This window comes from Pan paniscus, chromosome 4 (assembly GCF_029289425.2).
Source record: "Pan paniscus chromosome 4, NHGRI_mPanPan1-v2.0_pri, whole genome shotgun sequence".
NCBI lineage: Eukaryota > Metazoa > Chordata > Mammalia > Primates > Hominidae > Pan > Pan paniscus.
Genome location: NC_073253.2, coordinates 82,622,565 through 82,694,653, shown reverse-complemented (window position 1 = coordinate 82,694,653; position 72,089 = coordinate 82,622,565). Strand labels below are relative to the sequence as shown.

At 36.0% G+C, this 72,089-nt stretch overlaps 1 long non-coding RNA gene across 1 annotated transcript; it reads left to right on the top strand.

Annotated features, from left to right (window-relative positions):
• Nucleotides 1-22,039: 22,039 nt before the first annotated feature.
• LOC117980322 (uncharacterized) lies at nucleotides 22,040-35,050 on the top strand. The gene is made up of 3 exons (XR_004671594.3): nucleotides 22,040-22,173; nucleotides 27,304-27,458; nucleotides 34,533-35,050. It is a non-coding gene; the product is annotated as an uncharacterized LOC117980322 (long non-coding RNA).
• The last annotated feature ends 37,039 nt before the right edge of the window (nucleotides 35,051-72,089 follow it).

The window sequence follows — 72,089 nt, the reverse complement described above, 5'->3', positions numbered from 1 at the left end:
TCTCTCCCATTACTGGTAGCTAAAAGCCCAAAATCAAGGAATCATCAGTGCCATGCTCCCTCTGAAAGCTCTAGAGAAAAATCTTTCTTCACCTCTTCTTAGTTTCTGGTTATTGCTGGAAATACTTGCCATTGCTTGGCTTGCAGCAGCATGACTGTAATTTCTGCCTTTATTATTACTTAGTCATCTTTGCTTTGAGTGTCTGTATCTCTCTGTCTTTCTCTGTTTTTAAAAGAACACCAGCCATCGCATACCTAATCCAGTATCACCTAGTCTTGACTTGATTACATCTCAAATACCTTTTTTTCAGATAAGGTCATATTCATAGGTTAACAGAATTTCAACATACATTTTTGGAGAACATAATTCAACTCAAAACAGCCATGTATGTCTAGAACTTTAGAATTCAATAATGTAGAAAACAGAAGAAGGTGAGATTGGACACTGGCCATTGCTAATGCTGATTATTTTAAATGTAACCAGAATGCCTTTTGGGAATGCCAAATTTTTATAAGATGCCATGGATAGAACCCAGGGATAAAAACTTTCACATGGGTTCTTTCTGATTTGATGTGCATCCATTAATAGGGTTGTCAGAACCCATTGTATCAAACCATAACATGAAACATTTATTCAATTATATTCAATCCTTGTCTTAGTCTGTTTTCTGTTGCTATAACAAAACACCAGACTGGATAATTTATTTAAAAAAAGAAACATTCTGCTCATGGTTCTGGAGATTGGGAAGTCCAAGAGCCTGGCACTGGAATTTGCTCAACATCTGGTGAGGGACTTCTTGCTGCCTCAAATTGTGATAGAAGGGTGGAAGAGCAAAAAGTACATTTCAGCTCAGGTCTCTCCTCTTTTTATAAAGCCATGGGTCCCATCATGGAGTCTACCCCATCAACATATGAATTTGAGGATTAATTTTTCAATGTATGAAACTTGGGGAACACATTCAAACCATAGTTTTTTCTACCATTTTATCTTATAACACATTTCTTGTTTAATCATTCTCCAAAGCCAGTCAGCAGTATTCAATACCTGTGCATGATTTTACTAGAGATACACCATGCCTTTTATCATTTTCCTGCTTTATATGAGAAATAGTGTATTGGTCATCTTGCTCTTATAACTTAAACATGGAAAAGTTAATTATATTAGATCTTTATCTTAATTGTTTTTAGTGATCAGTTTCACAGGATATGCTTTTAGTTCTCATTTATTTTTATAATATTCCTCAAAATAGCTATTTGAATTGAAAAATGAAAAACTTTTTCTGACAAAAAGTATATCTGATTTGGCTAACTGGTTTGACAGTAAAGATTGGCCCTGCCAATGAGGTTTTATGACAGATATTTTTCATAAATGAGCTAAATCTGTAACTCCAAATTAGTGGCAATACATTTAAAACAAGAAATAAGATCAAAGAATGTTATCAAAAAGCACTGTTTTGGCAAACATGTAATAAAACTAAAAATTTGAAAAAAAAACAAATGCTTCAACACTAGAGGCTTAAATTGGGATTTTGCTAGCAACTCAGGATATATGGACATACTAGTTTTTATACTTTCATGTTCATAAAGTCTCAAAAGAGGAAGATCATTTTACTTCAGACTAATTCACAGCAGTGTTCATGGCTTTTTCAAAAATGAGAAAAAAATTCAGGTAATGCTCTTTGACATATAGTCTTACTTTTTTGTAGAACCATAAGCTGTTGAATTTCATAGGAAATCAAGAAAGAAGAAATATCTCAGAAATTGTATTGCCTTATAAAATCCCAGTGCTTGGGTTTATTAAGATATATTAATCTTCAGTGCTAAGCAGGTAATATAATATAGTGAAGATCTTTTAAAACACGTGTCACTAACTCTTTAAGTAAAAGAAAAAAATTAAAGTAAAATATTTATTTGCACTTAGAGCAAAAGTCTCTATAATAGTTGACTGTCAGCCTTTAAACCAGTGCCTTGAAATGAAGTAGCTTATCTTTAAACCTGCTTATGTAGGAGAAATACGTAAAGATAGGCTACTACCTTTTCTTTCTTACTTACAGACCTAAGCTGATGTTTCATTATATATTCAAAATTAACCTTCCTCTAACATTAAACATGACCATCCAGGCTAAAAGAAAACTCAGTTTTTCCAAAAGTCTTCCTTGACAATTACAGACCAAAGATTTGCTCCCTCCTTTGTGCTCTCAAAGGGTATTTGCTTCCTGCTTAATGTATTCTGTTCAATAAAATAGTTGTTTGTATAATGATCTAATTCCATATTAATTTTTGAGTCTATTTAGTTTAGAATAATAATTTATTTATTTTTCTATTCCCTGGAAAAACAGACAAAATATTTTTCATAGAGAAGAAGGTCACTAAATATTTTTTAAATACCTATTGTTGAGTGAATACAGTTGAAAGACCACAGTTAGCACAAATGGGAACCTTGGGCGTCCTCTTTCTCATCTTTAGTAAAATACCATCTTCATTCTTTAGACACGGGGAATAAGGACTTGTACATTATTTAAAAATTTAGTAATGTCTTGTTTAAAAAAATGTCATAATGTTGACTCTGTTCCACTAAGTATATCCCTATTTTAATTATTACTCTGTCTTCTCAAATGTTCCTTCCATTGGCTCTTATATTAAATAAAATCCCCCACTGAAGGTAAAAAAATAATCCCCAAAACTTTTCTACCATTTGACAGTGGATATATAAAAGGTGTTGAAAATTCAAGCCTTATATTCTTACAGATATTTTAATTTCAGCATAATTTTTATTCAACCCATCGTAGTGGCATCATCTACATCTTTGGATGTCATTCATGTCTTAGAAATATCTTGTTGAGTGAGTAGGCAAGACAATTCTAGATATTGTTCTAGATATTTACAATTAACCAGAGCAGAGATATGATCAGGGCTAGGACATAGGTCCATAAGGGAAAGAGTTGACAGGATATAAAATTACAGGGTGTATTTAATACATTTTTAAAGGTCATACACTGATATGACTTTTAAGGCTCATGAAACCATATTAGGTTAATAAAACTGTAAATAAGACCAACAAAACTATACAGAAGGTAATCAAAAACATGGCGCATTTATTTTCACTTGTTTCCTCCATGACATATGGGGGAAGACCCATACCCTTCACCTCGCCGGGTCATATTCAGAGTTTTCTATAATATTAAAGCCTGACGATACTCTGGCAACTAGGTATGAGGAATCTTATCATCTACAGAGGAAAACAGATTTCTTCACACATAATCTGATTCTATTAAGAAAGCTGTTCTCTTTCATCTGAATAACACTGTGAAGGTAATTTACAAACAGTCCTATTTGAAATTGGAGAAATGTTTTCTTAATGATTTCTATCTGAAAGCGTTGTGATTTTCCTAGTACATAGAAGGAAGCAATGACAGTCATCTACTTATTCTACCCATTTACCTTCAAGCACATGCCCAAATGCCTTTTCAGATTTGCAGAGCAGGCACTTGACTATTCCTGTCTGTCAGGAGCAAATAGCAAAGAAAAATGTCTCATTTTCTTCTCCTCTGCTCTAAGACTGCTCATTAGTAGTTTAACACTTTATGTATTCACACTTGTTTCTGTGAAGAGGTAAGCATCCCTGTTTTCAACTGAAAGCAATTACATAGATTTTTGTTTGATTTTGCTAAGTGCATTTTACTGCTAAAACCTTCTCCTATATTTAGAACTTCAGAAGCTAGTCGACCTAAATTTCTAAGGAACACTGTTTATATGTCTAACCAAGCAGTAAATGTAGAGGTCCATTACACTAATTATGTCGACAAGTGCCTTTGCAATCAATAAATTAATTCAATTCCGGTAACTAGCACAATAAGTATGGATTTGCATAAAATAAAAACTCAAGGGGAAATATATGAAATATTAAGAATAGTTGGAATAACTAATTAGCTATTACAAATTTTACTTTATTTTCAATAGTAATGCATACTTACCAGCATTATCTCAATTATGTTATTTTTACAAAACCATAGCTCCAAATTTATGGCAAATCACAAAATCAAGTTTGAAGAGATTTTTCTATAAAATGTAAAATTAGTGAGACTTAAATATTCCCTATATGTACAGTAAAGCTATTTTTAATCTTCTCTTTTTTGGGGGGTTTGCAGACAACTTAAAATAGGCCAAATTATATAAAACAGTATTCAGTCAGACTTTTTTTTAGTACTGGGGAAGTACCAGTGTTTAAAGTCTTTTAAACATTTCTCTGACCACAACAGTATTTTATATTCAATAGAATTTTAAGACTAATCTAACAATGAGGTGTTCATATTTTTCTGAGCAGAACTATTTTCTGCATTATTTATATAATGATCTGTGTATGTCTATAAATCTACATAGACTAAGAGCACTTCAGTGATGAGCATTTTTAAGAAAGATATCCCTCTTTATTCTCATCTTCTTCTGACCATAGAAACACACAAGAAGTTACACAAGTTTAATGTAACAGAAGGCAGCTCACATTCTGGAATTCTTTGACTCATAATCTGTAGTTTCTGTAGTTCTTTACACTGACAAGACAATGTTAAAAACATTTGCAACTCTAGCCAACCAGGTGAATACAACAATTCTTACATATCGTTGTGAACAGACCATAAGGTGATCTTTAATTTCCTACCTCCTGTTATCTACCCCTCTGTGTAATTTCATCCTGTTGGATGCAGGCAAGACCTGTCCCTTGCTTCTAATGAATCACTCAATTTGGTTATATTATCTGGTAAAGAAAATGAGATGCCACTTCTATGATTTTATTATCCTATATAAGATTTTATCCCAGCAGACTCTACTGAAAGATTCTTCTGGTTGACTAAACAGCCGTGTTAAGGAAGCCTCTGGGGCAAGGAAGTGGGGAATGGGTCCTGGGAATTCTGACCAGGGTCTAAAATGTGAAGTTTGCCTCCAGCCAGAAGCCCAGAAAAGCAGAGGTTCTCAGTCATGCAGCCTCCAGTAAATGAATTCTGACAAAACTTGAATAAGCTTGAAAGCAGATTCTTTCCTAGTCAAGCCTCCAGAGGACATAATCCAGCTGACACCTTGACTGTAGCCTTGTGAAACCCCGAACAGGGCACCCAACAAAGCTGTGCCCAGATTCCTGAACTCCTGAATGGCCATGAGATAATAAATGTGTGTTATTTCAAGATATTAAGTTTGTGTTGTGATAATTATCTATGCAGCTAGGAAACCAACACGCCTACGGATATAATAATAATAACCATTATTATTATTATACTGCTGTGGCCTGAATCTTTGTGTCTCCCTAAAATTCACATGTAGAAATCTAATCACGAATATGCCAGTGTCTGAGCCTGTTCAGACTCTGCTATAACAGAATATCATAAATTGGGTGGATTATAAAGAGAAATTTTTTCTTACAGTTCTGCAGGCTAGAAAGTCCAAAATCAGGGTGCAAGAATGGCTGGGTTCTGGTGAGAGCCTACTTCCTGGTTCATAGATGATTGGCTTCTTGCTGTGTCCTCACACGGTGAAAGGGAGCAAGAAAGTTCTCTGGGATCTCTTTTCTAAGGGCACCAATTCTATTTATGAAGACCCTAGCCTCATGACCTAATCACCTCCCAAAAGCTCAAACTCTTAATACTATTACATTGGGAATTAGGTTTCAACTTATAAATGTGGGGTGGAGACAGACATTCAGACCCTAAGAGTTGGGTTATTGCAATGATATTAGGAAATGGGTCTTTTGGAAGTTAATTAGGTCATGAGGCAGCACCAGCATTAATGGAATTATTATCCTTTTAAAAGGAGTGCCAGAGAGTTTCCTTGTTTCCTCCACCATCTGAGGACACAGAAAGAAAACTCTGTGAACCAGAAAGCAGTCCCTCACCAGACACAGAATATGCCAGTGACTTGATCTTGGACTTACCAGCCTCTAGAACCATATGAAATAAATTTCTATTATTTAAAAGTCACCAAGGGATTGCATAAAGAAAATGTGGTACATATACACCATGGAATGTTATGCAGCCATACAAAGAACAAAATCTTGTCCTCTGCAGCAACATGGATGCTGCTGGAGGCCATTATCCTAAGAGAACTAATGCATAACAGAAAACCAAATACTACATGTTCTCTTTCATAAGTGGGAGCTAAACATTGGGTACACGTGGACATAAAAGTAAGAACAACATACACCAGGAAGTACAAGAGTGGGAAGAGCAGCCGGGGGACAAGCATTAAAAATCTACCTGTTGGGACCTATGCTCACCATCTGGGGGACAGATTAATTTATACTCCAAACCTCAACATCATGCAACATATCTTTCTAATAAACCTCTATATGTATCCTTTGAATCTAAAAATAAACATTAACAAATTAAAATTTAAAAAAGCCATCAAGTTTATGGTATTTTGTTATAGCATTGCAGAAATAATAAGATATATTTTTATATCTCTCCAAATTAAAGTATAATGCATCAAACATATCAAATAGAAAGATCCAGTTGTTTAGATGTAATAGTTTTCTTATCTTTCTTAATAATCAGTGTCACAAAAATGAGTTTGATAAAAATGCTGATTTGTTTTAGCCATCTTAGATACACACTTGACCAAGTCACAAAAACATCAGGTCATGAAGTCATCTTTCTGCAATATCCTGAGTTCAAATAAATCTTGTAAGTCTGTCTGGTGGGAAAATAAAATGGTGGAGTAGAGAAGGCAACATTTGTGGAGCAAATTTACGAAGAAGTATCAGGAATACAAGTGGAAGATTCAGCAAGCTGCTTCTTCTAACTGCAACTCCCATCTCCACCCAATGCAACACAGACTTGCTAAACTGGAATTTTTTTCTATTTGAAAAATGCTCTGGAACTTCAACCTTCAAGGGAGAGAGTTCACTCTCTAATAATAAGTAGATCCATGTTAGTAGGAATTAACTAATTTTTTTACACACCAAAAAAAGTATTTTGGACTCCCAATAATTTTAAAAACCTACATAAAAAGATTTACATTTTTGAAACAGAAGACTATATTGATTTTGTTATGACATGTTGAGATACTCAGAGATATATTTTATAGAAACTAGTCTAGCGAAGATCAATAAATTTTGAATGTATTAATCTCAGAAAAAGATTGTGAAATAAACATGGATTGCCTATCAAAACAACATATGTTTTACGTCAAACTAGGTTATTTGATGAGGAGGTGTATACTAAATCGTTCAGCTTCTATACATGCCACAGATATGTTAAAATATTAATTTATGATTAAAAATGCTATAAATAACAATTAGGTGGCCTTTGACAAATATCGCACTTAAAGGTTTATAACACAGTTGACGTCTGTTAATCAGGAAATGGAATGTACTCAGCAGTTTCCTTGTAAAGTTTGCATTGTAATTATTTTATGGAGGACAAAACAAATGAAAAGTGTAAAACTGATGCTACTTATTTTTCCCCATTGAGGGAATTTCTGCCATATGTTCCATGTTCAGTACACACAAATTGGTTATTGCTATGTCTGTCTCACTACTCTGCTCACAGAGCCATAACAAAGCAAATCCATACATGGGCCTCTTATTCAGGCATTAGATTTTAATACATTCGTCTAATATTTTCTAAAAGGCCTCCATTCTTGGCCAACTTCTATTTAATATATGTATTTTTTTAATTTTCCAAGTGAATGAATACATTTTGCTGAGCAAATTAATACTTACTTAAATAAATAAAATGTATGGGAGGCCGGAAGCAGTGGCTCATGCCTGTAATCCTAATACTTTGGTAGGCCAAGGTGGGTGGATCACTTGAGGTCAGCAGTTTGAGACCAGCCTGGCCAACGTGGCAAAAACCCATTTCTACTAAAAATACAAAAATTAACCAGGTGTGGTGGCACACGGCTGTGATCACAGCTACTCAGGAGGCTGAGGCAGGAGAATTGCTTGAACCTGGGAGGCAGAGTTTGCAGTGAGCTGAGATCGCACTTCTGTACTCCAACCTGGGCAATAGAGTGAGACGCTATTTCAAAAAATAAATAAACAAATAAATAAAATACAAATAAAATGTATGGGAAACATTCACTTGAAATACTCAGAATCCTAAAAAAATCTTAATGATAGGTTGAATAAAGATTTTACTTAAATAAAACATATTAATAAAAGTCCTCCATTTTGTTATCTAACTTTAAAATACAGAAAAATTTGACAAGCCTCAATGCAAGAAAACAATTTAGGCCAGGTGTGGTGGCTCACATCTGTAATCCCATCAATTTGGGAAGCCACATCAGAGGATTGCTTGAGGTCAGGAGTTCAAGGCCAGCTTGGGCAGCATAGTGAGGCCTCTTCTGTACTAAAAATTTGAAATCCTTAACAAAATATTAGCTAACCAAATCCAACAACATTACAAAAAGAAAATTCACCATGATCAAGTGGATTTCATACCAGGGATGCAGGGATCGTTTAACAAATGCAAGCCAACAAATATGATATACCACATAAACAGAATTAAAAACAAAAATTACACGATTGTCTCAATAGATGCAGAAAAGCACTGGACAAAATCCAGCATCCCTTTATGATTAAAACCTTCAGCAAAATTGGCATGCAAAGGACATACCTTAATGTAATAAAAGCCATCTATGACAAACCCACAGGCAACATAATACTAAATGGGGAAAAGTCCCTCTGAGAAGGGGAACAAGACAAGGATGCTGACTCTCACCACTCCTCTTCAACGTCGTACTGGAAGTCCTAGCCAGAGCAATGAGACCAACAGAAAGAAATAAAGGGCATCCAAATCAGTAAAGAGGAAGTCAAACTGTCCCTGTTTGCTGACCATATGATCGTTTACCTTGAAAACCCTAGAACTGATAAAAGAATTCATCACAGTTTCTGGGTACAAGATTAATGTACACAAATCAGTAGCTCTTCTATATACCAAGAGCAACCAAGTGAAGAATCAAATCAAGAACTCAACCCCTTTTACAATAGCTGAAAAAAAAAATTCTTAGGAATATACTTAACAAAGGAGTCAAACGACTTCTACAAGGAAAAGTACAAAACACTGCTGAAAGAAACCACAGATGACACAAATGGAAACACATTCAATGATCATGGATGGGTAGAATCAATATTGTGAAAATGACCATACTGCCAAAAGCAATCTACAAATTCAATGCAATCCTCATCAAAATACCACCATCATTCTTCACAGAACTAGGAAAAAAAAAAAAACACACTTCTAAAATTCTTATGGAACCAAAAAAAAAGAGCCTGCATAGCCAAAGCAAGACTAAGCAAGAAGAACAAATCTGGAGACATCACACTACCCGATTTCAAACTACCCTATAAGGCCATAGTCACCAAAACAGCATGGTACTGGCATAAAAATAGGCACATAGACCAGTAGAAGAGAATAGAGAACCCAGAAATAAACCCAAATACTTACAGCCAACTGATCTTCGACAAAGCAAACAAAAACATGAAGCCAGAAAGGACACCCTTTTCAACCAATGGTGCTGGGATAATTGACTAGCCACATGTAGGAGAATAAAGCTGGTCCCTCATCTCTCACCTTATAAAAAATTCAACCAAGATAAATTAAGGACTTAAACCTAATACCTGAAACCATAAAAATTCTAGAAGATTCCACTGGAAAAATTCTTCTGGACATTGGCTTAGGCAAGGATTTCATGACCAAAAACCCAAAAACAAAAGCAATGAAAATGAAGATAAATAGCTGGGACCTAATTAAACTGAACAGTTTTTGCACAGCCAAAGGAAGAGTAAGCAGAGTACACAGACAACCCACAGAGTGGGAGAAAAGCTTCACAATCTACATATCTCATGAAGGACTAATAACCAGAATCTACAACAAACTCAAACAAATCAGTCAAAAAAAAAAAAAAACAGTCTCATCAAAAACTGGGCTAAGGACATGAAACTATCTTTTAAGAATAGACAGTTCTCAAAATAAGACATAAATGGCCAATAAACATGGGAAAAAATACTCAACATCATTAATCATCAGGGAAATGCAAATCAAAACCACAATGTGATGCCACCTTACTCCTGCAAGAATGGCCATAATCAAAAAATTTAATAAAAGTAGATGTTGGCATGGATGTGGTGATCAGGGAACACTTCCACACTGCTGGTGGGAATGTAAACTAGTACAGCCACTATGGAAAACAGTGCAGAGATTCCTTAAAGAACTAAAAGTAGAACTACCATTGGATTCAGCAATCCCACTACTGGGTATCTACCCAGAGGAAAAGAAGTCATTTTTTGAAAAAGATACTTGCACACACGTTTATAGCAGCACAATTCACAATTGCAAAATCGTGGAACCAACCTAAATGCCCATTGGTCAGTGAGGTCAATGAGGGGATAAAGAGGTCAGTGAGGTCAATGAGAGGATAAATGCCCATTGGTCAATGAGGTCAATGAGGGGATAAATTGTGGTGTATATATATATGTATACACCACATATGTATATATATGTACATACATATACACCATATATGTATATACATGTATATATGTATATATGCATATATACATGTATACATGTATATATATAATGAAATACCACTTACATGTATATATAATGAAATTATACACTATGTATATATAATGAAGTTATACACTATGTATATATAATGAAGTTATACACTATGTATAAAATGAAGTTATACACTATGTATATATATAATGAATTATATATATAATGAAATACTACTTATATATATATATATAATGAAATACTACTCAGCCATAAAAAGGAATGAGTTAACAGCATTTGCAATGACCTGAATCAGAATGGAGACTATTATTCTAAGTGAAGTAACTCAGGAATGGGAAACCAAAGATTGCATGTTCTCACTGATATGTGGGAGCTAAGCTATGAGGACACAAAGGCGTAAGAATGATACAATGGACTTTGGGGACTTGAGGGGAAGAATGGAAGGGGGCAAGGGATAAAATACAACGTATATGGTGCAGGGTATACTGCTCGGGTGATGGGTGCACCAGGATCTCACAAATCACCACTAAATAACTTACTCATGTAACCTAATAGCACCTGTACCCCAATAACTTATGGAAAAATTATATATATATATACACACACACGCACACACATACACACATACACACACACATATATATATAAAATAAAATAAAAAAATTAGCAAGGCATGGTGGTGTTTAACTGTAGTCCCTGCTACTCAAGACACTGAGGCAAGAGGACAGCTTGAGTCCAGTAGGTAGAGACTGAAATGAGCTATGATTATACCACTGCATCCTAGCCTAGGTGAGACAGTGTGACACTGTCTCTAAAAGAGAGGGAGAAAAAGGAGGGAGGGATAAAAGAGAAAGGGGTGGGGGATGAAACCAGCAATTTTAGTTGGCTGTAAATTTATTATGGATTATCACTGTAAAGCAAATAAATGTTATTTGCTTTACAGTTATTCTAATCTGCATTAAGGTTTGCTACGCTTTTAATGTGTCCACTTCAAAATTCCGGTGTTAAAACTTAATGGCCAAGGAGGTGGGGCCTTTAAGAGGTGATTAAGTCATGAGAGGTCGTCCCTCATGAATGGGATTTAGAAGCTTCAGGCAGCAGCAGTAATGGGCTTGCTTGCCTTGTGCCTCTGCAATGTGAGAACACATGGCTCCTCCCCTCCAGAAGATGCAACAACAAGGCGCTAACTTGGAATCACAGAGCAGTCTTAAGAAGACAACTGAAGGTGCTGGCCTCTTGACCTTGCACTTCTCAGTTTCCAAAATTGTGAGAAATAAATGTATTTTCTTTATAAATTACCCAGTCTACAGTATTTTGTTATAGCAGCACAAGTAGAGTAAGACGAAGACAGAGCCTCACATTAATTTGTGGTAAATTAGAGTTAAATTCCACAAGAATTCAAATTGTAATAACATGTCATTAGCACACTAGTCCGGTTCTCAAGAGATCAGGCTAATGTTCTTATCTTGGAGAAATATTGAGAGAAACACAGGATGAGAAAACAATACCAGGACATTTGTTTATGAGAACCTCACTTTGACTGATTATAAAGCAGTAGGTTGCTCCCAGGGTCCTGAGAGGTACATTTTGAAGTGAGAAGACAATTGATTTTGTTGTTTCAATGCTATCTCTCTGGAAACTTACAATTGGCTCCAAATAACTGGAAATTTCCTGACTCATTCCCTGTTGGTGTCCTGGAAGCTTCACCTAGCCACAGTAATCAAAATCATTTGGATCTCCCAGTGGGACTTCTGGAACACTTGGAGTGCCTGAGTTGTCTCTAGTTATGTTTTTATTCTCAGTAAGTCACAAAGAATAATTTTAAGGAATCTTCTTTTTTTTGGATCTCAGTTATTTAAATGGGGGGCAATACATTAAGAAGAAAGCTGAAAGGTAAGACTATTTAGAACAGTTACCTAGGTTATCTTTGATTCTAAGAAATACAGCATGAAAATTACATACATACAGAATTTGCTTTAAAACAACCATTCCAATACTGAGATTATGTTGGAATATACCTGGATGTAATTACTCCTGTACACTGTTATTTAAATTCACTGCTGAGAGACTGACAACTGCAAATATTGTATACAAAAGTCAAATACTTTATAGAAATGGATTACTTCCACAAGGTATCTCATTCCTGATTTTCTATGTTTTTTTTATGATCCAAAAATCTTTAAAATTATAAAATAGGTAGAAATTGTAAGATTATTTTCGAAAATTTATTTTTATTGTATACATTGAAAGCATACAACTTGATGTTAGTTATACTTACAAATTAACACATAATTATCTCTCTTTGTAATATGAACACCTAAGATATACTCTTATTCTCACGTTTTCAATGCACAATAAATATGATTAACCATAGTCTTCCTGCTGGACATTAGATCTCCAGACTATTTCATCCTACGTAACTGTAAGTCTGTGCTCTTTGACCTACATTTCCCTTTTTTCTCTCTCTCCCTAAGCCTGATAACCGACATTCTAAATTCTCTTTTCATGTATTTGAGTTTTTTTTAATTCCCCATATGAATGAGATAATAAATTATTTGTATTTCTGTGTCTGGCCTGTTTTATTTAACATATATAAAGTCCTCCAAGTTCATCCATGCTGCAGCAAATGAAACCGAATAGTATTCATATACAATCACAATTTCTTTATCCATTCATTTCTTGATGGGCGCTTAAGTTGATTCCATATTTGGTGATTATGGATAATACTAAAATGAGCACACAAGTGCAGACATCTCTGTGAGGTGCTGATTTTATTTCCCTTGGATATATACCCAGCAGAGAGATTACTATATTATATGGTAGTCTTATTTTTAATTTTTTTGAAGAGTTTCTATACTCTTTTCCATAATAGCTGTGCCAATTTACACTCCCACCAACAGTGTACAACGTTTGCTTTTTTGCCACACTCTAGCCAACACTTGTTCTTTTTTGTCTTTTTGGTAACCATTCCAACAGGTGTGAAGTAATATATCTCATTGTGTTTTTGATTTCTCTAATGTTTAGTGATGTCATCACTAATCATTAGTGAACACTTTTTGTGTATCTGTTGGCCACTTTTCTGTTTTCTTTGCTAATGCGTATATACAGGTCGTTTGCTCATTTTTTAACAGAGCTATTAGGTTTTTTCTTTGGGTGTTTTTGTTTTTGTTATTGAGCTGTGTAAGTTTTTTGTGTACTTTAGATATTAATCTCTTATCAGCTACATGGCTAAAAAATATTTCTCCTAATCTGTAGGCCCCTTTTTTATTTGAAAAGTAGAATTCTCATTTCTTGGACATAGTAGAAAGAAAGTGCTTGGAGATTTGAATAAAACAAATTTGATTAAAAACCCTAATTTAGTCACGTTCAAGTTAAGGAATTTAGGCAAGCTACTTAAACTCTGGGGAATTCATCTATAAAATAGGGATAAAATAAAATTACAGAGTTATTGCTGCGATTACAGAGAACATAATTACAGAATGAAAATTGCAAGGCTGTGAACCTCAACAATAGAGAAATGTGGCAAATAAAAAGTACACAATGCTAAAAACTGAACATCATGTGACTGTCTTGTCTAATGTATGCAATAAGACCCAACATAACCATTTTGAATACATAAAGATTATAGACTCTGAAAATTCTATTTATAAAGCTGTCTTGTATTTATTCACTCTTTAGAGTTTTACATTACAGTGTGTACATATATTGTAGCCCTTTATATTTCAGATTTATCTCCATGCCTCTAACCACATGTGAATTCTTGTGTTGGAATGTTTCCTAGGCACCTTACTACCTGTCTCACAATGGCTTGCTGTACTTCACTTAAGGTTATAGACCATTAAAAAATACTATTTGTGTTGATTTACAGTAGGGATAACTTTTGATTTTATCCTTAATGATATACAGATGTCATAGAATAAACAAAGTGTCCTTATATTTTATTGATTAATGTGATATTTTAATATATTTGTGCTCCATCTATTTTATGTTTTGTGTTAATAAAATATTACTTGTTGAAAATCTAGCAGGCACACATTTTTTCTCCATCTGTTTTTAAGAAGAAAAATAGAGCAAATAGGAATCACATTAGCAGGAAAAAATAGTTTCCATATAAATTAGTATTTTAATCTCAGCAGAGAGTAGATGAAAAAAGAATGTTCAATGTTGATCAGTTACATTTCTATTAACATTTTTTGATGCCACTATAACCCAATTTGTGGCCATTATGGACCAAAGATAAGATGCTAAAATGGGCTATTTTAAACAAACACCTTACATAATTTAACGTAGCAGTATTTTTCAACTATGTTGTCCAAGGCATGATGTTAGATAATGGTGATAAAAATATAAATAAGCAATAGTCGCTGACCTCAAGGACAGATTTCAAAAGACATTAATTTAAACAGATACTGGTGATCTAATGAGATAAAGATTGTTATGAAGGCACATATAAAACTATAAAATTCTATAAGAACACAGCCATTGGAACAATTAAGCTGCTTTATCAAAGGGATTCAATAATAAGAAAGATAAATAATCCTTTAAGAGAAAGAATTAATGTAGAATAGAAAAGTACATTAAGTTACAGTTATAATAAGAATTTAATTATATTCTATCCAGATACGTTCCAAAAGAAATTTGAGAAAAACTGTACATTTCCATTTATCAGCTTTGAACTGAAGTTCTGGGCCTAAGTGCATTATCAGGACCTAAGCAAAGCAGATAATTTTGCCAAATTCCTAAGGGCATTAAATCCTAAGAATCAGATAGTTCAAAACAGATTTTGTGAACTAGCCTCAGCAGATCATAAAAGTGACAGTAATGTTGAAAAATGACAACTTATAGATAACTCTTCCTGAGTCAGTAAACTTGTTCTTTTAATATATTTCTACCTTGATCCATGCTCAATTAATAAATTAAAAACTTTTAAAAGCAAAAATTTTGCATAGTCATTCTTTCTTGAGTGTTTTCTATTATATTAATTTGAATAATTTGCTTATCTTCACCCTTTTCTTTTTTGAGAGTTTTTACACTGAAAGAGTCCAAGAGATCTAGGAATACTTTAAGAAATAAATAACTCAAAAAAAAATAAGAACAGACTTTTTTAAAAAACAGGGTTTATAATAATAAATAAATACTTGGAGAATATTGCAAAAAATGAAAAATTTAAATTATAATACAAATTATTGGGGAATTTATCTTTTTATATGCAATTTTACTGCTTAATATTTTTTCCTTCAGTGGTTAAAATCTGCAAACAGAAATAAATGCCTAAGACAAAAAATTAGTGTACTACCAACAACTAATACCTCTTGCTATTTTATGATGGTCAGGCACAAGTGAAATTAAAAATATCACAATTTCCTCCTAATTAGACCTCCTGGCATTCAGCTGTTTCTCCTCTTCATGCTATTTGTGTTCTCCAAATTTCATATATTCTTAGGTCTCCTACACATAGTTAATTGAGGATGTAGACTCATCATTTTGGGTTTATGTCAATAAGTAATACCTCCGTTATTTTCCCAATTATGTGTTGAAATCATTGAGAATTTACTCAAAAGAGCAGTTGGATGATCAAAATATATTTATTGCTGTGTAAATAATTTAAGAGAAAGAGCCTTACATCTTTTTCAGGTGGGCTTCCTGAGAATAAGGACTGGAATTAAAAAGAATCACTTATCTCATCCCACACACCATCCTGAGGCCCAGACAGCCTGCTGAGGAAACATCAGGTCCTCTCCTTGATGTGAGCCATTGAAAATGACAAGATGGAACTGGAGAATACCTGCAGTTTGATTCCCCAACAGAAAAATGGGGAGGATGGGGTATTTCACGTTCAATTTCTCCTTCCACATCGATGAATAAGAATAGATCATCCCTCCTCTGATGAGAGGAATGAGTAAACAGGAGGACTGAGGTCAAAGAAGATTGTAATACTAAAATTCTGTCTATATGAAAACAAAAAATTAGGTTAGAAAGAAGTGGTCACCTGCACAATAAGAATTGATAGTGGACTATAGACCTTGAATTTGAGTAGAAAAACCCCATTTCTCCAATAAAAATTGTCTTTGTGAGTTGACTAGCCTCAGCAAATGGTGTGATTTGCTGTCTAGTTAATGAGGAAGGAATAAGGCCATTTCATCATAAGACACTCAAATGGGTGTTTCCTTCCTCCTCCCTTCATTGTGGAAACTCAGAGAATAAATCCCTGTTATGATTGGGGACAGGTGATCTCATTGCTGAATTCAAATGTTTTAGTCAATTTAGTTAATTTTTTTAAGAGGTGAGGCCTTGTTGCCCAGGCTGAAGTTGAACTCTTGGACTGGAGTAATCCTCTCACCTCAGTCTCCAGAGAAACTGGGACTACAATGCCACCACGCTGGGCTAGATCAGACGTGGTTTTTTGTTTTTGTTTTTTTTTCCCCTACTGCCACACAACGGATTACCACAGACTTAGTAACCTGACACGCATTTATTATCTCTCCATTCTGTAGCTCAGAAATCTGAGTAAGTTCAATGGGTTATCTGCTTAGAGTCTTGCAGGCTAGATCAAGGTGTCAGCTAGAGTGAACTATTATCTGGAGATTGAGGAATCTGCTTGTAGTTTATTCTGGTTGTTGGTCAAATTCAGTTCCTTGAACTTGTGAAACTGAGGTTCCTTGTTACTTGCTGGCTAGCAGCAGACGCTGCTCAGCTCTAAAGCCGACGTGCATCACTTGCACATGACCCCTTCCACCATCAGATACAGATAATGCTTCAAAGCTCTTATTTCCTTTTCTACTGCCAGCAAGTGAAAACCCTCTGCTTTTAAGAATCTAGTGTGATTAGTAATCCTAATTACACCAGCAAGATTCCTTTGCCGTGAAACATGGCACATTAGGGGGCATGACATCTCACTGTTTTCAAAGTCCCCTGAATTAGGGTGGAAAATCTTGGGGACCTGTACATTTTTGGAATCTTGCCTACCAGAAAACATTTTAATCACTTCTCCTGTGTTCAGTCCTATCCATTTCCCCTGACTACATGTTAATTTCTGCCTTCAGTGGAACTTGTGTACCTCTGGTTTCTGAACTACCAACTTGCTCTTCATTAGCAGCCTCATCTGCAGAGAAGTGTTCTCTTTCTCAGCTCTGCTGCATCAGTTACCATCCTCTCACTTGCTTTTCACTCTAGAACATTAAGGACATCTCCCTGTTTATTGCCTGATTGTCTATTCTCTGTTATTTTATCTATTCCTGTAATATACTTACTTGTTTTCTAAATGTATCAGAGATAAATGTGTCATTCAATCCACCGTGTTTAAACAGATGTCCAGATTATTTCCTCCAGGTTGTACTGTGTGGTGATTAGGCAGAACTAATAAGCAGTTAATGCAAGTGACGATGTACTGCACATAAAGCCAGATAAATTTGGTCTTTTTGGAGTCAGCTTCTGCAAGTGTTGCTTTCAAAGAAATGCAAGTCTGCGGAGAGTCTTGAGAAATTTTATAGAGAGAGCGAGAGAAATGCGGGAGGGAGGAAGGAAGGGTAAAAAAAGAAAAAAATAAAGAATGGAAAAAAACAAGGAACACTAGATGTCTCATTGCCATCCCACATTTCACATTCCTGTACCCAACTTACTCCTACATTTGCATCTTATATGTGAGATTTTCTGAAATCAGAAAATCCTGGACATTGAATAAACCCCAGCATTATGTTCTATTTAGGATATTGGTTGAGACAGTCTCAGGATGAGCTAAATTTTACAGTTTTCTTTCTTTATCTAAATTCTAGAACAAGTTATAGACTATAACACTTATCTTACCTTTCTGTAAAATTAATTAATTTATTTATATAAACCACATTTACAGAGCTCTTGAAATGCCTGAATACTATTTTATTATAGGTGCTGGAGATTTTAGAATAATCATGGTAATGATAACACTAATAACAGAAAAACAATAATTAAGGGAACCATTGCTAGGTATCAAGCATGGTGCTAAGCATTTCATATGCATTATGAAAGGGCTTGACATTTCATATTTTGTTCCTAATTGATGAAACAGATTTAATAAATTCAGCAATTTGCTAAAGGCCAGAAATCTAGGGTTAGATTTGGGCCCCTGACTTAGGTCTATCACAAAGTCTATGTTCCTGGTTAAAATAGTAGGCTGAATCATGTTAAGCCAAGATAATACATTATGAGTTTGAGGCAAAGGACTTAGACTTCAACATAAGTATGTAACAGGGGAACACCCAGAAGCTTAGAGGTCAATACACAAATTAATATCACTTCTCAATTATTTTCATAATGATATGATTTATCTGAATTGCGTTTCTTTCTAAGGTAAGTCCTAATATTTTTGAAGAATTAATATGTGTTCATAATGAATAATGAAAATAGGTAAGGTAGATTTGAGAAATATAAAGCATTTTAGCCAAGAAAAGGCCTGGATGGTTACATTAGGAAGCACTGGGTAATAAGGAAGCACGATGAAGGCACTGTGGTGCCAGAGGCATAAAAGTTTGGGACAAGGGCAAATAAATAATGCTGGGTTCCAACAAAGACAAATCTCTTGTAGCATATACTGTCTGTATTCTCTCAATTATCCATTCCCTCATTCTTACTTGCTAACAGAACCATATATTTGAAAAGATAACCATATCATCAGTTGCAGGGAAAATTATGAATTATTTAAACCAAACAACCTCTTTGCCTCACTAGTGACTGGTTTTGCCATATTAGCCAAATCTTGATCTGATAAGAAATGAGGTTTAGTGGTGGAGGAGCTACTGGGAGAGATCTCTTTCCTCTAAAAAATACACATTTAAAATAGATCCTTCTGTACCCAGGATTATATTGAACGCTCAAGGATGTCAGCCTAACATAAAAGTGAAGATCCGTAGAATAACGAAACAGAGAGAAGGTAATAATTTCCATCCTTAAGGCTATCAACCGATATAAACATCTCTAATAGTTATCTTTCTTCTCAACTTATTGTATTGTGAAATACATTTTCTTAGTGCAAGCTAGTTTGTAATAGCATTAGCTGAACTTGTAGCCAAATCATCCTACATGTTACACATCTCATATTGATATTTGTGGTTTTCTAACTAGGCTCTGTGTAACTCACAACCTTAAAATACCAAGATGAACTGTATTTCAAACTATAGTGCAATAACTGAACTGATTTCTCCATATTTACTACACAAAAAAACAAGAAACAAAGCTGGAATGAGTGAGGGGATGAGCTAGCTTGAGTAAGCTAACTCGGCCATAACAACTTGGAATTTATGGTTGGAATTTAGATAGATCTGGAATTAGCTGTTTACAGCACATGATGTGCATAAGGGATTTACGATCTACAGTTTACTGATTAATAGAACTTGTCTTTAAGGTTTCAGGACATTTGTTCCTTTTCAAATTGGTTTAAAGCAAATCAAAGAACTGAGGACTAACCCTCATAATTACTTATCAACAGAAAGTAAAGGAGAAAATGAAAGAACATTTAAATTCTTCTCCCTTGGTCCCCATGCCCTTTGATCTCTGTTTTATTGATGTGTTCCATGTTTTTTTTTTTTTTCGACTGAGAAGGAGCTTATTAGATGTTCTACTTTGGTGTAATCAAAATAAAATATGAGAGGAATCAAAACTCTTTAGTTCAAAACTGATATGTTTTATTCCCTTGATTCCAGTAGCGAAGTATAATCTAACGCTATGTCAACAGATAAATAACTATACATTTTCAATCAGATTATGCATTCATTCATACAACAAATATTTATTAAATATATCTTTCTAGTTCAGGCATTCTCATAAGTGGTATTAAAGTAAAAAGAGAGAGAGAGCAAGAGAACTGTCCCTAACTTCCTCAATTTATATTTTAGAGGTGAACATTTTTTTAAAGTAAATATTTTAAGGAAATATTTATGCAGAAAAGTAAAGCAGAGAAATGTCACAGCCAAAGCCAGTTATATGAGTGTGTATCTGGTATTGGAGAATGACATTTTATAAATGATAATGGGAGAAGACCTCACTATAAAGACAATATTGAGCAGACATCTACATGAAGGGAGCATGCAAGTCATATAATTACCTGTTTAAAGAACATTGCAAGCAGAGAGGAAAGAAAATGCAAAAATATGGAAACTAATATGCAAACTTGTTTGAAACTTTTCAAAGAGACCACTATCGCTGGAGAAGAGTGACACATCAAGAGAGAGGATGAAATTAGAGATGTATTAGAGGATCAGGTATTGTGGACCATTGTAGGCAATTAACTTCAAAGATGTTTGTTTTTATTCAAAGTGAAATGAGAAGTCTATGGAAGGTCGTGCAAAGGGTGTGACATATTTCCAAATGAAGTTTCTGTATGTAATTTTTTCAAGATCATTCTTTTTTGCAAGGAGCTGCCATACGCATTATAAGATGTTTAACAGCATCTCTGGCCTGTACCCACTAGCTTTTCCCTAATTTTGACAACAAAAGATACTTCCAGACATTACCAGGTATCCTCCATTAAGGGGTAAAATATCCCCTAGTTAATAACCAATGTTTTAACAGGATTACATTTTTAGAAACTCTCTAGTGATCTGAGAAACATGAAGGCAATTTGGTAAAGGCTCTTGCTAATAATCAAAAAACACTCTATGGGAGAGTGGAGTCATCATAATAGTGAATATAGTGAGGTGTGGCTGGATTCTGGGTAGATTTTAAAGTTACAGCCTACAGTATTTGTTGATGTAGAATAAAAGAGAAAGAAAGGAAGGACAATTATTACATATTTTTGTCTTAGTACCTATAAAATTGGAGTTGCTGTTCACTAAATTAGGGAAGGCACAACCAAAGCAGTTCGGGGTTTGACAGGATATAAATCAGGACATATGTTCTGGACCTGATAAGCTTGGTATATTTGTTGGACTTCCAAGTTGTGATGTCCAATAGGGATTTGGGAAAATTAATGTAGAGTTGAGGAGGGATATCTTGATTGGGGTTATACACTTGAGAGCCATCACTGTAGACACTAAACCTTGTAACTGGGTGAGATGAATCATGCAATGAGTATGACTAATACTGAACCTAGTCAAATGTTAGGAAGTTAGGGAGGTATTGAGAAAGCAAAGAAGACTGAAAAAAAATTGGGAAGGTAAGAGTGAACCCATTGCAAGTGATGTTAGGAAACATGTAATGAAGCCATCAAAACATAGTTTATAGAAGAAAGAAGAGGCAGAAAATTTCTTAAAGAACATGTGAACTTGGTTGCTCTTTTGGTGGGTTAGTGTGATGTTCATCTATTACAGTGTGCTCCAAACAGACTAAAAAGTGAGGAAATAACATATAATTTATGGACAATTCATTTAAAAAGGTCTGCCATAAAAGAGAATAGGTGGGTAACTGTGGAGAGAAGTAGAATAAAGAAAATCATTTGTGTGTTGGTGTGTGATTTTTGTTTGTTTGTTTGTGTTTTCAAAACTAGGAGGCATTGGAATAGGCTTGCATGCTGAAGGGAATGATTCATTTGAAGGGAGAAACAAGTGCAGACTGAAAGACAGCAATTGCTGAAGCAATATACACAAGTAAGCTGGAAAGGATGCAATCTAACGCTGTGGGGAAGGGTTGGCTTCCGCTGAAGAGTTCATCTGTGATAAGAGGAGAGAGAACGAAGCATGTGCTTAGGAATAAAGGTAAGTTGGTGTGGAGATTGGAGCATGCGAAAGCTCTCTTGTGATTACCTGTATTTTCTTGAGATTGAGAGTAAGGTCTTCAGCTGAGAGACTTGTTAGAAAAAGAGCTGGTTGAAGTTTAAGGTGAAAAATGATGTGAAATAGTCATTTAAAGACTAAGGGATTGTTCTAAAAATAGAGAAAAGGCTTCTTGGGACCAATCAGGGCTAAGTTTTGTGGGTTTGATATGACTATATGAATGTGTGTAAATATATTCTCTAATATAAAATATGTTTAGCAAGTATCTTTATGTTTAATCTATATGTTACTTGGATTTTTAATTAATTTCCCAGCACATTCATCTATACCTTTTTATAAATGTTTAGATGGTCCTCAAATGTAGCTCAGTTAGAACCTTTATTATATTAATCCTAGGCCTAAATATACTTTAATCTGAAAGGATATGAATATCACTTGAGATAATTAATGAGATCACAAAATCTACATGCAAAATAATCACTACCTTGAAAGTAAGATGGCTTATAGAAGAAAGGATTATAAAATATGGTAAAATTTAGTCATAAATTATACAAGCCTCTATCAGTCTTCTATGACGCTGTGTCCTAAAGGCATAAGCAAGTCATTCAATAACATAAAATAGGTTATCTATCTCAGTATAAGAGCTCTAACTAGATTTTTTAAAGGTATGAATAACATACTTAGGATTAGTTAAATTAATTAATGGAGGGTTTTTATAAGAAGAGCTTCATTGGGTAGGTGACATTTGTTCTGGACCTTAAAGAATGAAAAGAATAAGAGTCAAACACAGACATAAGAGACTGGAAAGACATTTTGGGGAGGGTGTGAGGGAAGAACAATTGATTCTGGCTAAAACCCCTTCCAAGGGAGGGCAAATAAACAGACCCATAGCTACTATAGAGTTTATTAAATACCTTGAGACATTTCTGAGGTATTTGGAAGTTGCTTTAGACTACAAGCAGCTGACCTTGTTCAAGGTAACCTGGCCAGGAAGAATTCCATAAGCTTTCTACTTTAGAAAGTTAATTGCATGGAGGATGGACTGAAATGCGGATGACTGGGTACAAGAAGGTCAGTTAGCTGATTCATGCAGTCTGATGGTTCCTGAGGAGGCTGACTCAGTGAGGTTGGTAAAAAAGCAACCAATTTAAAGGAAACATTTAAAGACTTTGGTGACCCGCTGAATGGGGAGGAGGGAGTGATAAGTGACAGAAAGGATCAGTTATATCTCAATAGTTGTCCTTTGAAACTGTTGTCTTATGACTTTCAGTGAACTAGACTTAGAGGATTTAATTAACATATTCAAATGGTTCATATTCACATGTCAATGTGATTAATAAAATAAATGTATTGAGAAAAACGAAGATACTTTCTCTCTACTTATCTCAAAGCAGATAAAACCTAGATAAAAATTTTTTGACCTCCTTAATAAATATGTTTAATCAGATTTTTAAGGATTTTCTGATAGTTGCTTGTGAAATGGAGTTGGTTTTGGTTGATCATTGGGGAAAAAAAAAAGGCTGCATTTCTTTCGTTCCATATGATTCTATGATTTATACTTTTACTTGAATACCCTGATGCTTCTTTATTTCTAGTTCCTACAGTGCCATAGACTTCAGAAAGCAGCAGTTAATAAAATAAAAGCCTAGAGCATACAAAATGTTTTTTTATTAGCTCTGCAGTTGAGATAGCCAAAATTTCAAAGTAGTAAATCCCTTATCTTTAAAGGGTAAGAGGCTGATCAGGCAGTTCATATACTAAATCCAAGGGCAGCAAATTAAATAGCCTCTGAAAATTAAAAATCACTTTACAATGAACATTCTTATCACAAAGCAAACCATAATAAATAACAGGCCATCTCTTTTCTATTGTAAAGAACTATACATAGTAATTGGGCAAAATTAATTTCAATGAGACTCATGACTTTCTCTCTGATGAAATTAGTATGAACTAACAAGACCTGTGAACTGTTAAATTTTTTAAACCACTGGATTAAAATCATCAGATTATTAATTCTATTTACATCCTCAGTTGTAGCTATTTTTTTAAATCACTAAAAATAGAAATGCTGCCAGAAACAAATATGCTGCTGAGGATTTATCTCCTTATAGATTTGCATTTAAACAGTCAGACATCCACATTCTTCACCTTCCTGAATATAAAACTAAGCTAAACAATTGACTTAATTATAATCAAGATATTCTGGCACATTTACCACAAAGAATCCTTTTAAATTAATAATAAAAGAAATACTTTGGATGGAACATTCAAATGTGATTTGCAATTTCTTGATATTTTACAGTCATTGTTTAAAATTTGCTAGTGCGTGAAATATAATAGTTTTTAAAACCAATATAAAGTAGAATGGGCTTAGAAGAAAATAGGAATTTCCCAAAGAGAAAAATTGTTCTTTGAAAAACAGTTTAATTCATAAGAGACTTGTCTTTCTGAACACCAAAAATGAACAAACAAAAACCAAGAGAATGGTCAAAACTCCATAGAAAAAAATGATGCTGATTTTGATTAATTTATTTTATGGCCTTTGCAGGTTTACTGTTACAAACTGGAAATTATGCATACATAACTATACTTATACACTGATAATTATATGAGTATACCTGTAAACCTTCTATAATTTTTGTTTTGAACAAATATTTTTTCATCTATTTTTCATGAATGGTCACAATTGGATTTTTGATGCCAAAACACAGCAATCGAGTTTAGAAAAGAGCCCATATTCTCTTAGACCTTGAATTATTTTTTCCTACTTGAGAAGTAATTCTCAACATTAACATATGTTGCTATGAACTGATCGGAAGTGTTTGGGTCACAGAAATCAGCACAAAAACGCTTTAAACAGCACCAGAAATGCCTCAAAAGGCTTTTGCTACTAAATGAAATGTTGTTAATCATGGAGTAATGTATTGAGATGGCTTTTTAAAATACACGCATGTATCATCTGATTGTGCTTTGCTTGAGTATACTCCACTTTTTGGCACTTTGCATATCTTGTGCTTTTTACAAATTGAAGGTTTGTGGCAACCCTAAGTTAAGCATGTCTATTGGCAACAGTTTTCCAATAGGATGTGCTTATAATATGCGTGAAAAATTTTAGTAATTCTGGCAACATTTTAAACTTTGCCATTATTATTATATCTGTTATGGTGGTCTGTAATCAGTGATCTTTGATGTTACTATGGTTATTGTTTTGGCATTCCATGAACCATGACCATATAAGACAGCAAACTTAATTGATAAATGTTGGTGTTCTGACCGCTCTACCAACTAATAGCTCCCTCATCTCTCTCCTTATCCTCAGGTCCCTCTATTTCCTAAGACACAATAATATTATCATTAGACTAACTGATAACTCCACAATAATCCCTAAGTGTTCAAGTGAAAGGAAGAGTAGCACATTTCTCATAATCTCATTTGAACTGGTTTGAACTTTCAAGTCTCTTTGTTTTAAAAATACATTTTGGGCCGGGCGCGGTGGCTCACGCCTGTAATCCCAGCACTTTGGGAGGCCGAGGCGGGCGGATCACAAGGTCAGGAGATCGAGACCATCCTGGCTAACACGGTGAAACCCCGTCTCTACTAAAAATACAAAAAATTAGCCGGGCGTGGTAGCGGGCGCCTGTAGTCCCCGCTACTCGGGAGGCTGAGGCAGGATAATGGCGTGAACCCGGGAGGCGGAGCTTGCAGTGAGCCGAGATCGCGCCACTGCACTCCAGCCTAGGCGACAGAGCGAGACTCCGTCTCAAAAAAAAAAAATACATTTTGTAAGGTGATAGCTTCCATAGATAGTGATTCCTCTGATGGATCAGGGCAAAGTTAATTGAAATTCTTCCATTCTGTGATTTATACTTCAATAATAAAGGATTCACCATTGTAATGGCTATTAAAAACATCTGTGATTCATGAGAGGAAATCAAAATATCAACATAAACAACAGTTTGGAAGAAGTTGATTGCAACCCTCATAGATGACTTTGAGAATTTCAGGACTTCAGTAGAGGAAGTATCTGCAGATGTGGTGGAAACAATAGAGAACAAGAGTTTAAAATGGAGTCTAAAGTTGTGACTGAATTGCTACAGTCTCATGATAAAACTTGAACAGACGAGGAGTTGTTTCTTACGAATGAGCAAAGAAAATAGTTTCGTAACATGGATTCTACTCCTGATGATTCTATGATCATTGTTGAAATGACTACAAAGAATTTAGAATATTACATAAACTTAGTTGATAAGGTATTGACAGAGTTTGAACAGATTGACTCAAATTTTGAAAGAATGTCTAATGCAGGTAAAATGTTATCAAACAGCACTGCATTCTTTTGAGATATCGTTTATGAAAGGAGAAGTCTGTTGACATAGCAAACTTCATTGTTGTCTTATTTTTAGAAATTGCCATAGCCACTCCAACGTTCAGCAATCACCACCCCAATTAGACAGCAGCCATTATTATCGAGCCAATACCCTCCACCAGCAAAGATTACAATTCACTGAAGGCTTGGATGATTCTTAGTATTCTTGAGCAATAAAGTACTTTTTTATTAAAGTATGTACATTTTTTAGAAATAATGCTATTTCATATTTAATAGACTACAGTATAGTGTAAACATAACTTTTATATACACTGGGAAATCAAACATTTGTGTGACTCACTTTATTGTGATATTTATTGTATTGGTCTGAAACTGATCTCACAATATCTATGGGGAATGCCTGTAATATATAATAGCTATGCATTGTGACCTTGAGTGTGTATGTGTGTATAAATGTAATTTTTTAAAGCAGTGAAGTGTGAAAGCAATGCACTTGAGTTAGAAACTTCACTCTAACCCATGTTCTACCGCTTTTGTTTTTTAGTGGCTGAATTCTTTGTCCTTATGAAATTTCTAAAGTAAAAATAATATAGTGAAGTAAATTGGGTAGAACTTAGGCACCCTCAGGTTTTCTTAGAGCTTAACAATCTCATGAAACTCCAAACATGAAATCTGGCAACCTGGGACTCTGAAATGAAAGCGTATTTCCAAGTTATATTTGTGGCAGGACCACTTAATAAACTGTTAAATTATTATTTGCATTTCCATGTTTTTTTCTTCCTCAGGTTACATATATTTGGGATTTGTAATTCTTTGTCCTCCAAGAGTTTGGAGAAGCTTGAGTTAAATGAACATTTTGTTTTCATAAATATCCAATGCAGTGAGGGGAAAATACAAGCTGTTCTGGAGCGGTTGAAAGAAAGCAGAGAATGTGGAGGAAGTAAGTATAAAGCAAGAAATTCCCAAAAGTAAAGAAAAGACTAACACTTGTGATTCCTACCAGTGATGATGGCGCTGATTCCTAGCTGTGCCCTAGAAAGGTAGTAAAACCTCGGAGGGGAATGGTTAAATGGTAAACCCAGAGGTGTTGCACTCAAGCTCAGCAGTTTCCAGCCTTGTCTGAAATTTTCAAGTCTTTTTTATGATATTGAAACAGCCGAGAAATATACAGGGGTTTTTTTTCCCCTAATTACTTGGTGTAAAGATGGAGAAAGCTTCCTGTAATACAGTACAATAATAGACAAGATAGAAATTCTCAACAGTTGAATGTTAGGATTTCGGTATTGCACTTGTCTTGACAAAGGACAGGCAGACAGATCAAAAGGTACAGAGTGACAGAATCAAAATTTCAGTATGTCTTAGGTAATGCAGTCTTAGAACAAGGGGCACACCTACAACTCATTTAACCTTTTAACAATCAAAAGCGCTTAAACATCTGACCCTAAACTACTGTTTAATTCCGTTCTTTTAAACAACGGTTGGCCGGGCGCGGTGGCTCACGCCTGTAATCCCAGCACTTTGGGAGGCCGAGGCGGGCGGATCACGAGGTCAGGAGATCGAGACCATCTTGGCTAACACGGTGAAACCCAGTCTCTACTAAAAATACAAAAAATTAGCCGGGCGAGGTTGGCGGGCGCCTGTAGTCCCAGCTACTCGGGAGGCTGAGGCAGGAGAATGGCGTAAACCCGGGGGGCGGAGCCTGCAGTGAGCGGAGATCGCGCCACTGCACTCCAGCCTGGGCGACAGAGCGAGACTCCGTCTCAAAAAAAAAAGAACGGTTTAGCTATTGAACTTGTTTCCAAAAAGCTTGAAATAAGTATTTTAATATTATGAAATAGATCTTGTGGTATTTTTTGCTTTCTTCAACCATTAGGTTTCAAGTATGAACCATAATTCCAAATGTCCATGAATTATCATATTTGCAAACCTTAAACCAATAGCAGAATAAATTATTTCCCTTCTGCAAATCCTGTCTGGAGTTCTTTTTCTTTTTCTTTCTTGGCACACTATTTTCCACCTTTCCAAATGTCCTTATGTTATTATGTGCTCACACTTCCAACAGGGTAAGCAATGATCATTTCTGTCTGGAAGGCGTAACTGGTCCATGTATAATGGAGGAGACTGAAGGAGATCTGTGAAGTGTGTGCCTATAAGAGCTACTCATTTTAGTTTTATGAGTTAGGAGTCAGAACTATGGTTTTCTCTCTATTTTTTTTTCTTTGCCTTTTAAAACCTAGGATTTTATAAGTATTAAGTAAGGCCGTTACAATTCAACTTTGTCAATGTTGCACCAAACATGGGCTTTTAAACCAGATGTGTTCTCAATTAGGATATCTTCTAAAATTCAGGTAGTTTACAATTTTTAGTTGCTAATATTGTGAAGAAAAGAAGTGACTTCCAGACTCTGTGTATGTGTGTCTGTATACATAGATACATCTCCTCACCTATAGTGTGCATATTCACACTCAAAATTCCATGCTTTGCTCTTTTTATGGTTTTGGTCATTGGCAGCAGGAAATATATTTTTATCTTGAAGTAGTTGTCCTTTTGACTTCAAATGACACACATCAGGATTAATGAAAAGTATATTGGCAAGTCTTTCAAACGTTAGCTCTATACTTTTAAAAATAATCTGTATATGTCAGCTTCAAAGTCTCGTAAAGGCAATACAGACAGGTTCTTCTCCTGCCGAATGAACAAGTAAAAATTTCTTCTGTATTTCAAGAGGCTTTTTTTTTCAGCGTGAGAAATCTTTTTTGAAAGAAGTCTCTTTCTCATTTGCAGATCATAGGACTATTTTCACTTCTTGTCCATTCTCACATTTGGATAAAACAACTTTGTTTTTGAAAGCATACATAAGCCACCTGGCTTGCTTTTCATCGTCAGCCTAATGGGTGAATGGAATGAGACTGCCAGCAGCTTGAAGCAAATCTAGAAAGGGCTGTTCTGACAATTTCTAAGTCCTGAAAATAGCACACTGCCTTTCTGATAGTGTATTCAATTTATTTAAATGGTTGTGCTGAGGGAGAATCATTTTTCCTTCTGTTGCTCCTTCCATTATTTTCTGCTTCTTTTGCCATTTGACTTGATTCACTGACTCTTAAGATCTCCACCACCTTCCTAAACACAACTTGAAAAAAATTACTTTGTCAAGGATGAGGGCTTTTCTATTTTTTCACTGATCAAATTCAATTGCATATTTATTTATTAAAATATACATATACAACATAACACAGATATTTTTGCAACTGGAGATACGTTGATAAAAGCAGCACATTGGCCAGTGTAAATTGTCCAGATAGGGTGGAACTCAAGCAAAATCCACAGTAGTGCTTACAGGCAGGCTAATTTGGAGGAAGAAAGAATAAAAAAAGGATGGGACATCCGTTTCCTCCACCTTTGTAAAGCATTTATCATTTCGAGGTAGAAATAGTAATACGTTTCTTTTCAAGATTTTTAGTTTATACTTTTGAGATTTTTTGTTATTGTTCTTGTTGACTTATAGGTGTCTCAGTTTCAGGAAACACTGAAAGTGACTTAAACAGATACAGTACAAAAGGAGACATTGAAAAATCACTTGGAAAATAAATGGCATGGAAAAAAATGGCAAGCGGAAAGATCATGTAAATCCAGCAGGAAGTACACAGAACATGTTTTGGTCAAAATTATTTACTAAATCCATTACTAATGGATGGCTACAAATTATCTCAAACCAACCCCACAGTTAATGCAAAGAAGATGGCACAGTCAGTTAACTAATTTATGACAGTAATAAAATCAAATTAGTTACTTAGGAGAGAAAAAAATTACACCCCTTCTAAAACTAACTTCCAGTTAAATGTCAGTAAAATCACTGTTTAAGCGGTTGGAATAATGTGGGCCACATATTCTTTTCTAGTATTGTCAAGAATACTTAATTAAATTAGCTAAATAGTTTTATTGCATTACCTAACATAAGCCAGATAAATATTGGAGTACAGTAATAATAACAAAGGAAACACTATGCACCATAACCTTGACTCAGTAATTTTTTGATATAAAGCCCTTCAGTTGATTTTGATTTACAAAAGCGAGAGAAAATATAGAATTCTCTAGTGAAGACTGCTATTTGATTAATCAAAAAAAATCCCCCACCAACTCTGATTCTTCTATTATTTTTTATAAGCATCAGTATCCAGAGGCCTCTTTTCATCTCAACTCCTTCAGCTTATTGTAACCTGCTTACTTCAAAACCAATATATGAGAAAAAGTACGTCCTAACGTAAATCTCCACAAGTTTATCATTTCTATATTGTACTGGAGGTTCTAGCTAAAACAATTAGGCAATTAAAAGATAAAGAACCCAGGCCGACAGTGGTGGCTCACGCCTATAATCCCAGCACTTTGGGAGGCCAAGGTGGGCGGATCTCGAGGTCAGGAGATGGAGACCATCCTGGCTAAAATGGTGAAGCCCCGTCTCTACTAAAAATACAAACAAAAAAAAATTAGCCGGGCATGGTGGCGGGCGCCTGTAGTCACAGCTACTCGGGAGGCTGAGGCAGGAGAATGGTGTGAACCTGGGGGGGTGGAGCTTGCAGTGAGCCGAGATAGCGCCACTGCACTCCAGCCTGGGCGACAAAGCGAGACAGAGCGAGACTCCGTCTCAAAAAAAAAAAAAAAAAAAGGAACCCAGACAGATTTAAAAGGGAGAAATAAGACTATATTCTTTTGCAGATTACATGATCTTATATGTGGAAAATTATAAAAACTACAAATAATTGCAAAAACCACAATTTCTTTTGCACCAACCTGATAATAAATTAGTTCAGAAATATTTGAGGATACAAGATCAACATACAAAAATCAATTTGTATCCACTAGTAATGAAAATCTGAAAACACAATTAATAAATTATTTTTGTTTTTATAAACATTATAAATGTTTTACAAAGAAGTACAAGACTTGTATACTGAAAGCTACAAAACAGTATTAAAAGTAATCAATAAATAGACATATCATGTTCATTGCATTATTTTAAAATTGATTTGCAGATTCAACACAATCCCTATCAAAATCTTAGCTTTCTTTACTTCAGAAATTGGCAAGTTGATTGAAAATTTTATCTGAAAATGCAAAAGACCCAAAATAGTCAAAAATTCTTGAAAATAAAGAAAAATTTGCAAGACTTACATTTCCCAATTTCAAAACTCACTATATAGCTTCAGTAATCAAGATATTGTGTTAGTAGCATACTGTAGATGGACATTAGTGAAACAGAATTCTGAGTCCAGAAACAAACTCTAGGTTAATGGTAAGTTGATTTTCAACAATGAAGCCAAGAAAATTCCATGAAAGAAAGAATAGTCTTTGCAACAAATGGTGCTAGGGCAAATGGAAACTCATGTACAAATTAATAAATATGGAATGGTACTTCATAGCATGTAAAACATTAACTGAAAATAGATTACATACATAAATTTAAGAGCTAAAATTACAAAGCTATTAGAAGAAAATATAGGCATAATTATTTTTCTTTTTTATATTTGTTTTCTCCACTGTACATACATTTCTTTGACCTTGGATTAGGCAGTGGTTTTTAGATATAATATGAAACTGCAAGCAATAAACAGTAAAATAAAATAGTATTCACTAAAATTAATAACATTTGCGTTACATCTGTACCTATAATATATTAAAACTCTTACAACTAAACAGTAGAAATACAAATAGCACATTCTTTTTTTTTTTTGAGATGGAGTCTTGCTGTGTCACCCAGACTGGAGTACAGTGGTGCAGTCTCAGCTCACTGCAACCTCTGCCTCCTGGTTTCAAGTGATTCTCCCACCTCAGCCTCCCCAGTTCCTGGGATTACAGGCAAGGACCACCACACTTGGCTAATTTTTGCAGTTTTAGTAGAGATGAGGTTTCATCACATTGGTCAGGCTGGTCTTGAACCTCTGACTTCAAGTGATCAGCCCACCTCGACCTCCCAAAGTGCTGGGATTACATATGTGAGCCACCATGCCTGGCCACAAATAGCTCAATCTTAAAAAACAGACAAAGGATTTGAATTGACATTTCTCCAAAGAATGTATATAAATGCTCAATAAGCATGTGAAAAAAAGGATCCACATAACTGGTCAAACCATGAGATACCACTTCCTATGCAATAGATTATCTAATCAAACAGATGGAAAGTAAGTGTTGGAGAAGATATGGACAAATGGGAACTCTCATGCATTACTGTGGGATTGCAAAATGGTACAGTCACCTTGGAAAACTGTTTCAAATTACTTCATAAAGTTATACATAGTGTTAACATGTGATCCATCAATCCTGCTGTTAGGTATAAACTCAAGATAGAAAACAATGTACGCACACAAACACACAAGGAGATTCAAAGCATCATTAGTCACTATAATCATAAGGTGAAAACAACCCAAAATTTCCATCAATGAATAAACAAAATGTGACTTATTTATGCAACAAAATTGTATTCACCACAAAAAGGAATGGGTTGTGATACATACTACAAGATTAATGAATCTTAAAAACATTAGGTTGGCTTTTCCTATTGTCTGTTGTTTGTTTTTGTGTGCTTTTTTACTTTTTCTATGTTTTTGTTTATTTTTGTAGTTTTGAATGCTCTTCCCAGGTTTACAGCAGCAATGAAACTGAGACTATGCTCATAAGCTCAGTGTTTGAATCCAAAGCATCTTTAAGATATTATTCAGTCAAGTGCTGTTCACTCTAAAGGGAAAAGAAAATTAATCCAATTTATTTTATCAGACATAAGCCATTTTTGGCTCCAGGGTTCTAAATATAATTACTTCTTTTAAAAGGTGGCTCAGAAGGGAAATTGGAACTCTTCTTAGGACAGGGCTGAAAGACTGTCCTAAGCAGATCAAAGGTGAGAAACAGCTTGGGAGAGCAGGGCAATTTTATGGGAATGATCCAATTTAGGAGTCATCAAATAAAGAGTTTTGCTGCTATGATTTTTTTAAGTATAGAAATGAGAAGTGATAACTCTGGTTTGTGATGGATTGGCAAATAAGAAATACAATTAAAGAAGGAAGTTTCTCAAGAACATGTGCTGATGAACTCTCTACAGTATATTTTATTTCAATTACCTGGGAATAAATGTTACTAACCTATCCTTGGCAAAGTTTTACTGTAGGTATCAGGAAATCTTTACTGAGAGACAGGAAAAGATAGAGCAGTAAATCTTTATCGAGCGACAGGAAAAGGTAGATAAATATAGGAGAAAATGAACCACCTAAGATTAGTCTATACCAATAATAATAGGATGAAATTTAGAGTCTGTTGCATACCAGTTCTAGGAAGACACACAAGTTATTAAAAAATCGTATCCCAATTTCTCCAACAATCTATTTTCATAGAGACAGGGTTTCACCGTTTGAGCCAGGATGGTCTCGATCTCCTGACCTCGTGATCTGCCAGCCTCGGCCTCCCAAAGTGCTGGAATTACTGGCGTGAGCCACCACGCCCGGCCCCAAAATTTCACCTGTTTTTAAAACACCATGCATACAAAATAAAACAGGTCAGCTGGCCAGATTCAGCCTAAAGCCTTCTGGTTTGGGGTCCTTGGTTCTAAAGCCTGCTCCAGGAAATTAGTTCAATTATACAGGAGAGAGAGCATCTCCATGGAGGACCGAGTAGAAAAACATTTTCAAAGTCAGAGTGAAGGCTGTGGAGTTCTGAGGGCAACAGTAGAATTTTCTTCCTCAGCTAGATCATTAAAAGCAGAAAAGACATCAATTTTTTACAATCATTATGGGCAGCTTAGCCTGGAGGCAGAAAGCTGAATCAGACAGGCTTGACTTTTAGGATAATGGGAAAGTCGTGCGTTTTTATGTTAGCATTTAACCTTGGAATAATGACAACATGCTTGAAAACCAGGTCAAAGAGCTATGGCAAATAAATGAAATACATTTAAAAGCTACATGAGTAAATGCCAAGCTGTGGTCCATATAGCAATCTATGATATTGTGGCTTCAACTTTTTCCACTCACAGGAGAAAGCGAAAAAGGAGCAGCTGCTGACATTCAGAAACTGATGTGGGTGGCACCGACAGCTGGATCATGTTATTCTTTTCTCGAACATTAACAGTCTCACAGAGTACCAACCTCAAACAAGGTTACTCTGATATCATGGGTAGAATGAGACAATATGGAGCAACTACATAATTTTTTCTAAGCCAATATAAAAGCAAAGTCACTGTGCCACTCACAAAATACCAAGCACTCTCTTTCGGCTAAAATGAATGATGGCTACTTCTTTACCAGTTAGAGCTTTAGCCTTACTCTAGTCTCCCCTCTTTATAAATAAGATCTATTGAGAATTGACCCTGCTTTCTGACGGCCAATTTAGAGAAAAGCTCACCTTTCTTAAACCCTTCCCCAAGTCACCCAACTAAAGATCAAATCTTGTAACAGGTTCCCACTAACATTCTGTCACTGAGACATCTCATATCTCCCCATGGTGTCTGTTCTTCCTTGTTACAATGATCAATAAATCCAACATGTTTTACCACAGGGGTGTCCCTGCTGTTCTTTTCCTGAAGGTCATCCACATGTGTGAACAATCAGAATAGTTTACCACACAACCAATCCATTTAGGGCAAAAGGTGATGACCTTGAGGGTGGCTGGAATGACTATGCCCAGCGGAAAGCACTTTCCCTGACACTTACAGTTGGGGCTTACCTCATTCTATTTCTGCTCCTTGCATGTTGCTTGATTAGGCAATTTTTCTGTCCTTGATAAATGCACAGGTTTTGCAGGCCTTTCTGAGATTCATTATTCAGACAGCAGATTACCAGTGTTTACACATTTACTCTGTGTGACCTTACTCAAAAACCAATGAAGTACAAACATTCCTCTTAAAAGATCAAATTGAGAGTAAAAATTGTATTGTAGCATAAATAAATACACTTCAAGGAAGGCAAGGGTTGCATTCTCTCTCAGTTGTATAAAAGACAAGCAATTAAATTCCAAAATGCTATTAAGCATGGCACTTAACAGGAAAATATATTTTGTTTGTGTGGCTTCAGAAGACAATAAGTGTAGTCATGTGTAGAACAGGATGTAATCTGGCAAATTTGTAGACACAAGGGAAACGTTATATTCAGTTTAGGTAAATAAGTGTCAAAACAGTAAAATGTAAAACCAGGACAGCCAACATTGTTAGATGTCTGTGGCTTTTTCTTGACATTAGTTCTGTTACCAACACAGAAAAAGCTATACAGACATTTACTTCTACTCTATAATAACAGAATTGTTAAACTTTTATTATGGACTTAAAAACAAATATGAAAATAAAACAAAAAACAAAGGCCCATATATATGTCCTGTAGACATAATATATGCAACTAATATATACACATAAGGATATCCAAACAAAATACAAAACTACAAAATAAAACATCTACCCTTCCCTCGTTTCCAAACTGTTTCCCCAATATAACCATTGTTAATAATTTTTTATGTATCCTTTGAAAAAATTAAAAATGCTTTATTGAGCTATGACTACACACTCAGAATGGCTTAAAAATGTTAGTGTAATTCAAAATGCTGGTGACAATGCAGAGAAACTGGAATTATTATTATTATAATTATTTTTTGAGATAGAGTCTCACTCTGTCACCCAGGCTGGAATGCAGTGGCATGATTTCAGCTCACCAAAACCTCTGCCTCCCAGGCTCAAGCGATTCTCCTGCCTCAGCCTCCTGAGTAGCTGGGATTACAGGCACCCACCACCATGTATGGCTAATTTTTGTATTTTTAGTAGAAATGGGGTTTCACCATGTCAGCCAGGCTGGTCTTGAACTCCTGACCTCAAATGATCTACCCACCTCAGCCTCCCAACATGCTGGGATTATAGGCGTGAGCCACTGGAATTCTTATACATTGTAGAATGTAAAATGGTACAGCCACTCTGGAAAACTGTTTGACCATTTCTTACAAAATAACAGATGTACTTACTATATGACCCAGCAATAACAACCTTGGGCATTTACCCCAGAGAAGTGAAAACTTACACACACATACACACACACAGACACACACCTGTACATGAAGATTCATAGCAGCTTTATTCACAATAGCAAAAACTAGAAATAATCCAAATGTCCTTGGATAAATGGTTAAACAAATTCTGGTACATCCATAAAATGGAACACTGCTCAGCAATAAAAATAAACAAACTATATGTGCAGCAAACTGAATGGTATTCAAGTGCATCATGCTTAATGAAAACAAGCGGTCTCAAAAAGTTGCATACTATATGATTCCATTCATATAATATTCTCAAAATGACAAAATTACAGAGGCTAAGAACATATTAGTTGTTGTCAGGGTGGATGGGTGGAGTATAAAAAAATGACATGAAGAGTTCCTTGTAGTGAAGGAGCAGTTCTGTATCTTGATTATGGTAGTGGCCACACAAACCTGTACATGACGTAAAGTTGTATAAAATTACACACACACACACACACGCACACATGCACAGAGGAATGTATAAAAAATCATGAAAACTGAATGAGATCTGTAGTTTAGTTATCAGTATTGCACCAAAGTCAATTTTGTGATTTCAATATTGTACTACCGTTATACAAGATAATCATTGTTGGATGAAGAGCACACAGGACTCTCGGTGCTATTTTTTCAACTTCCTGGAGTCCATAATTATTTAAAAATAAAAAGTTTTTAAAATGTTACATATATAACAGCTGTGAAAATTAGTATGTTCTTGGCTACCAGGAGCAGAAGATTCCAATTCAATTGCCTTAAAAAATAGAGATAACTATCTCCTATAACAAGAAACCAGAAAATATCGTAGGTCAAAGACTAATTAATTAAGTGTTCAATGACATCATCAAGGATTCTGGATTTTTCTATGTTTGTACTCTGTCATCATTGGCACATAAGCTTGGTCCTTAAGCTAGTTTTTATCATGGCCCCTAAATTACTATCAAAATTAGTTTTATCATTGATGAAAGAAATTCAAGAGTACACAAACAAATGGGAAGACATCTTATATTCATGAATTAATATTGTTAAAATAACCATACTGCCCAAAGCAATTTACAGATTCAATGAAATCTGTATTAAAATACCAATGTCATTTTTCACAGAAATAGAAAAACAATACTAAAGTTCACATAGAACCAAAAAAAAGTGAGAATAACTAACGCAATCTTGACCAAAAAAACAAAGCTAGAGGCATGAAAGTGCCTGGCTTTAAAATATGTTACTGGGCTATATAACCAAAACAGCATTGGTATTGGTATTCTGTCCAATGGAAAAGAATAGAGAACCCAAAAATAAATCAACATATTTACAACCAACTTATTTTCTACAAAAGTGCCTAGAACATCCACTAGAGGAAGGACGTCCTCTTCAATAAATGGTGCTGGGAAAATTAGATAGCAATATGCATAAGAGCGAAACTAGACCCTCGTCTCTCACCATATAGAAAAAATGAATTCAAGTTGGATTAAAGATTTAAATGTAAAACTCAAAACTATAAAACTACTAAAAGCAAACAGAGAAAACACTTCAGAACATTGGTCTAGGCAAAGATTTTATGGCTAATACCTCAAAAGCACAGACAACTAAAACAAAAATCGACAAATGGGAATATATTAAACTAAAAGGCTTCTGCACAGCAAAGGAAACAAGAGTGAAGAGACAATCTGTTAAATAGGAGAAAACATTTGCAAACCATTCATCTGACAAGGAACTAATATCCAGAATATACAAGGAATTCAAACAATTCAACAATAAAACAACGACAAAAAAACCCCACAAATAATCCCAATAAAAGGTGGGCAAAGGACATGGACAGACAGTTCTCAAAAGAAGACGTGCAAATGGGCAGCAGGTAAATGAAAAAATGCTCAACATCACTCATAATCTGGTAAATGCAAATCAAAACCACAATGATATATCATCTTATCCCAGTTAGAATGGCTATTACTAAAGAGACAAAAAATAACAGACACTGGTGAGGATGTGGAAAAAAGGGAACTCTTATACATTGTTGATGGGAATGCAAATACAGCCACTGTGGAAAATAATATAAAGATTTCTCAAAAATATAAAAACAGAACTAACATATGATCCAGCAATCCCACTACTGGGTGTCTATCCTAAAGAAAATAAATCAGTATATCCAAGAGATAACTGCACTAGTGCATTTATTGCAACACTATTCACAAGTAACTAGAAGAGAGGACTTGAACTTTTCCCAGCACATAAAATGACAAACGCCCAAAGTGATGAACACCCCAAATACCCAGACTTGGTGATTACATTACACATTCTATGTAAGTAACAAAATATCCCACGTACTCCACAAATATGTAACATATTATTTATCAATAGTAATAGTGTTAACATATCCAGTGGTAGAGAGGCCACTCCTTGTTATTATCTCTTTTAATCAAGGAGGCAAATATTTACCAGGATCCCACCTCCTAACTTTCTCTCATGTCTTATTGTCAGTGTCATATCCCTACTCCTAACCCAAGTGTTGGGCTAGTGGGTGGGAAGGTATGCACGAGTGGAACCACCATGACTGACGTAGCCCAATCATGATCTACCCCAGGTGATTCAAAAGAAGATAAATATCTACCACCAAGAGTTAAATAAGTTAATGCACATGCACATGAGGATATACCACAGTGACATTCAAAAATGAACTAGATATTTGTGGGCTGATATGAAAATTTTTCAAAAATCTAATATGAAGTGTAAAACAAGATATAGAAGTATATACATAACATGATACCCATTGGGTGCATTTTGTAAAAGGGTAGCAAACAATGTTGGTATACTCTAATTCCTTGCTTTTTAACAATTTTGTTCTAATTTTATTCTGGAAAATACACTATTATATTTAATAAATAGGGCAACTTCTCATACCTTCACTAGTACCAAATCTCCTCACTTTTGGTAATTTAATACACTAAAACTGGCCTGACATTATTGTTTGGGCTTATATATTTTTAATTGAGTGAGATAATATTTATTTTCATATTCTTTTCAACATTTGACTTTGTTTACTTTAACATTTTCAATCAAGTTTTTTCTTATTGAATTATATGAATTTTAATAAGCCTAAGAAACTTAGCTTTTTATGTCATAAATATTGCAAATCATTTACCTCTTCGATATTTAGTTTTACTTTGTTGAAGATACCATTGGCTATTCTGAAGTTCCTAGTTTTTATACAACTAAATTTATCAAAGTTTTTCCTTTCTTGGTTTTGTAATCTGTTTTTGAGGGTTTCCCTTACATGGTTATAAGGAAATATCCAGGCTATCTTGTAAAATAGCACTGATCAATAGACCTTTCTGCAGTGATAGAAATATTCTATATCTGCACTATCCAATTGGTAGCCACTAGTCCTAAGGGGTTATTGAGCACTGGAAATGTAGTTGGTAAAACTGAGGAAATGAATTTCCAGTTTTATTTAATTTTAATTAATTTGTATGTAAATAGCTTCTTGTGGCTAGTTACTACCATATTGAGCAGTGCAATTCTAAAATCTTTATGGTTTCATTTTTCAAGATATCTAAATGCTTGAGTCTTCAGGAATTTGTTCGAATAAAAGGAATAATTTATCAGAATTCAAATAAGAAATTTTTGTGTTACCTTTGGAACACACAGACCACCTCGAGATTCAAATGAAAATTGTAAAACCTACCTCCAGAAAAATGACCATATTGAGGACAGACAGAATTTTGAAGCTTATATCCTGTTGGCATGAAATAAACAATAAACAAGTAAATAATAAAACAAGATAGTTTCTGATGATAATAAGGGTCAAGAAAGAAATGAGACAGAGTTCTGAATCAGAGATTGACTGTGGGGACGGAAGGTGGGAGACTTTAGAGAGGACAGAGACCACTCTAGGAAGAGGACATTTGAGCTGAAAGCTTAAAGATAAGCAAGAGCCAGCACTATGGACAGCTGGATAAAGAGCATTTCAACAAGAGCAAGGACTCAGAAGCAGGAATAAATTTTACTCTTTGGAGGGCAGAAAAGATGTCTGGTGAGGGTGCAGGCCCGTGCGTGAGGAAAAAGTAAGATGAGATGAGGTTAGAGCACACAGGGGCCACATTGCATTTCTTACAAATTGTGAAACTACAACTCAGATAAGTTAAACAAGCAAGCCAAGTTCAAACATGATTGGAAGTGGCAGAGTCACGCCTGCTCTCAACCATTACAGTGCCTGTCCTATGGTGTCCTGATTCCACAGGACAGTATGATTAGCTCAGCAAGACCCTAACCAGTTCCCCATCAAATTCTAGAGAGTGTTAATAAAGAAGGATATGAAAATGTTAAGATATTAAGATTCATTAATTCAGCCAAAAATATTTATTGAGGGCTAAGTATGTACAAGGCATTGAATAAATTCTGTGGTATATTCAAAGAGGTGGTGCCCAGATATAATGAAAAGAATACCAAATTGACAGTGTGCGTAGGTGCTTAACCTTTCTTTCCTTCATCTTTTAATACCAGTAGCAGCCCCCCACAGTGGGATTTGTCCATGTAGAAGGTTTTGCACAACATCTGGCACACAGTTAAATGCTCAATAAATCTTAGTTCCAAAACATATTAAAATTTAAAAGACTTGATTCAAGCTTTGACCTTGATGGTTACTTACTGGACAACCCTGGGCAAGTATTTTCTCACTTGCAAATTTTTTTTAAAAAAGTAGGAAGAATCAATATCGTGAAAATGGCCATACTGCCCAAGGTAATTTATAGATTCAATGCCATCCCCATCAAGCTACCAATGACTTTCTTCACAGAATTGGAAAAAACTACTTTAAACTTCATATGGAACCAAAACAGAGCCCGCATCGCCAAGTCAATCCTAAGCTAAAAGAACAAAGCTGGAGGCATCACGCTACCTGACTTCAAACTATACTACAAGGCTACAGTAACCCAAACAGCATGGTACTGGTACCAAAACAGAGATATAGACCAATGGAACAGAACAGAGCCCTCAGAAATAATGCCACATATCTACAACTATCTGATCTTTGACAAACCTGACAAAAACAAGAAATGGGGAAAGGATTCCCTATTTAATAAATGGTGCTGGGAAAACTGGCTAGCCATATGTAGAAAGCTGAAACTGGATCCCTTCCTTACACCTTATACAAAAATTAATTCAAGATGGATTAAAGACTTAAACATTAGACCTAAAACCATAAAAACCCTAGAAGAAAACCTAGGCATTACCATTCAGGACATAGGCATGGGCAAGGACTTCATGTCTACAACACCAAAAGCAATGGCAACAAAAGCCAAAATCGACAAATGGGATCTCATTAAACTAAAGAGCTTCTGCACAGCAAAAGAAACTACCATCAGAGTGAACAGGCAACCTACAAAATGAGAGAAAATTTTCACAACCTACTCATCTGACAAAGGGCTAATATCCAGAATCTACAATGAACTCAAACAAATTTACAAGAAAAAAACAAACAACCCCATCAAAAAGTGGGCAAAGGACATGAACAGTCACTTCTCAAAAGAAGACATTTATGTAGCTAAAAAACACATGAAAAAATGCTCATCATCACTGGCCATCAGAGAAATGCAAATCAAAACCACAATGAGATACCATCTCACACCAGTTAGAATGGCGATCATTAAAAAGTCAGAAAGCAACAGGTGCTGGAGAGGATGTGGAGAAATAGGAACACTCTTACACTGTTGGTGGGACTCTAAACTAGGTCAACCATTGTGGAAGTCAGTGTGGCGATTCCTCAGGGTTCTAGAACTTGAAATACCATTTGACCCAGCCATCCCATTACTGGGTATATACCCAAAGGATTATAAATCATGCTGCTATAAAGACACATGCGCACGTATGTTTATTGTGGCACTATTCACAAAAGCAAAGACTTGGAACCAACCCAAGTGTCCAACAATGATAGACTGGATTAAGAAAATGTGGCACATATACACCATGGAATACTATGCAGCCATAAAAAAGGATGAGTTCATGTCCTTTGTAGGGACATGGATGAAATTGGAAATCATCATTCTCAGTAAACTATCACAAGGACAAAAAACCGAACACTGCATGTCCTCACTCATAGGTGGGAATTGAACAATGAGAACACATGGACACAGGAAGGGGAACATCACACTCTGGGTACTGTTGTGGCGTGGGGGGAGTGGGGAGGGATAGCATTAGGAGATATACCTAATGCTAAATGATGAGTTAATGGGTGCAGCACACCAGCATGGCACATGTATACATATGTAACTAACCTGCACATTGTGCACATGTACCCTAAAACTTAAAGTATAATAATAACAAAATAAAATAAAAATAAAAAAAATTTAAAAAAAGAATCATAAAAAAAGTTTGCCTTTTTAATTAGCATGGTGGCTATGATTAAATAAACAATTTTAAATGCAAGCACTTTGTGAAACTTTCATGTGTTAGACAAAGGTAAGAATTGTTTATATCTTAATTAGAGTAAAATTTAGTCCCTGCCCTGAAGGAGCTGACAATGTGAAAGGCAATGTTTAACAGGACAGAAAACAAAAAGCTTTTGATCAAAAACATAAAGAAAGAGTATTAATTCTCCCAACAATTTATCTGGTGCTGATCTATAGGTTTGTCAAGCATAATTATAGAAAGACAGAAACAATAGTCTACTATCTGTCCTAAAAGCAGAAACACATAGAAATGGTGTTATACTGAAAAAAATCCAGATTGGCTCAGAGGAAAAAAATTCTTTGTAGTGAGGGTTATTTTGCCATTACATCAGGCTTGCACATTGAAGGTTTACGTTTTGTAAACCCACTCTGTTTCAAGTATATTGCTACGTGGTGTATCCAGAAAATAAGAAAGATCTCATCACTGTTCCTTAAATAGTTCGCTGAAAGGTCAAAGAAATGTTGTCATGTATTTTTTCTCTAGCATCTTTATATATGATATAGATGATTATCTCTTTAGGAAATTTAGAAATAAACCCATCACAAAATAAGAAAATAATAAATTACATAATTTCTAACCTTTTCTTAGAGAATTTTATTCTGTGGATCCTAAACTGACATTGGCAACCCTAGACCACTGAAAAAGATTCTTAGCTGAACTCATTATCTGTGGTATATTTCCCTTTGAATAGTCTTCACTCAACTGTCAGAGTGATGTTTGAAAGCCTGAATCTGATTGTGCCCTCCCCACTTTAAATAACTCCACCTGCTATGATCCTTACTGTGGCCTCCTGTCTCACTTCTCTTGGCCCTGGTAATCTATCCATCCCAAACTACTGACATGCCCTCAAAGAAGCCCATCGATAACATACTATCCTGGCTCGGTTCTAACAGCTCCTTATGCCTGTAATGCCCTACTTGCCATTTATGCCTGATAAACAGCTGCTTATCTCAAATGCCACAGGACTTTCTGATTCTCTCCCTCCCTGAACCTCTATCTATCTGGCGGCCACTCCAGACACATTGACCCCTTCTCTTATATAGCTCGCTATAGCCTGTGCATCCTGCTAAGGAGCTACTTATGACAACTGATGGTACCCTTCGGGTAATATTTTGTCAATTCCTACCAAATCTCAATTGTTTAATGTCATAGATCATATCTTACTCATTTTAGTATACCACATACATGTTTTGGAATGAGTTACTAACTTAATGAGCTAATATCTGTAGAAGGACACACTTCCCATTCTGTTCCCTATTATGAATCACAACAAGCTCAGCTGAAAACAGTAATAATGGTTCTATTTGTCCTGAACTGTGAATCTGAGATCTGATTGGTGTTTCAGGCATGCTACTGACTTCCTAATAGATTAAGATAATGCTCTTAAGTTCCCAATATTGTCTAATAACGTCCTATCTAATAAGGAGCCTAACTATTTTTATCTTTCCCTTGAGTTCTCAGTTAATCGTCAATTCGATTCTTTACACATTACATCCTAGAAAGTCTAGTCTAAAACCCATACAGACTTGATGCTTTACATTCAAGGTATGCTAAATATGTAGGGGTTTGGAAGACTTTCTACTGACCAAGATGATTTTCAAGCCATCATGTGAATATCTAACATCAAAAATGTCTCCATTTAAAGAGGAATTCAAATAGCTTTGTCTTGAATGAATCAGTGGCTTGGTATTATCCAGCTTTCATTTTCTATGCCATGGCTTGGTTAATTTAACATTGATTTAGCAAGCTGAGAAAATATAAATTGATTTTTAGGGAATGATATTTGATTATTTAGGTCTATATATGGCTTATTCCTATTAGTCATTATGGAGAGAAACCAGGAAACAGAATTTAAGGAATGTTATATTTAATAGAGAATCACTGATCATGTAATATGTGTGCACAAAGTGACATAGTTATCAAGGGACACATCAAGTGCTGTGGAACTTGAAAGCAATGTAATCAAGCATCACAGTCAAGGCCAACCTTAGATATAGGATGACAGAAAAAAAACTTTATTGTCAGTACTTAGATCCTTTCTTCCAATTTCTAGTCTGCTTGTAAGAGCACTATAACATTTCTGATAAACTATCTGGTTGGAAAGTGTAATATACCACTATGATAATATGGTATAATTAAAGCACCCAACTTGGGAGGGCCACCCACAACTGGCATCTGGAGGAAGGCCACAGTGGATGCCAAAGGATCTGCAAACTGTGTTGAGGTGGAATCGTTTATGCAACTGGCATGTTTTGCCAAGAACATAAAACACTCAACTTTTACTTCTAACATGGCCAGGTAGCACATATTGTACCTGATCTTTCTGTAGACAGCAACCGTAAGCTGTGGACAAAATGCAAAAACAACACAAAGCAAACCAAAATGACCTACCTACAGTAGAATAAATGAAAAACACAGAATCTGCAAGAGAGTCACTTGGAAGAAGGGAACAGCACAGTGTGAGTTATTCATATTTTAAGTTTTAGCATGAGGGCAGTTCACAGTCAGAACCATGTCTTTCTCCAATCATATTATTCTCATGCTCAAATAAACTCAAAACTTTTAAAATATTATTCAAAGCCCTTCATGTCAAGGCCCGACTTTACAACTTTATAGGCCTTTCATTCACCAGTTCTTCCAAGGTTCTTGTCTCCTGTATAAGGCCAACCCCTTGTCTTGGGTACTGGATCTCATCTCCACTTCCAGTTCAAGAACCTGACTCCTAAGGTTGGCCCCTTTCTGTCTGCCTCATTTCTTTTTCACTCCAAACTCTGTAATTCCTCCAGCTACTGCTCCAGTTCTTAGATATTCTTTATACCAGAAGTTTTCAAAAGAGTTTTTAATAGTCTTCCCTTTCAGTCTCCCTTGAACCTACACAAATTATGCTTTTTCTCTCCTATCCACTTCTGAAACTGCTTGTTTAGGTCACTAATGACTTTCCAGTTGCTCAATTTAATGGTACTTTCATTGACTTCTTCCTACTTGAACTAACAATAGCATTTGTCACATCTGATCAGTGGCTCCTCCTTAAAACATATTCTCTTGTCCTCTGGGATGTCATACTCTCTTAGTTCCCATTGTCTTCAATAGCTGTCCCTTCTCTGTCTTCTTTACTGGATTCTCCTTAGCTTCTTGACCTCTAATGATTGTAATCCTTGAGAGTCATTCCTAAGAATTGTCCTCTTTCTACATTTCCATCCCAGAGGATCTCATTTTAATACTGAAGCTTAAAATATCATGAACATAATTAAGTCATGCATTTATGTCTCTAGCCCTGATTTCTTCCCTAAACTCCAGTCTGTTATAATCAACTCAATATCTCCTACTTACCATCTCCAACTTGGACAACAAATGGATGTCTCAAACTTTACATATCATAAAGTGAATTCTTGATTCCAACCATATCTCCACCTTGCTGCCAAACTTGCTCCTCCTGTGATCTTCCCCATCTCCATCAGCAGCAACTCTGTTTCTCCTGATACTCAGGTTCAACATCTTGGCATCATTTTAAAATTCACTCTTTGTCTCACACTTCAATATCCAATTAATCAGCAAAAACCTGTTAGCTCTACCTTCAAAATATATCAAAAATCTGACCACTTCTTGCCACCACCCTAGTCTGAACTTCATTATCCGCAAACACTGGGTCAAAATAAGCAAGAGTTTCAATAAATACCATCCATCATCACCAAAACATAGGGGCAATGTCTTCTACAGAGTAGCTGGCATGCAAGAAATGTTGATAAGAAAGCCACAATGGAGGAAGCACCATACTACAAATCCAGAGAACCTAGGTCTCCATTCTGACAGATACACGTGACTCAGCCAACCAACTTCATTTCACTTTGGTCATATCTGTAGCATTATATTTATTCACTTACTGGATTGCATTCGATCCATTTATACCTGGGTCTCTTCCTAACACATATCCTCTAAGGGGAGGGATCACTATTTCTTTCTGATAGGACTACAGTTGGTGCTTCATAAGCATTTGCTGGAATAAAGTTGTTTTGAAGGGTTTTAGTTGGATTGGGTAAGGAGTCTATTTAACTGGGTATTGATAATAAGAAACTAAAACTAAGATCAGTTACAGGAATATTGCAATAATCCAGATGAGGGATGATAGGAAACCAAGCTATAGGGAGATTGAAGTGGAGATAAAGGAACTAATTGTGTAGATAAATTTATGTTACAAGTGACGAGAATTGGTAAGTAATTTAGTTGCAAGGAAAGAGTCACTAAGGATGCCGATGCTTCTGGCTTAGAAAAGCATGTAGATGGAATTGTCATTAGCTGTGGTGGTAGAAGTGGAAGGATGAGGTTTGGGGTGTAGAGGGATTTAAACAATTAATGATATCCATTTTAGGTATGTTTTATTGAAGTACTTTTAAGCACTAAGTTGAAAATAATAGTAAATTGGCAAAACAGGTGTGATGTGGGGCAGGAGGGGGAATGCGGTGATTGATGAAATCAATGGTAACTAATATTGGGGGTGGATGAAACTGGCTAGGGAGTGTATAAAGTGAGAAGGTAGGGAAGTCCAGGCCTAAGTTCTGGAGAACACAGCAAGTTAGGGGGAAGGTAAAGGAAGTTGCGACAGCAGAGATAGAACGAGTGTACTCAGTGAGTCAGGAAGGAAACCAAAACAAAATCAGGAACCAATGGGAATAAACTTTCAAGATGTAAGGTTAGCTGCGACCCCAAAAGGCAAAAAGAGATAAAATAGGATGAGGACAAAAAGGAGACCATTGATAGTTTGTATTAGCCATTTCAGTTCTGTGGTCAAGAGAAAAACCAGATGGCAAATCACTGAAATGGGGAGAGAGTTTAAAACAGATGCATTCTTTCCAGAAGACTATGGGGTCAGGAAGGTGAGAGAGAGCATTAAAAATGGAGGCAGGCTCCATATACACATTTTTGTAATGAGACAGACTCAAGTTTGTTTTTGAGGTCCAAAGAAGAGAAAAACACAATGGTTAAAATTATAGAGGTTGGGGGATGGAAACGACTGATAAAATTCCAGAGGAGGCAAAGCTCTCTAAAGCATAGGCTGAGAAAAGAGCTCAAAAAGGAAAAAGGACAAAATCATCCTTCCTTCCTTCCTTCTTTCCTTCCTTCCTTCATTCCGTCTGTCCATCCATCAACAAACATTCACTTAGCATCTATTGTATGCCAGGCACTATTCTAGGTGCTTAGGATAAATCGATGAAGAAGACAGAAAAGGAAACCCACCCTTATGATATTTATATTTTAGCAAGATTGGGTAGTGGGGTAGAACATGCAATAAAAAGGAATATAATAAATACATAAATCACATTTTATTAGAAGGTGACAATTTCCATAAAACAAGAATAGAGCATTGTAAGGGGGATTGAGAGGGTCAAGATGAGGTTTGGGTTGCAATTTTTAATAACTTTGTTAAACCTTATTGAGAAGGTAAGACTTGAAGGATTGAAGGGAGTAGCTGTGTTTATATGTTGGGCAAGAGGAAAGAATGGGCATAGACATGGAAATATGTGGAAAAAGAGAGTAAAAATTTGCATTTTTAGTATCAGAAAAATAAAATGATAAATTAGCTACTGAAGGAAAAAATATTGGTGACATTTAGCTATGTTTACTTTAGGAAAATCCAATAAAAAGAATTAATTTGTTTACCTGTGTTGTCAAACGGGTCATGCTGGTATTTCTAGTCTCAATATATTTTAAGTATGTTAGCAGTAGGTTGCTGAAAGGTCACAGAAGTCCCACAGTTAATTAATAGAATCTTCCACCAGTCACACAAAAGAGAGGCTAGACCTGGAGTTCAGTCTCATTATGACAAATAACCAAGCAAGAAATTTCACAGCTAGTACACAAACCTCTTTACTGATTTATTCAGCCACTCAGCAGTAATTTATTATTAAACTTAACCTACTCAAAATGTTCATGCACATAGTAAATAAGGCCTCTATACTCACATATGAAGCAAACTTAAATCAAATTACATACCACCTATGGAATTTCCATTTCAGATAAAGACAGCAAACTCATCAAAGAAAAGTGTGTGTTGATGGGTAGGAAGTTTCTTAGATTTCATCAGACGAAGAAAGGATGATTGAATACTTATGTCCACATTCTTTCATGATAATTATTTTCAAGGGCCAGTAGAGTGTGGCTCCCAGTTGAACATAGCATTGTTGTGGCCACACTAATATAGACTTACAATGTCTCATAATGAAGAGCCCAAAAGGTAAAAATTCTGTCACTAAAAACAACTGCAGAAGCCAGGAGGAATTTCCATTAACTATAAAAAGTGGTAGACACAAAGTAGCAGAAATGTAAGATGAACAAGACTAGACGTTTCATGTACAATATGAGAACCATAATTAATAAAATTGTACTGTATTTGGGAATTTTCTTGAATACATTTTAACTGCTCTTGTCACAAAAAAGTAACTATGTGAGATGATAGATATGTCAATTTGCTTCACTATAGTAACCATTTTACTATTTATATATATCCCATCACATCATGTTTTAAACCTCTAATAGACACAATAACATTTATTTTTACAAAAAGAAAAGAAAGGCCAGGTGCAGTGTCTCACGCCTGTAATCCCAGCACTTTGGGAGGCTGAGGAGGGTGGGTCATGAGGTCAGGAGTTCGAGACCAGCCTGACCAACATGGTGAAACCCCATCTCTACTAAAAATGCAAAAATTAGCCGGGCGTGGTGGTGCATGCCTGTAATCCCAGCTACTCAGGAGGCTGCTGAGGCAAGAGAATCGCTTGAACCCGGGATGCAGAGGTTGTAGTGAGCCGAGATTGTGCCACTGCACTCCAGCCTGGGCGACAGAGTAAGACTCTGACAAAAAAAAAAAAAAAACCTGTCAGAACCAGACTCACAAAGCCATTTTGAGTTGCCAACTGTCTTAGAGAAGATAAAAAGATGTGCTTCTACTCTGCCAACTGACTCCTAGCACAGAGACTCGAACACAGAAAACAATTTCTAAAAACGGTCTGTCAGTCCTCAGTTGTGTTACTCAAGTGGGCAGATCATTGTCTGTCCCTCTTTGCTATCTTTCTATATCTATTGAGAGGCAAAAAATAATCAGAGGAAGAATGAAGAGAGGAGGGGGATAGTTGTCATGCACTGACAATGGCAGTATAAGCTGAGATGAGTAGACCCTACAGTGAGGGACTCTACTTGGGCATGGAAATTCCCTGGCAGAACAGGCCCTGGCAGTGGTTTGTCCCTATAATTATAGCATCTCATGTATTGCATCTGTTCTGAGTGTCAGACAGCCAAGAATTGGGAGCAAGGGAAACTCCCACCTCAATATAGCCAAGATGCATTAAACAAATGCCTGCTCAACATTAGGAATTTGGCTGGATGCTGTCCACATCAATATCTCCTCTAAACCATAGATTTGACAAGGAGATTTGATGAGTACTCAAGCTGACAATGAGTAAAGCCAGGGAAATCCCACATACCTTGTCTTTTGACAAAGATGTAGTCTAGATGTTTCCTGCCTCGTTTGAATAAAAGACAAAAAAGCTTTGAATATATGAAAATACGTGCAGATATAAGGGTAAAGGAGTATTTTCCTAAAGATTCAGGGTAATAGTGGATAAGTAAAATTACTTATTACAAGAAATAGACAGCTATTTTAGAAAACGTGTTCTCACAGGACCCAAGAAGCTATTGCTCGTATAAAGAAAAATCATAAGAAGCAAAGAGGCAAGGAGAAAATACAATAGGATGAGTTGCAAAGATGCTAAATTGAGGTAAAGAAGGAGCTCAGTGCTTTAAGAAAATACAAACAAATGAAATTTCATTAGATCATATCCTCACTGAAGGAAAGGAAAGGAAAAATTTTGTTACAGATGCGTAAAAAACTCTTGGGGAAATACGTCAAAGGCTAGGAATAGATATACTCCTTTGTTTGGTAGACAGGGCATTGAAATAGAAAACTTAATGGAAATCAGAGAAGAGAGAGAAAAATCCAGATCACATATCTAATCTGGACTCATCCCATATTTCCATAACCTCAGGCATCAGAAAAATAAAATAGAAGCAACACTCTACTTTCAAACTATAATGTGGAGGGAAAGAGAAAACAGACTCAGAGTAGGTGTCATGGATGCTAAGAAGAATTAATCCACATCATGTTAGCATATAAAGGAGATGTGGCCAGAATCACTCAAACATAAACAGGCAAAGCCATGGCATGGCATCTCTGCGAGTACCTTGTACAGGGTATCTCCCAATTGCCCTTCTCTCCACCCTCTCCCATCCTTCTCCTTCATTCCCCATGCCCTAGAAGGTGGTCCTTTATGCACATTTGTCTTTTGGTCTCCTATTGAAAGACACCTGCAAAAGATGAGAGGAAAGGAGTTGAGTTGGTTATTTGTTCCCCAGCTCTCTCCCTTCCATATCACAATGGATAAGCTTGTCTCTCTATAGAAGGCCACGGCTTATCTCTGGCAGCCTTCTCTGTAGTTGCCTTCTATGGGTTCCAGCAACCATGGCCTCTGGGTGGTAATGGCCCCCTGCTGTCGCTGGCTCAGGAGTACCACACTAGTTTTTGTTGGTTTAGCAATCCCCAAATCCTGCTTATGCCTTTCTGAACAGGTCCTGTATTAAATTATCCTCAGATATCCCAGTTTGAATATATCATCTGTTTCCTGCCAGGACCTTGACTGAAACATATACTGTAACAGATAATAATGTAAAAGAAACAGCATGTAAAAGAGAGATAAATAGCCCAGCAACTACAAAAATATAACCCAAGCAACTGAAACAGATTTATTGCATATTTTTGCAATGTGTTGCGGAAGACTTTAATTTAATAAACAAGAGCTCAAAGACAAGCCTATCTAGTAGTAGAATGAAACTTAAAAGAGCATTGTAGAAATAAGGCAATAAATTGAGAACTGTGATAAAGAACGATTGCCATTTATTACATGTGTAATTATTCATTTTAAATAGGGAAAAGTATAATAGAGATGAAAAGCAAATTAATGTCATTGAGATAGTCACAATGCACGTAGAAGAAAAAAACAGACAAATGAAGTTAGAGAAGAAATGAGGCATAGGGAAGACAAGTACCATACAACATAAAAATAATCAAGGTCTTTTAAATTAAGGACCTCAAAAGCGATGCCAAGAATATTCCGAAATATTCAGGAAATTTTCGCGGAAATGGCAGAAGAACTGGACCTGCAGATAAAAATGGTGTATCTTTTTAATTAAAGTAGATCAATAACAAGATTTCTTAATGATAAAAAAGTTATCCAGTTATCCAGAAAGCAAATTATCCACAAGGATAAGAAATCACGGCAGCCTTAGTTTCTCCGCAGTGCCCAGAAATAATTAATGTCAGAATATTGGAAGCAGGTTTACATCACTAAGGGGGAACAAGTGAAAGCCAATGATATAACACTCAGACAAGTTGTAGCTCAAATAAAAAGGCAGCAGGAAGGCACACTCAGATTTGAAAACATCTGAGGACTCTAACACCCACCAGAACTTTTTTTGAGAAAATACCCCATAATGAAATCCAACCAAATAGGAAAAGAATAGAAATAAAGTATAGAGCAAGAAAGAAGTAGTGGCAAATGGCCTGGTGGAAAGCGTTGAATCCATTTAAACAGATAACCAAGACCGAGAGAGTTATGGTGGGAGAAAAAAACTAAAAATAGGCCAGGCAGGGTGGCTCACACCTGTAATCCCAGCACTTTAGGAGGGTGAGGTGGGCAGATCACTTGAAGCCAGCAGTTTGAGACCAGTCTGGCCAACATAGTGAGACCCTGTCTCTACAAAAAATAAAAGAAATTAATCAGGTGTGGTGGTGCATGCCTGTAGTCCCAGCTCCTTGGGAAGCTGAGCTGGGAGGATGGCTTGAGCACAGGAGGTGGAGGCTGTAGTGAGCTATAATCGCACCACTGTACTCTAGCTGGGCAGCAGAATGAGACCCTGTCTCAATAAATAAATAAAATTTTTAAGCCCTGTAAATGTTACAAATGCAAAATAAATAAAATTATATAATGGCAAATGCCGAAGCAGGAGGAAAACAAGTGTAAGAAAGTGCAGAAAAAGAAAGTGTAACTGTGCTCATCAATTCATTGCTCATAGCTGGGAGTCAATAAATAGTTTCCAAAATAGAAACGTGTTTATTATGTTCTTTTCTTAACATTAGAGCAATGTGTTAAAACTAAATATCTCTTACAGTGAATAAGTGAACTTCTCTGTGAAGTTCAATAATTTATTTGATTTTGCTTTAGTTTTCTTCTGTTCAAGTAAAATAAAATTGAAAATTTTTTATTAAAACATTTTAATTAGGCCAGTCGAGGTGGCTCACACCTGTAATCCTAGCAATTTGGGAGATCAAGGCAGGTGGATCATATGAGGTCAGGAGTTCGAGACCAGCCTGGCCAACATGGTAAAACTCTGACTCTACTTAAAATACAAAAATTAGCTGGCGTGGTGGCGGGCACCTGTAATCCCAGCTACTTGGGAGGCTGAGGCAGGAGAATTGCTTAAACCCAGGAGGTGGAGATTGCAGTGAGCTGAGATAACACCACTGGACTCCAGCCTAGGCTACAAGAATGAAACTCCATCTCAAAAAAACAAAAATTGGCCAGGCGCAGTGGCTCACGCCTGTAATCCCAGAATTTTGGGAGGCTGAGGCGGGCGGATCACGAGGTCAGGAGATTGGAGACCATCCTGGCCAACATGGTGAAACCCCGTCTCTACTAAAATACAAAAAATTAGCCAGGCATGATGATGCATGCCTGTAGTCCCAGCTACTCTGGAGGCTGAGGCAGGGGAATTGCTTGAACCTGGGAGGCGGAGGTTGCAGTGAGCCAAGATCATGCCACTGCACTCCAGCCTGGCGACAGAGCAAGACTCCGTCACAAAAATAATAAAAAAAATAATAATAATGATTAAAACATTTATTATGATGTTATTCTTATGAAATTTTTACATATATTTATTTATTAATCTACATATTTGTATATATTTTTAAGTCTGTCTGAAATGGTGATCAGCAGATATTAACACCTGTTACTTCAGGGTGGTGGAATTTGGGGTCACTTTTATAATTTTTTTATATTAATTTATGCTAAAAAAATTTTGTGGTAAACATGTATTTGTTTAAGAGAGAGAGAGAGGGTCTTGCTCTATCACCCAGTCTGAAGCGCAATAGCGTGATCATGGCTCACTACAAGTGGCATGCACCAACATACCCAGCTATTTAAAAACATTTTTTTTTTTTTGTAGAGACAAGGTCTCACTTTGTTGCCGAGGTTGGTCTTGAACTCCTGGCCTTAAACAATCCTCCTCTTCAGCCACCCAAAGCTCTTGGATTGTAGGCAGTGAGCCACCGCATCCAGCCAAACTCGACATTTTTAATTTAAAAAGTAAGATATTACTCCAAACCCGAAAAACCAAAATTGAAAAAAAAATTCTGAACCCAAAAGATATAAACAGTTAGAACATTTGGAAAATGTCTAGGAAGAAAAGAACAGACTACCCACCTGGGAAGAAACAACTAAACTGTGATGTCTGAAATATTAAACACCTGAAAACTTTGAAACATTATCTCCAGAGTCTTTCAGTGGAGAAAAAGAGCTTGTTATTCAGGAGTTTGATACCAAACAACGTGATCATTCATATATAAAGGCAACAGAAAGAAAATTCAAGTGCACAAGGGCTCAGAAAATATACCACCCAACCACACTTAAAACATGAATACTTACATTTGGCGATCACTAAATGAATTATTTCTGAAAGCTCACGAATTAAAATGTGACTATATAAAAAGACCAGTAGTTTATCTACTGCCAAAAGTGAATTCTAGCAGGCCAAGGCCCAACCATAGAAATACACTTAGGGACATTGACCAGCTTCCCAGCCCAAGTTTACTCCTATAGGTCTGGTTTCCCTATAAAACCTGAGATTGCAGCAATCCTGGGAAACCTTGGCAATGTGAGAATATAATGGCACAGTAATAAAACCACTGTGCTATAATCATGGCTAACTTATAAAAATAAATGGCCTGACATTTCTACTTCTGGGTAAGATACAATAAGTAGTTAGAATATCCAAACCTTTGAAAGCAATTGGAACTATGGAAACTAAAATCCTAGCGGGAAGAGAACCTTTCAGAGATGAGCTGAAGATCAAATGGGAGTAGCGACCTATTCTGAATGTGGCTAGAGGTGAGAATCTGGGCTTGTCTCAAGCATAGGACCACTGATGTGGGACAGAGAAACCAGCAGAGCTTTTGGTCCTCATGCAGGGAAGTAGAGATGAAATTGTAAACTTAAGAAGCTTTAAACACATAGATGATTTTCCTCTCAATGTTTGAATTCCAAAGTTGTGCTGATCAGGAGGACTTTAAAAAAAAGGAAATGTCTGAAAGGCAAAATGAAATTTTATGCATTCTCTTGGTGCTTTAAAATAATACCTGACAAACACAAGACTCCTAGAGAGTTAAAAATCCCTGCAGGGAGTAATTGGCATTAATGAGCTGAAACCGTTTTTTGGTAGGGAGAACATGCTAATCTGGGTTAACATAAAGGTTGAGAATCCAAGTTCAGCCCATAGCAGAGTTATATGGGGCCCGAGTGACAAAACTGGAGACTTTAGAGACCTCAAATACAGTGTTAGTCTTACAGTCTTAGAATATTTGTCAAATTTTGCAGTTTCATGGAAGAAGAGAAAAAAGAGATAGACCTAAAACCTTTAAAAAGTAGAATACAGATCCCATCAGTCTCTCATTCCTGAGACAAATAACTGCCACATTCTCAAATGAAAGCCAAGAAGAGCCACAGCCTTGGAAAGGGGAAAGACAGGTAGACCAGGTCTTCCCTAAACTGCAGCTCAGGCTTGACCCAGATTTAGTCCCTAGTTGATTCAAGGGAGTCATCTCCATAGCCTCTTTTCCAGGCAGAGGAAAAGGTGAACATTGATGGAAAATGGTGTCATCTGATGTAAGAAGTAAGAAGACCTCAGATAAGCAACCCAATGATGCTTCTCAAGGAAATAGAAAAACAAGAACAACCAAATTCAAAATTAGTAGAAGGAAAGAAATAATAAAGATTGGAGCAAAAATAATAAAATTGAGACTACAAAAAATACAGGGGGCCACATGCAATGGCTCATGCCTGTAATCCCAGCACTTTGGGAGGCTGAGACAGGAGGATCACTTGAGTCCAGGAGATCAAGAACAGGCTGAGCAAGAAAGTGGGAGTCCATCTCTAAAAAACATAATAAATGAATTAATTAATTAATTTAATTACATAAAAATACAAATGATCAAACAAAAAATGATTTTTTGAAAAAATAAACAAAATCAACAAATCTTTAGCTAGACTAAGTTAAAAAAAATGGGAGAAGACCCAAATAAAGAAACTCAGAAACAAAAAAGGATACATAACAACTAAGACAACTAAGAATTGTTAGATATACAAAAAAATAATTAGAGACTGTGTGCAAACAAATTGGAAAACCTAGAAGAAATAAATTCTTGGACACTTAAAATCTACCAAGATTGAACCATGAATAAACAGAAAACCTGAACAAGTAACAAGATCAAAGCCATAATAAAAATTCTCCCATCAAAGAAAAGCCCAGGACCTGAGGAATTCACTGCTGAATTGATAGTGACAAATAGTAACATTAGTAACATTTAGAGGAACTAACATCAATTCTACTCAAACTTGTCAAAAAAAATTGAAGAGGAGGGAATATTTCCAGACTTATTCTACAAGTCCAGCATTATTCTGATTCCAAAACCGGACAAGGACACAACAGAAAAAGAATACTACAGGTCATAACACTGATGGACACAAATGCAAAAATCCTCAACAAAATACTAGCAAACCAAATTCAATAACACATAAAAAAGATAATTCACCATGATTAAATGGGATTGATTCCAGAGATGCAAGGATAGTTCAACACATGCAAATCAATAAACATGATACATTACATTAACAGAACCAAGAACAGAAACCATATGATCATCTCAATAGATAGTGAAAAACATCTGACAAAATTTACCATCCATTTATGATTTTAAAAACCCCTAAACAAACTATGTATACAAAGAAGATACCTCAAAATAATAAAGACCATATATGCCAAATCCACAGCTAATAATAAACTGAATGGGGAAAAATCAAAATCCTTTCCCGTAAGATATGGAACAAGACAAGGATGCCCACTTTCACCACTTTTAATCAACATAATGCTGCAAGTCCTGGACAGAGCAATTAAGGAGGAGCAATAAATAACAGTTCCTCACATTAGAAAGGAAGAAGTCAGACTGGCGTTATTCACAGATGATGTGATTTTATATTTAGAAAAAACAAAAGATTCCACCAAAAAAACTGTTAGAACTGATAACCAAATTCAGTAAATTTGCAGGATACAAGATCAATATACATTAGTAGAATTTATATATGCCAACAGCAAACAATCTGAAAAAGAAGTCAAGAAAGCTATCTCATTTGCAACAGCTACAAAGAATATAAAATACCTAGGAATACATTTAAAGAAGTGAAATTTTTTTCGTTATTATTATACTTTAAGTTTTAGGGTACATGTGCACAATGTGCAGATTAGTTACATATGTATACATGTGCCATGCTGGTGTGCTGCACCCATTAACTCGTCAATTAGCATTAGGTACATCTCCTAAAGCTATTCCTCCCCCCTCCGCCCACCCAACAACAGTCCCCAGAGTGTGATGTTCGCCTTCCTGTGTCCATGTGTTCTCATTGTTCAATTCCCACCTATGAGTGAGAATATGCGGTGTTTGGTTTGGTCCTGGACTCTTTTTGGTTGGTAAGCTACTGATTATTGCCACAATTTCAGAGCCTGTTATTGGTCTATTCAGAGATTCAACTTCTTCCTGGTTTAGTCTTGGGAGGATGTATGTGTCAAGGAATTTATCCATTTCTTCTAGATTTTCTAGTTTGTTTGTGTAACACTGATGAAAGAACCTGAAGAAGACACAAAAAATGAGAGGGTACTCCATGCCCATGAATTGTAAGAATATTTTTATATTGTCTATACTACCCAAAGCAATCTATAGTATAGATTCCACGCAATCTCTACCAAAATACCAATGACGTACTTCACAGAAATAGAAAAAAAAATTCTAAAATTTAAATGGAATCACAAAAGACCTTGGACAGTCAAAGTGATCCTAAGCAAAAGGAACAAAGCTGGAGGCATTACATTACCTGACTTCAAAACATACCACAAAATTATAGTAACCAAATCAGCATGGTACTGGCATATAAACAGACATATAGACCAATGGAACAGCAAAGAGAACTCAGATATAAATCCAGGCATTTGCAGTGCAAGTGTCATTTTTGGCAAAGTTGCCAAGAACATACAATAGGGTAAAGGGTAGTCTTTTCAATTAATGGTGCTGGAAAAATTGGATAATCATATGCAGAAGGATGAAACTAGACTTCATCTCTCATTATATACAACAATCAAATCAAAAAAGATTATGGACTTAAATGTAAGCCCTGAAACTATGAAACTACTAAAAGGAAACATTGGAAAAATATTCCAGGACATTGGCCTGGGCAAAGATTTCTTGAGTAAGACCTCAAAAGCACAAACAACCAAAGTGAAAATGGGAAAATTGGATCATATGAAACTAAAAAAACTTCTGCACAGCAAAGGAAACAATCAATAAAGTGAAGAGACAACCCACAGAATGGAAGAAAATATTTGCAAACAACCCAGGTGACAAGGGATTAATAACCAGAATATATAAGGAGCTCAAACAACTCAATAGCAAAAAAAAAATTGTTAATCCCATTGAAAAATGAACAAATATCTGAATAAACATTTCTCCAAAGAAGACATACAAATGGCCAACAGGTATTTGAAAAAAAGCTCAATAGCATGAATCATCGGAAAAATGTAAATCAAAACTACAATGAGGTACCATTTTACTCCTGTTAAAATGGCTTTTATTGAAAAGAGAAAATGGTTGCTGTAAGGATGTAGAGAAAGGGTAATGCGAGACCAGCTTGGTAGGGCAGACCCTAACCCAGCGGCACTAGAGGAATTAAAGACACACACACAGAAATATAGAGGTGTGAAGTGGGAAATCAGGGGTCTCACAGCCTTCAGAGCTGAGAGCCCCGAACAGAGATTTACCCACATATTTATTAACAGCAAGCCAGTCATTAGCACTGTTTCTATAGATATTCGATTAACTAAAAGTATCCCTTACAGGAAACAAAGGGATGGACCAAATTAAAGGAAAAGGTTGGGCTAGTTAACTGCAGCAGGAGCATGTCCTTAAGGCACAGATTGCTCACACTATTGTTTGTGGCTTAATAATGCCTTTAAGCAGTTTTCCGCCCTTGGCGGGCCAAGCGTTCCTTGCCCTCATTCCCCTAAACCCGCAACCTTCCAGCTTGGGTGTTAGGGCCATTATGAACATGTTACAGTGCTGCAGAGATTTTCTTTATGGCCAGTTTTGGGGCCAGTTTATGGCCAGATTTTGGTGGGGCTTGCTCCCATCAGGGGAACCCTCATACACAGTTGGTGGGAATGGAAATTAGTACAGCTAAGGCCGGGTGTGGTGGCTCATGTCTGTAATCTTAGCACTTTGGGATACCGAGGTGGGCAGATCTCGTGGTCAGGAGATCAAGACCATCCTGGCTAACATGGTGAAGCCCCATCTCTACTAAAAACACAAAAAATTAGCCAGGCATGGTGGTGGGTGCTTGTAATCCCAACTACTCAGGAGGCTGAGGCAGGAGAATCACTTGAACCCAGGAGGTAGAGGTTGCAGTGAGCCAAGATCGTGCCACTGCACTCCAGCCTGGGTGAAAGAGCGAGACTCCCCATGGAGCCATATGCAGAAAGCTGAAACTGCACCCCTTCCTTACACCTTATACAAAAATTAATTCAAGATGGATTAAAGACTTAAACATAAGACCTAAACCCATAAAAACCCTAGAAGAAAACCTAGGCAATACCATTCAGGACATAGGCATGGGCAAGGACTTCATGTCTAACACACCAAAAGCAATGCCAACAAAAGCCAAAATTCACAAATGGAATCTAATTAAACTAAAGAGCTTCTGCACAGCAAAAGAAACTACCATCAGAGTGAACAGGGAACCTACAGAATGGGAGAAAATTTTTTCAACCTACTCATCTGACAAAGGGCTAATATCCAGAATCTACAATGAACTCAAACAAATTTACAAGAAAAAAACAAACAACCCCATCAAAAAGTGGGCAAAGGATATGAACAGACACTTCTCAAAAGAAGACATTTATGCAGCCAAAAAACACAGAAAAAAATGCTCATCATCACTGGCCATCAGACAAATGCAAATCAAAACCACAATGATATACCATCTCACACCAGTTAGAATGGCGATCATTAAAAAGTCAGGAAACAACAAGTGCTGGAGAGGATGTGGAGAAACAGGAACACTTTTACACTTTTGGTGGGACTGTAAACTAGTTCAACCATTGTGGAAGTCGGTGTGGCGATTCCTCAGGGATCTAGAACTAGAAATACCATTTGACCCAGTCATCCCATTACTGGGTATATACCCAAAGGATTATAAATCATGCTGCTATAAAGACACATGAACACATATGTTTATTGTGGCACTATTCACAATAGCAAAGGCTTGGAACCAACCCAAATGTCCAACAATGATAGACTGGATTAAGAAAATGTGGCACACATACACCATGGAATACTATGCAGCCATAAAAAACGATGAGTTCATGTCCTTTTTAGGGACATGGATGAAGCTGGAAACCATCATTCTCAGCAAACTATCGCAAGGATAAAAAACCAAACACCACATGTTCTCACTCATAGGTGGGAATTGAACAATGAGAACACATGGACACAGGAAGGGGAACATCACACACTGGGGACTGTTGTGGGGTGGGGGGAGTGGGGAGGGATAGCATTAGGAGATATACCTAATGCTAAATGACGAGTTAATGGGTGCAGCACACCAACATGGCACAGGTATACATATGTAACAAACCTGCACGTTGTGCACATGTACCCTAAAACTTAAAGTATAATAAAAAAAAGTTCAACGTTAAAAGCAAACCAAAAAAAAAAAAAAAGAAAATAAGAACAACCTAACTCAAATAATTATAGCAAGAAATAAGTAAGTTAATAATTGCAAAGCTCTTAGACAGGAGTTGGCACACAGAAAAACACAATGTAGTTATTTTGAGATTGTGGCCAAAAAAAAAAAAATCTTAAGAAAAAGAAAATTAGTACAGCTACTATGGAAAACAGAATGGTAGTTCCTCACAAAACTAAAATTAGAATTACCATATGATCCTGCAATTCTACTATTGGCTATATACCCAAAAGAAAGGCAATCAATGTACCAACGAGACACCTGCATTCTTGTTTTTACTGCAGTACTATTCACAACAGGTAAAATATGGAATCAACTTCAGTGCCCATCAATTTCCTGTCTACTACTTCTGCCTGTTTTGTTTTTATAGCTTTTTCTGTAATATTTAATTTATACATGTGTAAGAAGTATTCATCATATAATTTTTTCTTTCTATTTAATATAATTATCTCTTAATTTGTCCTTTGCACGTTACTTTTATTAAAAACTTCAGGTATATTTGTCCGAACCCATTGTGCAGTCTTTCTTTCAATATTTATGACACTTAAACTAATTTCTGCTACCATTATAACTGATGTTTAGTACTAGGTATAAATTTAAATAAATTTGATATCCAATACCGACCCTTTTCTACAATGGTTTTCCATTTTCTGAGATAATTCTTATTTTGATACCTCTCTAGATCACCAGAAAAATCATAAAGCTTTTTGCCCCCCAGTCTTATGGTAACTACTCCCTGAATTCTTAGCATATACAAGAATGTCTTTCTGTTTCATTTCTACATAAATGACAACTTGGCTGAGTATAAAAAATATTGTACTAAAAAGTATTATATCATGTATAAAAGTATTGTATCATTCTATTTTTTTTTAATTCTGCAGACATTGCTTTCATTTTTTCTTCTCATGACTATTGCCATTCTCATATATTGCCTTCTGGATTTTTTTTCCAAGATTCCCAAGGAATTATTTATTCTTGTAGCTCAGCAATTTCATTAGGACACTTTCAGAAGCTGATCATCCTGGATCATTTTTTTCTGGAATAGAATATAACTTTTTAATTTCTGGTTTTAAATTGTTGTGTGTTGGTCTAAGTCAAGTTTGTCATGACAATTTTTAGTCTATTTTGATATATAACAGTAGCCTCCCACATATTTGGAGTGAGCAATAATTAGCTATTCCCCTACAACCTCACTACCAGATTTTAACAAAGGTAAGGTTCAGGCCACACTTACAGTGTTTAAATAACAAGCCAGCATAAAACATTTCAGCCAGCATTTCAGTCTTTTGAAGTACATGAAGTCCCAGTGCTCTGTACTTTTAGGTGACCCAATCACACATAGACAATTTACTTAAAGAAGATAGTACAATATTTGAGAGACGGGATCCTTTTATCCATATGGTTATCATCAGGCAATGAGGAATCTTCTTTCAATACCTAAACACCAGAATGTTTACAGATAAAGCTTTGTGTGTTATCCTCAAAGGTAGAGAATACAGGACTTGCTAGAGTCTTATATGCTGTTCACCTAAGTGTAGAGTGTTTTAAAATATTTTAACCATCCCACATACCTTGAATATTTTTAATTTCACTAATGAGAGCCCATTTTTAACCTTCCACATGTTAACTAATTAACTACTAAGTGCTCCATGAAAACCTTTTTCTGACATTCAATATGCTAATTAGAAAAGTTCCAGGTGTTAATCAAGTTGTGATTAGCTGAAGCACTGGCAATAGATGCCTCTGGAGTGAGATCCTTCTGACATAACATCTGGACTATATACATCATTCATTGGGGCACTGACAGGCAACAGGTACATAAATAACTCCATATTGTCTATGCTGATAAATTTTAAATTAAATTAAAAACCTCAATACAATAATACAAGTCTTCCTTCATTTCAGAAAAGATTTATTCAAATACATCTTTGAGTGTTTGTTTTTCCATTTGGTCTGTTATTTGATTCAGGAACAGTTTTTCATATGTGAGATTGTTATTGCAGCATTCCGCAACTTTTTTTTTGTTTCTTTTCATTTTCAATACTTGATATAGTTAGGATGTGTATCCCCACCCAAATCTCATATTGAAATGTAGTCCCAAATGTTGGAGGTGGGACTGGTGGACGGTGACTCAATCACGGGGGCAGATTTTTCATCAATGGTTTAGCACTATCTTTTCTTGGTCTTCACGAAAATGAATGAGTTCTTGTGATGTCTGGTCATTTTAAAGTGTGTAGCACCTCTCCCCTCACTCTCTTGCTCTTGCTATGTGACAGACGTGCCTGCTCCCTCTTTGCCATGACTGTAAGTTTCCTGAGTCCTCCACAGAAGCCTAGCAAATGCCAGCATCATATTTCCTGTACAGCCTGCAGAACCATGAGACAATTAAACTTCTTTTTACAAATAAATATCCCATCTCTGATATTTCTTTGTAGCGATGTGAAAATGGACTAATATAATTCTACACAATTTTTCAAAGCTGTCCTCCCTGATAATGACTGTTTTCTGCTACATCAGTTCTCTTCTTTTGCATACTGTTTTCTGTTTTTTTTGTTGTTGTTGTTGTTGTTTGTTTTGTTTTTGTTATTTATTTATTTATTTATTTATTTGGCAATGGAGTTTTGCTCTGTTGCCCAGGCTGGAGTGCAGTGGTACAATCTCGGCTCACTGCAACCTCCGCCCCCTGTGTTAAAGCAATTCTCCCACCTCAGCCTCCCGAGTAGCTGGGATTACAGGCACTTGCCATCATGCCTGGCTAATTTTTGTATTTTTTTTAGAGAAGGTTTCACCATGTTGGCCAGGCTGGCCTTGAACCCCTGACCTCAGGTGATCCACCTGCCTTAGCCTCCCAAAGTGTTGGGATTACAGGCGTGAGCCACTGCACCCTGCCCACATTCTTAATTAATTGTTTAGTTTGTAAGTGATGTAGCTATTATCCTCAATTTGTTTCTCTGGCACCATCATCTCCCCTTTCCTCTCTTTCTGTTACCTGTTACATTACATTTGATCTTTTGCTTTTTAGATTTACATTATCTTTTGTGCCTTTGCAGGAGGCATTCTCCATGGAAATTCTTCTTTTTCCTGGGGTATAACTTCTCCCAACATGGATTATTATTCTGCCTTTGCACACTGTATTGCATCCTTTAATATTTCATCTTTGCATACCTAAAGTACCCAAAGCATACAATATTAAGTGCTCAACAAGTATTTGTTGAATCAGTGGGTTAATAGGTTCATAGTGATTAACCAATTCAGCATGCTTCAACATTCAAATTTAAGTCATATTCTACATGCAGAAAATATCAAAGAAAGAAAAATCATAATAGTCATATTAATTTTTAAGCACTATAAATTCTATTTTAATAATGGAGGCCAGTAAACATATTCAACAGCAGCAAAGGGCAAAGGAAATAACAGTGAATATTCTATATTTTCTATTTTAATAATGGAGGCCAGTAAACATATTCAACAGCAGCAAAGGGCAAAGGAAATAACAGTGAATATTCATTGAATTCTCAAAATCAAATGCACAGAAAGACAAAGGCTACATAATCTTTCTTATATGGGGAATTTAAAAAGTTGAACTTCTAGCAGCTGAGAGTAGGACAGTGGGCACCTGGGACTTGGGGGAAGTGGCAAGAATTGGGGAGGTATTGGTCAAATGATACAAAATTTCAGTTATGAGGAATAAGTTGAGATCTACAGTATATAATAGTGACTACAGTTAATAACATGTATTGTACACCTATTGTGCTACAATGTGGATCAACCTTGAAAACTTATGCTAAGTGAAATAGCAAGAAGCAAAAAAACAAATACTATATGATCTCACTTATCTGAAATGCCTAGACGGTCAAATTCATAGAACAAAATAGAAGAGATTACTAGGTGTTGCAGGGGAGATCGAAATGGGGAGTTATTGTTTAATGGGTAGAGTTTCAGTATGGTATGGTGAAAAATGTCTGGATAGTGATGATGGTTAAACAATGATGGGAATGTACTGAATGCTGCTGAAATATACACTTAACAGCGGTTTTAAAAAAACAATGTGTTATATACTTGAAAATTGCCAAGAGAGTAGATTTTAAATGTTCTCATACACACAAAAAAGTATATGAGGTAGTGGCTATGTTAATTAGATTGATTTAGCCATTCTACAATGTACACATGTATCAAAAATCATGCTATACTCCATAAATATATACAATTTTTATTTGTCGATTAAATATTTAAATAAAGTAAAAAGCATTTCCAAAGGGCTCCCTCATAATTTATTGTAAGGTGAGAAATCACATAAAGTTAAAACTGTGGAACTTGAGAAGTTGTAGGATCTATAGATCCCACAATATTTTAAAGATTTTGAATAGTTACTGTAGCCAGCACTCCACCCACAATAATCAATGGCAGAGATAACACAAAAGTTTTAATATACAGAAAATTTGTCATGATGTTAAATCCACCCTTGTAAGTGCTTTTCATGTTTTTTTAAACCAGCATTCATAATTGGTTTAAATTTCAACATTTTTATCTTCCCTTGTAACTAAGTAATGCCAAGCAATAAAATGGCAAAAGTATAGCAACCAAAATCATGAAGCTTATAAAATCTTGATAATTTCATTAATAAGTGCTGTGAAATTGATTTAATTTTTCCCAGAGCAGCTCCAAATATAGAGTGGGTTTCCAAAACCCTACAAGAAAAAATTGTGCTATGTAATCCTATACTCCCTACAAACTATACAGTGAAAACATCATCAACTAGCTGGACAGTTAAGACTCTGTGACTCCAAGAGTAGATATTATATTGGCAAATAGAGACAAAGGATAAGAAGTTAGCAAATGAATGGTGGCATTCAAGAAAGGCACCTAATTGTGGATTTGTATGAATTCTGTAATTCATGGGAATGCAAGGTTCAGAAGCACTATATTACTTTCTTAGAAAGAAAGCCTTTCTGGCCCAACTTTGACAAATACTCATCTAAAATGTGTTCCTTAACTGTTAACAAAGACAAACCTACCATACATGAAGGTCTGGTCACAATAAACAATAATAATAATTTTATATGGTATAAATCATGGTGACAACTGTAGAAAATGCTCCATTTTTGAAGCTTACGATGAATTAAAGTCATCTATGAAGCAGCCTCGTTGTCAGGGGTGACAGCCGAGGTTCTGGGTCTCACAGTCATGGAGGTCAAGGACGTGGATACACACAAAGGGTGAGGTTTAGAGCAGAAATGTTATAGGCGAAAGAAAGAGAATAGCTCTGTGCTACAGAGAGAGGTCCCGGAGAAATGGGTTGCCAACCTGCGGTGACATGTAAGGGTTGTTATAGACAGCTAGTGGGAAGGCGGAACCTGATCTACACAGGGCACGAAAAACCGGTTAGAACCAGATGTGCCATCTGCAGAGGATCTGAATCTCTGACAGCCCCTACCCCAGTCTTTTATCATGCAGGTGGGTCCTCTGCCTGAACTACTCCATGTTGCTTATCTCTTTCCTACTGTGCATGTGCTAACAAAAAAGGGAAGGTGGAGCCTCCATGGTGAACATGCCTAGCCCCGGGTAGCCCTTTCTATCTGTGCAGCTGCCGGCATCCCCCTACGTGCAAGCTTCCAGCTTCTTCATCTATGTTTGAAGCCTGATCTTCCAGGCTGTTCTTTGTTAGAAAAAAAGTGATTTCTTGGGCTGCTTTTTGTTGAAGGGAAGTTCTGCCAAGGACTCTTTTGCCCTCACTATCTGCCTAAATAATTTATTTCTATCTCCTGTATCATCTCTTTGCCAAATGAAAATATTTTAAGCTGACAGAGATGGAAGGGCTAATATAAATGCACTTTTCCATCTTTGTGCTTGAACCCAACTCCCTGATACATTTTTCAGCATTGTTAGAAAAGGTTCTCATATGAACTTTGTATATTGGTAGAATTAACTAAAATGGCTCCTCAACCGTGACAAAATCTTGTAAATCAGGTAGAACGAGGCTGTGAAAGTTGATGATAGAAATCGGGTCACTCTTGTCATACCCAACTGAAACACAGTCGAGAAGCCGGGGGAAGAGCACTCAAGGCAGGTAACATTGCTCCAAGAATGTAATCCTCTGCAAGCCTCGTTGCAAAAAAAAAAAAAAAAAACTGTTTGCTGTAACCTGAAACCAGTTGTGTCCATCTAATGGCTTCTGAAACTACCTGCAGTTACCCGTAAGACTAGTTTTACCCACTGCTATCACTCATCAATCAGAGCTTGCCACCTCCTCAACACTTCACTAAGGCCAATGAACTTTCTGGAAAAACAGTAGGTAATATTTCTCTTTTTTATAAAACTTCCAAACTCCTCTTTGTTTTTCAGACATACTAAAGACCACCCAGCCTGAGTGTATGCCCCAAATGGCAATTTTTTTCTTCCCAAATAAAATGTTACATTTATAAATTCATCTCTACATTTTATTTTGACTTCCACAAGGATAAAAGCAGTGATCTCCAATATTCATCCTCTAGAGACTATGACTTAAGGAATCAGCTGTCTAAATGCAATTCTAATGTGCAATCTGGCATATTTACAATAAGTAATTTAAAAAATATTATACCATTATACTCTTGATGAGACACATGTCACTAGTCTACAGTTACAAAATTTGAAACCCTATATGTGGGAAAATTTTAATGGAGGGTGTAGAATTATTTTTGCTGTGTGTTTTCTTTGATATTTTCCCAGTTCACCTCCACAAATATTTCAATAATTAAAGATGGAGATTTTACTACAAGTTTGCTCAAGATAGCAAAGTTTCAAAAATGCTTTAGATAAAACCATCTAATTAATATCTTCACTTACTTAAACAATTACTACTAAACCCTTAAAAAGAAGTCAGTGATAAAAAGCCAAGTTTGCATGATTTATGAAAAATTGTCTAGGCCCTTGGAAAGGGTAGACTAAAACACTTTCATCAGTATTAATTGTGCATATTTCATGAATATCTTTTTTTGTTGTTGTCATCCAGGCTGGAATGCAGTGGCAATCACTGCTCACTGCAGGCTTGCACTCCTGGGCTCAAGTGATGCTCCCATCTCTGTCTTCCACAGTCCTGGGATTATAGGCACGAGTCACTGTGCCCAGCCAGGAATACCTAAAGAACATAATAATCTCTCTAGGCCTGATATTTTTAAACTTTATTGCATATAGGATTCACCCAGAAAATCTGTTAAATGCCAATTCTCTGGCCTAGAAACTGTATTTATTGGTCCGCCACTCATTATATTTTAGTGATGAAGTGGTCTTGAGAATCAACAAACTCCTTTAGGAGTTTCTGCTGCAGATGGCTTAATGATAAGTCTATGAGAAATTGTTCTAGGATCTTCCAAGTATCTTCATAAAGGCCTCAGAATATCCCTGGGGATGGAGGGATGTCCAAGACAAATGTCTGTATTTTCTCAATGTATTCATACAGGTAAAGCTAGGTTAAAACAAACATCAGTGTTAGACTTTAAAAAGTAAATAAGTCATAAAAGGACAATATGCAATCAGACATTCAGGAAACATAGAAAAGCAGCTCTACCATTTTACCTCAAGATAGGACTGAAACACATTAGTATATATGAGTCCCTCCAGATTTTTCTTGTAAAATTGCAGGAAAAAAAATAAATCCTTGTCACCTACTGCTCCCATCTCCAGGCTCAGCCCAAATAATGGCTCTGGAGCCCCACCATCACATGGGGAACTGAACGCTAGGGTGTGTTCCCCAGATCCTCAAAGGCACAGGGTTGAAGGATGGGAACCTCTGAGGAAGCACTGTGGCTGACAACTCCCAACTATCAACTCTCTCCAGAAATTGCTTCAGCTGGAAAGAGCTCCTCACCTGGGGCTCCTTTCTGGGGCAGCCTGCATACAATGACTGATCAGAAGAGGAACAAATGTTTAAGCCACACTGAAGAGAGGAGGTGACAGAATACTACACAAACATTTAGTTCTGATTTGCATCAAATTTAAGAAGCTTGATTTCTGGGGAATGAAGTAGTAGGGACACCCATTCTACTTCCTTCCCCATGCACATATCATGCTGTGCAACATCTGCCCTGAGGCGTTATGGGTAAAGATGAGATGATTGTCAATATTACGATCTTGCTTAGAAAGACACATTGCTTAGCACATCAGGAAACCAAACAACCTTAGAGGTGAGTGTTCTGCTCTAGTAACTAACATGAAAGCCCTTATACTAGCTATTGATATTATTATCTTATTACTTTGCATTTATATAGCTACAGGGAGAAAAGGGGCTTTAAAAAGTCTGAGGAAATGGAAATAATCCCACTTTACTGCCAAAGATACCCGGATACCCATTACAAATTCAGTTGTCAGATAAACGAGGTTGCATTGGAGGTGCCCTATTTCAGAATAAGCAGGATGGGAGGAACTTTTCAAATCCCTATTCTGGAAATCTGTCTTATCGCCTTTCAATGACACTGGATTTGTGCATTTATCTGGAAATCAGAGGTGATTTCTGTCAACTCCTTGTTGTAGTCACATTTCAATTAAAAACCTGAAGGAGCCCTCTTATCAGGCCCCAGCATTCGTCTGAGTCATCACTGAATATACTTTCCTCAGAAATAGGATTTGTATTTTCTGTTTCATTGACTACAGAAGTTATTCCAGATTAAATGTGGCTTTGCTCACCAACCTACTTCTCAAAATTAATAAGGTCTTCAGTTCCCAGGATACACTGCCTTCCTCCACCAAAGTAAACTCAACATTTCGTGATTCTATTTAACACAAATTCTAGAAAACTTGAGATTCACTTAATAGTGATTTGTTGAAATAAATTAGTTTTTTTTAATTAGAGTATTTAAATGTGGGCCCTTAGAAAAGACTATCAATCCAGTTAATAGAACTAATCATTAATGACAGTACATCTATTTGTTCAACCACTTGGGAAAAATACCTAATCTCTGTAATGTCAATTACCAAACAATAATCAAAACATTTTCTATATTTTCAAAGAAACCTGTTAGTGGCATATTTCTAGGGGTTTTTATACCTCACAATTTCTAAAATCTTCATTAAGCTTGTAAATACTGAACACTAAAGAAGATATCATATCTACCTATGTTTGTATGTACACATATATACATATTCACATGTGAGTAAAGCCCTTTTTGTTTTAAAGATAACCTACCTGGATGGAGTGTATCTAAATCAAGAGTATGGATGCCAAAAATCATATTTCTTTGCAAGATTGTGATTAATCTTAGAATTCATAAAATTTATAAATTATCAAGACATGGAAAAATCTTGGAAATTATATTGTTCAACTTTAATTTAACATACAAGAACACAGAGAACCATCAAGATCTCATCTGAAATATACTCAAATGAATATACTTGAATGAAAGTAAACACATTAAAGCCTGGGTTCAAATCCTTCATCTACCACTTGGCTTGAGGAAGTTATTTAAACTCTCTCAGCCTCAGTGTCCTCATTTATAAAATGGGAGTAAGTTCACTTGAAAACCGTTTTAAGATGAATTAAACATTGAACATCAAACCTGGCATATGTGCTCAATTAAGTATGGTTGTAGTTATTATTACATGTGCCTAGTAACTTAGGAAGTACTATGAAGTAGCCACAAAATTAAATATAACACCAGGCTAAGAATAATTTACATATTTTTAAAGGATCCAGAGCTGAGAAAATGTGAAATGGGGTAGTTAGCCTGGACTAGAACAATAATTTAGAGGATAGGGAAGACAGGTGTCTCTTTCAGCTGATATAAAAACCTCAAGAGATAAGGTCATATATTTTCTGAAAACAGGAAACAGAATAATTTCCACGACTCTGTCTGCATACATTCTGCAGCCTGCTGCATTACCCATATAAGCTCATTTTCCCTCCAGTGCAATGTATCCAGTAAAAATGTTTATAATATTTATCATTAACCACGGTTTTACCAAAATCAAAATGTTAAAGAGGTTGCATAACATATAATATGATATACTTAGACCCTGAACCTAATCGTTTTTTGGACTACTGATCCTAATATCCATCATGTAGTTTATCATTGATCTTAATGGAAATTTTACAGAGCCATTAAAATCATGGAAGAACTAAATGTATTTTAAATTTATTTGCAAAAGTGCTAATAAATGAATCAATACTTTGGAAAAGGTAAGGAAAGAATATAACAATCTAGAATAACAGATTTTTTAACAAGTACTTTTCTCTTTTATCTCTAAATGATGTTTTTAAAGTGGAGAATGTTTTTAAATTGTCAATTAAACCTTTAGAATATATTATGCACCCAATATTCTGCACTAAGCCACAAACTATAATGCTCTGTTCCTATAAGTAACTGAGCATTTCCTCTGTCCTGCAACTAAATATTCTAAGCAAGAGGCAATATTATGTGCTCCAAAATTCTGTTTGTTGCCATCACCAGAGTATTTCAGTCTTTCTCATTTCTCCTTCATGCCAAGCCTGGACAGATAGTGGTCCTGCTCTGCCAAACAAAGGTCCTGGGCTAGTTCATCAACCAGCCAATGAGCCAAAAAGTATTTCTTAAAACCCTTACCTCAGGCTGGGAGCGGTGGCTCACGCCTGTAATCCCAGCACTTTAGGAGGCCGAGGCGGGAGGATCATTTGAGGTCAGGAGTTCAAGACCAGCCTGGCCAACATGGTAAAACCCCGTCTCTACTAAAAAAAAAAACACAAAACATTCGCCGGGTGTGGTGGCACATGCCTGTAGCTACTCAGGAGGCTGAAGCAGGAGAATCGCTTGAACCTGGGAGGCTGAGGTTGCAGCGAGCCAAGATTGTGCCACTGCACTCCAGCCTGGGAGACAGAGCAAGACTGTCTCAAAAAACAAAAAAACAACCCTTACCTCCTTGTGTTCAGCATTGCAATGACTACTATTGGAGATTACAAAAGATGTAGAGAACATTGTCTACATCCTTGAGAAGAC